The following is a 67633-nucleotide window of genomic DNA, read 5'->3' on the forward strand; positions in this document are numbered from 1 at the left end:
TACTACAACAGTTGTGCATGTGCACAGGGTTCAGTAAAATTGAATAGAGAATACAAGATTTGTGAGAAGAGAATAAGTGTGGCAGAAAATAAACATTATATGAAAAACAAGGAGCCCACTGGAGGTGGGGGGGGGGGGAGGCGGGGGGGCGGGGGGGAAGGGGGGGGGGGGGGGGTTACATCTGTTTTGGGTTACGTCTATCCTATGTGGTTACCAAAAGAACGATAGGGTAGAGTGTTTTCAGAGCCAGTGGAGCTGGGAGATCTCAGCAACCTGCTCAGAAACACAACTAAAACGATTAGTGAAACCAAAAACCTATTTATTCCCCCACATTAGTGAGGGACGATCCTCGTGAAAATGAAATGTTTGCAACTGCTCTGGGAGGTCCCCAGCAGTCGTGGAGGTTAGATAAGCCTCTGCTGGTGCTGGTTTGTTCGAAGGATTCCCTCTCAATACTGCGCACCATTTTACTGCCTTCTACACCCGGCAGCCCTTCCCCCGCATGCATGTACACACACACACACACACACACACACCCTCACCCTCCCACCCACACACACACACACACACACATAGCTCCTTGCTTATAAGGTCAACCCCCTGCCCTGGTGTCAAAGGTCAAAGGGGGAGAGCCTAGGAAGCTGGAGAAATTCCCTCCACTGCTGATGTTGGAGACACAAACAAGCAGGGACAAGGCACGTGTTTGCACAACTGCTGCAGCAGCGGCAGCAGCAGCAAACACCACAGAAGAAGAATCCGCAAGCGCTTTACTTTATAAATAACTGAGGTTAATAATAATCTACCTGCTGTGTAAACGGTGACATTTTTTCGGATTCATGTGAGGTAGCCTGGAGGCACACTCAAAGGAATAATATGTGAAACATGTTGTTGTTCGTCATTGTTGAGATTGCTCTACATGGAAATACAACCGCATTTTCCCCGTCTGGTTGAATGAAGTACCCAACTGCAAATTAAAATGACAACCTTCAATTATGTTTTACTTCAATAATCATCATGCTATCACAAGATAGGCCATTTCATGCCCCAGACGCGGTTGGCGTCACTTTGCACACACATACTACGAACACAAGCGCGCGCACACACACACACACACACACACACACACACACAAACTCCCACATACTCCCACAAGGCCATGAGTTGGGTGTGTTGTGTTAAACACTAAGAGGTAGCTGTTATGTCTTAAACAAGGTTTACAGCGTCTGGGCCCAGAGTACATCGTCTGGAACTCCAGCCACATTACAAAAGATCCTCCCTTCACTGATTATCACTGACCACGGTAAAAACAGAGACAGATCCAGAAGAAATTCTTTGTTTTTGACTCGTTTTATCAAGCGGGATGCTGTTTGTTTGTTTTGGCGATGTTAAAAAGATGAATGCAGAATTGGTGCCGGCGCGCCGATGAGTACATCACAAGGAATGCATCCGAAATCTGTGACAATCAGAGCGGCGAGGTGTGATGTTTAAAGAGATATACTGCAGCTGCAGTCTTCTGCAGTAGCTCAAGAAGGAGAAGCGCTCGTCTGAAAGGCGGAAGGGTTGCCGGTCTGATCCATACGCTCCTCCTGGCGAAATTATTACTGCTGAAGACACATGGCAGTACGCTGGGTGTGATCTTGCAGCATTGAGACCAACGTCTGTCTGTCAATCAGTGAACGGAACAACAGCTACCGCTATAGTGACTCCAAAACAAAGACGGTTTGTTATTCCGTTAAGGAAGGTTAAAGACGATTTCAGAGACGTTTTGTGCATGAGATCAGTTGTGACCTTTCCATCCTGCATGCGTTTATTCGTCAATTTTTTTTTTTACTGTTTGCATATGAGGGGGTCTAACTAAGAACTAAGAACGCAAACCAGCTGTCCACACCGCTTGAGTGGCATCTGTGTTTAACACAACCGTAGAAAAGCGTGTCTGGACAGCCCAAGAATCCATGGGTGGATCCACACAGCACCGGGGAGGCCTTGCAAAAAGAGCCTGAAAGAATGATTCCAGTGCCATGGGACACAACAATTACCACTACAGCCAGCCAGTAATAACACGACAACAACCGGGAAGAATGAACACCAACGTGTGTGTTCTGCCGAGGCACCCACGAGCAAGAAGCCTCACTCCTCCTGCGCCTTCGGATAAAGGTGAACAAAATAGTTATAATGGGAACCAGTGACGGACTGGGATCAAAAAACGGCCCTGGCATTTGCACATTATAACAGGCCCCACGGGTGTAATTGTTGACGGGGGGGACGGGGGGGACGGGGTGGTTGCGGATTGTTGACGGATGATTGGCCGGCCCAAACGGCCCACGAGAGGCCAAACGGCCCACGAGAGGCCGCGGCCCTTCTGGCATCTGCCCAAATGCCAGACCGTCCAGTCCGTCAACTGAATGGGTCTCGTACGCACGTAACCCCCAAAGAAATAAAACGAAAAACATTCCAAAAACCACGACGACGTTTTAAACACCGCGAACAACATCACGACCTCCTCCACCTCACCTCCGAGTCGTTCTTCCGCTTCGTCAGCTGGACGCACTTGCGCGTCTTACAGATCTGCTTCCCCGTCTGGCGGTTCAGGCAGTTGCCGCACGTGCCGCAGTTCTCCCTCTGCAGGCAGGGGCCGCAGGCGCCGCACTTCTTCCTCCTCTTCTTCTGGGCGTCCTCCGGGGCGGGCGGCGTCGGGGAGTAGAGCCCGGCCTGCCGGTGCTCCTTCTGGATGTAGCTGCTTAGCGGGGACAAGCGGGACGCCGCCGCCGCCGCGCCCGACTCCTCCTCCTCCTCCTCCTCCTCGTGACGCAGCCGCGGGACGTGGGCGTCCTCCGAGGCCAAGGACAGCCGAGGGCCGCCGGCGGTGGCGCCCCGGGGCAGGGTGCCTGCCCCGAGGAGAGCCGTGGGCCTGAGCATGTTGACCCCCCCCCCCCCCCCCACTGTCCAGCTCTGGGGCCTCTCCCCCCCCCCCCCTCCCCTGTATGTGGTGTTGAGGAGGGAGGAGGTTCAAACTACACTGGTTTTAAAAAAAAAACCTACAGTTTCAGAGGACAGCGGACGTTGTCCAAGGTGGCTTGGAATGACGTCGTCTTCATGTCAAACCGACTTTGGAGGAGTACGGTCGGGTCTGTCAGAGGGCCGGCGGTATCACCCCCCAAGGTTTAACAACAGAGAGCAAAGATAAGACGGAAATGTACGTAGAAGTATGCTGCTCTGACTCTTAAATGTCCATGTGTACCGGGGGGGGGGGCATTAGCTCAGGAGGTAGTGCGGGTCGGCTGGTCACCGCAAGGTTGCTGGTTCGATCCCCGGCTCCTCCTCCTCCTCCTAAGCTGAGTGTCGTGGTGGTGTCCCCTGAGCGAGATGCCCTCACCCTGACTGCTCCCTGACCCCGCTGGCTGCTGTCGCCCTGCGTGGTCTGTGACTCCGCCGTCAGTGTGTGAACTTGTGCATGACCGGGTGAATGTCAGTCAACGCTGTAGAAGCGCTTTGGATAAAAGCGCTGTATAAATGAGGACCAGCTACCATTTACATCCGTAGGTCCTTAAAAAAAAGATGCTCTGGGGTGAAGACAGACACCCCGTTGTGATCAAAGTCCATCTGATGTTTGATGTCATCTGGTCGTCTTGCTGAAGACAGCCAGAGAAAGCTCTCCCTCCGTCCCTCCGGCTACGTGCAGACGCATCCGGCCCAGGGGGAGAGAGGACCAGACTGCTGCTGCTGCATGGCACCAGCCTCTGGAGGAGCAGATAGGAGCGGATGTTTAACATTAACGATGACAAACACGATTTGAATAGAGAATAGCGTGACTTAACGTGCAGCGTTTACTAGTTCTGAAGATTCTCCAAGTGGATACAATTTAAAAATCACCAATTAACTAATGCAAGACAACACTTTGAATGATGATGCTGTTCCGATCGTTCAAAGTGTGGTCAAGTTTTGCGAGCTTACAAGCACAAAAAAAGTAGAGCACATAGCCTTCTACATACTTTGCTTAGTTGAGTCAAAAAACTGTTGACACTAAACCGTTCAACATTAAAACTAGTTAATCGATAAAATCAAGAATTAAAATAAATAATCATACTTTTCTCAAACATTGAGTCTAAAATGCTGCAAAGTGGATTGGAAAATTGGATCGTTCGTTTGGATGCGGTCTAATCCCACCACAACTGTTGTCATTTGTACAGATACCTATAGGCCATCGTGAGCATTTTACAAAGTTGAAGTAGTAGCTCCCTCGATTGGGGGGTCTTTTGTTTCGACTCTCGGAGAGTTGGGGCTTCGCTGCTGTCCGCGACATCGCTCTTTGTCCCGGGGGTCACAGACTCCAGTCACCCGTCCATAAAGCCACTTGTGTGTCCAGAATGCCCAATGCCCGGTTTGTCCCACTGCCTGCATACTAAACATTGAGTCTTCAAAAAAATACGAATATTTCTATTCTTTAGTTGTGTACAGGCCTATGAAACGATCCGCTGCAGACAAATTAATTAATAATACACATTTAATCAGATGTGCACCTGCTGCCACATGTTGACTTTCCCGCCGGTTCATTATCGTAATCCTTATAGTTACACATGGCCTACAGTGTAACAACACAATGACATTCGCTGTCACAAATACAAGACAACACACGTGCATTTTGAAATAAAGTAACCCATTGAATTTGATGAAATAAAAAGGAAAAATCACCTCCTCTATAAAGTAGGCCCACGTTGTTTTGGGTCAGCCATATCAGCCTATCCGTGCGCGTGCATGTGACTGAACGAGGCTTTAAATGGGTCTCTCGTGCGAAATTGGCGCATGGTTTCTCTAATTGTATTATAACTCAACTTCGAGTAGACAACATCCACAGGTAGCCTTTCTATGTCACACGACTGCGAGACATGATTGAGTCCCTATGTGAGCATAATGTATCGATTAAGTTGCGCGATTGATTAAAAAGCGCGTGGCTTTACTCAGCGATTTTACGTGCACGAGCACCGGTGGCGCTTTAAAAGTGGCGCGGACGGAGTCGCAGCGTCTACAGACTGGTGTTTCATCATCCACTGTAAATGTTGTCAGTAGGGGAGGAAAAACAACAAACTATAGGGAAGCTTTCTGTTAACGTCACCCCGGGGTGCCTGCTGCGGATCACAGGACGGGACAAGCGCAGGATCCGAGACAATTATGGCAGTCATTAAGCGCCACATCCTTACACAGTGTTATCTCTTGACAGTTAGTGTTGTCCTTTACGAGTGTTATGCTAAATGCATATGTGCGAGTGCGCGGGGGTGATTAGCTCACTTCAGAGCGAAAATCGACACTTTCTCTCCGCGTGTGTCACGCGCATACGTGTGCCTTTTAGCGATACGGTGGCAGTGGACCTATGCGTAATATAACCACACATTAACCAATATTCGGAAAACAGGAATACACATGATCAACATACCACAGTGGATGGCCCGGTGATCCTCCTTTTTGATTCAGCTTGTTGTCCTTAGAGCATATTTGCAAAGCAAAGCAAAAGCGATTTGGTGATGATATAGGTCAAACATTTAACCCAAACTTTGTAGGCTGTAGCCTATACTCCATAGTCAAGACAAAATATCATTAAGCACTTTTCCATATTGGGGAAAGCTTAAACTTCTGATGCCATAAAACTCCGAAGACTGATGAGTTGGGGGGGAAAAAAAAATCTAGGCACACCTCTCCACCAACTCCTGCCGATGGTCTGTGGCGTGGTTGAGGAGTTAAAAAAGAAAACGGGAGAGGGGGGGGAAGGTTAGGACCAACTCAGGCAGAGTTGAAGAGGTTAAGAGTGGCCAGCAAATTACGGAGTGGAGTTCGATCACCGCGCTGGAGCGGGAGCCTGATCAATTCCGGTGACGTCAACTCGACAGTAAAGTAAAGTTCGAACAGTACTTTATTAGGGTGTGCCTATATATGAAACATGTGCATTTGCATTATACCATTGTGTATTGTGCGTCATTTATGAATCAATTGGATACATCACGTGGAATATTTATTTTATTATTTCAAAGGTCATTTGGAGGCTTTCTGACAATCACACAAACAAAATACTGTGAACATAAAATTCAAACCGTAAAACACTATCTATAGGAACCAAGGAGTGTGTACTCTAAAATACCGTCAGCATGTAACGGAGTCGGTTGATTAGTCTGGGTTTCCAAGCGATATATTTTTTGGATGTTCTTATCGAGCATATTAGTTATGTCAGCAATACACCTGTGCATACAAACACACGGTCAACCTCTGACACACACACACACACACACACACACACACACACACACACACACACACACACACACACACACACACACACACACACACACACACACACACACACACACACACACACACACACACACACACACACACACACACAAATAAAGCTCCAAGCGGTGCCCGTGTTTCACACACCAGAGATAAAACAAGCTATTGGGGGAGGGCAACCAGTGATAGTCAGTAGTCGAAGCTTTCCTTTATTCCTCTGATTCAGTCGGATCAAAGAGGTAAAGTTGCCCACTTCCCAATGTAATGTTCGCTTAGGGAGTGCATTGTCCACTTCAAAAAGAATGTAATATGTTTTGACATTGCTACATATGGACACATACATATTTAAAATAAAAATAAAAATGGAGGAGAAACAAAAACCCAGCAGGAGACATAAAAAAGGAGATCTTATAAATAATCAATACGACAGATGAAACTCTATTCTAGTTTGATTCGCTTGAGTGGATGAAAGCCGTGAGCACCCCCTGCAGGCCGCATCCCGTACTGCCACTCAATAGGACGGCACCAGCGCCACCTTCTGGTCAGCGGAGATCTGTGCTCAGAACCACAGAACTGCCGACAGACAGAGCGGTCAACTCTGAACAAATAAAAAAAAGATGGGAGAAGGAGGAAGTGGGATTTTAACAGGAAGGAATGTAAACCCCACTTAAGCGGTAAGAGATTTTATACCGGGCGGGAGACGGATAGAATGAGGAAGAATGTAAACGTTAACCAGTACTACCTGCCTCTCTCTGTGTCTCTTTCTGGTGAACAATTAAACATCACAACAGATGTTGTGTCCCTACTTGTTCTGTGGAAGAAGAACAACACACGTGTGTGTGTGTGTGTGTGTGTAATGTTAATCTGAAACAGAATCGGCTCCGTTAACTTTGTCTTACTAGAAGAATGGAAATATTTCAGCGGGGTTTTTGACGTAATAAGAGTTTGGACAAAAAGCTACATGGCCTGCCGCGTGCCCGGAGGAATTTAAAGGTTTGCTAACAGCTAACTGCTAGAAGTGAAGCCCCCCCTGCAACTCTGAAGTGTCGAGGGTGAACCCTGAAATGTTGAAAGACCATCTTGATACACCCCCCCTTCTCCGTCTTCTCCGTAGTGGTTCGGTCTGGTCCAGTGGTTGACAAGAGGCACCGAGGCCCCTCTATGTGCGGACCTGGAACTTTCCGGCCTTGGTCATGTACTTGATGCCTTTGAAAGGCTTGTACTTTTCGCCGTACATGTCCAACCGATTCACCTTTAGTCCTGAAAAAAATAAAAAATAAAATAATGAATGAGAAAAAAAAACACAATGGAATAAGAATATATATTTTGTTGTCTAAAATATTAAATAGATATCATTATTCATAATTATTTTAGCGTATCATGTTTAAATACTTGATTAACAATTGCCATCAGTCTGAAAGAGGTGCCATTTTGATCTTGTGATTGCCAAGGGTTATTATTCGATGAGCCTGGCGACATCTAGTGGCAGTTACACGTAACAGCACCCTGACGTGAGAGCAAGGTGTGTGTGTGTGTGTAGAAGAAATGGTACTAATACTATTATAGAGTATTACTAAATGAATACTTTTCCTATAACTACTACAAAGTAATAGTGTGTGCGTGTGCGAGTGTGTGCGTGCGTGCGCGCGTGCGCGTACCTGAGATGGCCATCTGCTGGATCTTGAACTGGATGTTGATGCTGGGGTTCTCGTCTGGCTTGGAGGCCCCGGCCTGCAGGCTCATGGAGCCCTTGAGGCTGGGCAGCTTCTGGGGGTTGATCTTCCCCACGTCCCACGTCAACATCTGGGAGGGGACGGCGTGGACACGCAATGAAGAGTCGGCCTCATCAAACTCACAGGCAGCACATTACCAACGTTGTTACAGTTCCAAGACGGGTGGGTGTCCGTCGGTTGAATTATGAACAACTAACTAAATGACGTTAGATATCTTTATTACATGGCTCTTCTCGACGCTGTGGAACGCTACGTTCACATGCCAGGGGCCTTCCCGACTTCCGGTGGTGAATTATTTTTCGATAATGACCGTTGCTATAAAGCATATAACGCCCGCTGTCAAGGAAAGTGGATTTTTTTTTTTCCACGTCTTTCGTATCACTCCGCAAGTAGTCCGGTAACTTATCAACCCCAGCGTACTCGGTTGCTAAGCGACGTCAACGTCTCTGGCGGGACTATTTCTCTGCAGATCAACAGGATATTCTTTTGTTTTGGCAAGTAGCCGCGTAATAAGAGGGATAATGTATAGTACAATCTATACCAGAGTGTTTACGAGGGTGCTATGTGTAAGGGATAATGTATTCGCGTCGGGTGTCCGGTTCGCCCTGTCGGGGCTTATTCCCCGATAATGACCGTCGGCGTTCTATACATTATCCCTTACACATGGCACCCTCATAAACACTCACTGGTATCGATTGCACTATACATGACCTCATCCCATGCAGGTAACGAGGCTTTTGGTTAGACGTCTCTCATGCTTCGTACCTCATTAGGCACAACAACCACCCAAACGTATAATAATAATAACACCACCACCACCCGCCCAGTTACCCTGCTGACGGGGTGGAGAAGTGTGTGGGGTAAGGGGGTAGGGGGTAAGGGGGTAGGGGGTAAGGGGGAGGGTAAGGAGGAGGGGGGGGGGGGGAGGGTTCTAGGCATATGTTACCATGGTAACGGCAGCGGGGAGACAAGGTGCATGGTTACGGGCTGAGAGGGGCAGAGGAGGAGGAGGGGGGGGGGGGGAGGAGAGGGGAGGGGAGAGGAGGGGTCGGTCGTAGCTGTACGTCACCTTGGTGACGGGGTCGAAGGTGTAGGTTCCCTGTGAGGCGCTGAGGTTGGCGTTGAGCACGCCGCGGGGCAGCTGGCTGCTGACCAGCACGGCCTCCACCCCCTTGCCCATGGTCTGCTTGGGCCCCAGCGTCAGGTCGAAGCGGCCCTGCGAGCTGCCCTCCCGGAAGGTGATGTTGTGCTTCACGTACACGGGGATGGCCACCAGGCTGCCGGCCACACACACACACACACACACACACACACACACACACACACACACACACACACACACACACACACACACACACACACACACACACACACACACACACACACACACACACACACACACACACACACACACACACACACAGCGTTTTAGAGAAATTGTGCAAAAAAAATATGGGAGGGGGAGGGGGGGTGGGGAGGGGAGGGGAGGGGAGGGGGGAGGGGGGGGGGGGAGTGAAGGGGAGGGGAGGGGGGTTGGTGGGGAGGTTAGGACCACTCTAGCAGAGTTGAAGAGGTTGAAGGGGTAGTTCAGGATTTTGGACATCGGGTCTCATTTCCAAGTGAGCCAGTGTGTTATTTATCACTGGAGACCGTTTTTCAACACTTTTCATTCAGTCCTTCTCGTTGCAGAAATCGCTGGTGCTAGGCTCGCGCAAGTCGAGGGGAACTGATAGCCTGCCAATAAAAACCCAGTTTTACCCACTCCCGAGGCAAACCAATTATAATGCCCGACTATCGCTGGTGCCTAGCACCAGCGATTTCTGCAACGAGAAGGACTGAATGTAAAGTGTGTGACAACGGTCTCCAATGATAAATAACACACTGGCTCACTTGGAAATGAGACCCGATGTCCAAAATCCTGAACTACCCCTTTAAGAGTGGCCGGCAAATTACGGAGTGGAGTTCGATCACCGTGGTGGAGCGGAGAGCCGGGTCAATTCCGGTGTCAACTCGAGCAATGAGCTGGGTGGGACTAGGGTGTGTCTATGAAATGACCTATGAAGGTGCATGTGCATTATACCATTATTCAGGCCTATTATACACGTGTATAAATCAATTATGATAAATCACGTGGAATATTTCAAAACATAAATTCTTAGCATGTGACCACGGGCGCCCCCCCCCTGTGGCAATCGAACCAGTAACCATGGTACTGGTTCTGCCTGTATAGTATGTCGTCTACTGCAATTTAATAGCCGATACTACTGGTGACTTTTGGAGGAATCACGTTAAGAAGACAAAATACAATGGCTGGCTCAGGAACTACGCAATGACACACACACCGTAACCTTTTTAACTCTAATTCAAAGCACAACATAACCACTGAACTCATCTATTTGTACTTCAGTGATCTCCTAGTGAGCTATAACACGTACAAGCTAAGCTAAAACAAAGCTCCATCTACAACGCCGAAAGAAACCAGTACCTTCGAGAGCCTACTGGATAGGCACTACATGAAGACAATAAGGAGGAAAGAGAGAGAGAGAGAGAGAGAGAAGGAGGAGGAAAGTTTGATTAAACGATGAGACAAGTGGCGCAAGTTAGACGGACAGTGAGGAGAGAGGGAGGACGAGAGAGAGAGAGATGGACAAAGAGAGAGGGCAGAGCAAGAGATAAAGAAATAGGAAGTGAGAGAATTGAGTGAGAAAGAGGGAGAGAGAGAGAATACGGCAGAAAAGTGGGGGATGGAGAGAGAAACAGAAGGAAAGAAAGATGAAGAGAATGGAAGTAACGCAGCAAAAATAATAAGACAAGAAAGCGAGAATAACAGAAAAAAAAGGGAGAACGCATGAGATAATAAGAGAGAGAGAGAGAGAGAGAGACTGACTTCTGGGAGCTGACGTGGTAGGAGAGGAGCCGGAAGTTTCCGTCCGGAGGGATGAAGGAGAGGATCCTCTCCGCCTCCCAGCGCTTGAACCGCACGCACGGGTGGAAGCTCACGTCGTCCAGCAGCCGGGGATTCTGGGTAGTAAAGTACACACACAACAACTTGGGGGGAGGCGGACCGCAGCTTGGCAGCAGAACGGGAACGAGAGTCGGAAGGGAATAGCACCTGATAAACCAGCCTGGAAACCCAGAGCCACGTCTAGAAAGTTGTCGGGTTCGTTGCTGTCGGCAACGAGTGATGAAGACGGCCCGACTCGAGGGGCGGAACCAAGCATGCATTTAAAAATATCACTGCACACAATTGGATAACACCACGACCAATCAGAAGAATACCACACAGGGTGACGTATCCAGACCAGCGGAGCTAACCAATAGATACGACTCTTGCCGTATCCGGTCGGTAAAACAGCAACGCTTTTGGCCCCGCCCTATATCAGATACACCGATGTGATTGGTTAATGTTCTGGGCCCAGGGGGAATCGGGGAGTGAGGATATCGCTCGTTCCCAGAGTGACTCGCTGTGCAAATTTAAATAGTGTTCTCGCGAGAACTCTGACACTGGTACCTGACAGACAAGGCCTGAACGGTCCCCACTGAGAGTCATGATTCACAATAACTTTTTTGCGTTATATTTTGTTGATATATTTATGCAAGTAATTTAACATGCAGGTGGGTACCTGCATGTTAAATTACTTCTACAAATAGGTAATGGTAGTAGGTAGGTTATGTTGTTATTATTTTAGAAGTCTAAAATGCCCATACTGGAGTAATGTGAACGTGTTACGATTGGAGGTTATAGTTATAACCAATGCCACGATCAACAAGGACGCTACGCTACGTGTCGCTACGCTATGTGTTGCTGCGCTACGTGTTGCTACGCTACGTGTCGCTACGCTACGTGTCGCTACGCTACGTGTCGCTACGCTACGTGTCGCTACGTGTCGCTATGCTACGTGTTACGTGTTGCTACGCTACGTGACGCTACGCTACGTGTCGCTACGCTACGTGTTGCTACTCTACGTGTCGCTACGCTACGTGTTGCTACTCTACGTGTCGCTACGCTACGTCTTGCTACGCTACGTGTTGCTACGTGTTGCTACGCTACGTGTCGCTACGCTACGTGTTGCTACGTGTCGCTACGCTACGTGTCACTACGCCACGTCTTGCTACGTGTCGCTACGCTACGTGTCGCTACGCTACGTGTTGCTACGCTACGTGTCACTATGCTAGGTGTCGCTACGCTAGGGGAAGCGACCTAACGCAACGTTCTCATGCTGCTCAGCGCAGCGCGTGGGTCAGAGACGCACCATGAAGGAGAGCGTGAGGTCGGGCATGCCTGTGAGTTTGACACATGCGTCGATCACTCCCTGGATCTCTGCCGTGATGGTCGAGCCTGCAAGGGGGGGGGGGGGGGACGTCGAGGAGAGGGAAGACAAGACACCGTAAGATGGACGCAAACCGTGGTTGTTTTACACTTAAAACTTAACGTGTAATCATGGCAGTTCTACTGGTCACGCGGTGCTCCGGTACTACTGGGGATAGAAAAACGACCCGAGAGTAACCCGATACTAGAAACACCCAGGCGTGTTTGTAGGTGACATCACACCAGCACCGTCCGTATGATAAGAAGACCACTTTTGGGCACTCAGCATTCTCACACCAAGCAACTGGAAAATGGAACTCAATCCCACTCCATATTAGAGACTGTACAAGTCTTAACAGCTTTAAAAAGTCTCTGAAGACATGGCTGAAAGAGAATCAATCTTGCGATCATTGATCTCTGTATATATCTATAACACCAAATGTATTTTGTATGTTTTTTTTGTTTTTTTTACTGTAGTGTTGTTGATGTTGTTGTTATCTGTTTTTAACAATTGTCTGTAATGTGTAGTATGTTTTTATTGTGCTTTGAACTTCCTGCCCAGGGACCACAGGTGCAAATTAGCTGTTTAGCTAACCCTGGTGTAGAACCTGTTCTATACATGGTCCCTGTTAACAAAAAACAATAAACTAAACTAAACTATGAGGGACATGATCTAAGAAAAGTACCTCTAAATAAGGAGAACTTGATTGCTCCGTCGACCACAACACCACTAAACCAGAATGACATCAGTGGGGCGACATACAGATCATTGAACGTACTCTAACTGGGTTATTACACAGCGCTGCGGTTGCGCTGCACAGAGACGGCAGTACCTGACTTGTCGATGATGACGTCGATCTCCTCCACCACGTCGAAGTACGCCTCGTTGTTGGTGTACTTCACACCCGTCCGCCGCCACGGCACCACCGACAGCTGGCCCGTCGGCAGCTGCTCCCCGACATTGGTGCTGCCTGGCGACACAGAACGGCACAAACACCAGGGTGGTTGTGATGAACAAATATCAAACAGAAACACAAAACAACTAAAAGTGTGTACCATCACAAGCGTAACCTGTGAAGGGGGGGGGGGGGGGGGGAGGTCAACATTGTGATGGTGTTGACCAAAGCTCCAGGGAGGGGTGGTGTTACCTGTGATGGTGTTGACCAAAGCTCCAGGGAGGCGGGGGTGGTGGTGTTGTTACCTGTGATGGTGTTGACCAAAGCTTGGAGGAGGGGGGGTGTTACCTGTGATGGTGTTGACCATGGTCCGCAGGATGGTGGGGGGCTTGATGAGCTCTTTGAGGATGTTGGACTCGGTGGCGAGGGGGAAGCCGTTGTCCAGCATCTCCTCCAGCAGCTCGTACACCACCACCACGTTGTCCTTGATGGCGGCCTCCGTGCACACGCCAAAGTAGTCCTGTGGACGCGGTCGGTCGCGACGGGACGACAGGGGGTGAGAGCGGACGGGCGGTGTGTGTGTGTGTGTGTGTGTGTGTGTGTGTGTGTGTGTGTGTGTGTGTGTGTGTGTGTGTGTGTGTCCTCGGTCATTTCATGGGTTTAACAAAAGAAAAGCGAACGCGTTATGCATTCAGAGGACGGCAGGGTGAGAGAGAGAGAGAGAGAGAGAGAGAGAGAGAGAGAGAGAGAGAGAGAGAGAGAGAGAGAGAGAGAGAGAGAGAGAGAGAGAGAGAGAGAGAGAGAGAGAGAGAGAGAGAGAGAGAGAGAGAGAGGACAGAGAAAAGAGGCGTGGCTGGACGGTGTGGTGGCTGTTAATGTGGCTGTTAAAAGTCAAGAGCGCACCGGAACATCCTCCCTCGTCTGAGGCGCGACCGTAACACGTGATCACTTGAGAAGTCATCACATGTTACGGTCGCGCCACTTGAAAAGTGAAATACAATCTCGACTGGACGGTTGGCTGACATTTGGACATAGCAGGAGAAGGGTTTCCGTATTCCACGGTCAGACAAACCCATCAACTCGAAATACGCTTAAAAAAATAAATAAAGCGATAAATAAATCAAAACAAAGCCTTTTGAGAAGCGGCGGCCCCCTAACCTGGAACGTGTCGACCACCCTGTGCAGGAACTCGATGACGAAGAGGGGCGGCACCTCGCTCTGGATGACGGCCACAAAGTAGATCCGGTGGCGCAGGACGCTGATGAGGTAGTGGTGCGGCGTGGGGATGACCGGCGGGACGTTCTCGGGCTCGGTGGCGCGCTCCTGGGCCTCGAAGAAGTAGTCGCACACGGAGCGACTCACCACGCTCTTCCAGTGCTTCTCCAGGAAGATGTCCCCCGAGGAGTTGACCAGGAACAGGCTGTGGATCATTGTGACCGGATCGGCTGATGGGGGAACAAGAACCGCAAAAAACAGGACATATTACAGTTTGGTGCAGAAGTTCAAGACACTCAACAACACCAAAGAGAGACGTGCTGTTAAGCCAGATACTTTGTCGTTAAGGGTTAATCTCGCTTAAGGTTTGTCTGCGGGTAGGCTTCAGACTAGCCCCAGTGCCTTTAAGCTGGGGGTAGAGCACACTAGCAACTAACTAACACCCCTGAGCCAAAAAACTGCACTGAGAACAAATGAGTAATGCCAATGTAATAGAACGTAATGCTAGATCATTTCTCGACTACCTCCTGCTAATAAGGAATACATATACATGCAACATAACTCGCAGTGTTGGGTAGGCTCCTTAGTACTGTCACTAGCATGCTTCATGGCAATCAAAACCTGAGACGAATACAGTGCCAGCTTTCTGTGCTCACATGATTCTGCCCTGGGTGCTTCTCTTCCAGGCCTGAATCATCTATTTCCGCAGGTTACCAGTAGTGGTCATTCGAAGTTGGCTTTGGTGTACAGACACCAGTGCGTACTATCCACAAGATGCCAATGCTTTTGTATAACATAGAATGCTGACCTACATTAAGTTTACAAGGAACTATTCGCGACTTTTGAGGATGGGAAGGAAAGAAAGAAGACACCCGGCATCTTCATTAAATATGCGACCGAGCTATCGGGTTCGGTCCTGATGAAGGCAGCCGGAACAACCGGAGAGCTGCCCTCGCAACCAGCATCCCGTAATGAAATATTTTCGCTGGCTATCCGTTTCATAAAGCGCCGAGCCGAGCAAGGACAACATACATCCACCGTCCCCAACCCAATGCATTACGAGATCCCTCCCCCTCCATCCTCACGGCGGTCTTGTGACAGCAGCAAAGCCCGGCCGTGCGTGATGGGAGGGAGGGAACGGTGGACAACATTACAAAATGCTGCACAATGAGACCAATGCTATTCTTATGTTTTACAAATGACGAGTCACTCACCGTAGACAAAATGCAAATCGTTCGTCTCGCCCTTTCCCTTAATTCAACGCAAAAACTAGAAGCCGTCGTTCCGATTGCTTCTGGGTGGAGCAAATCGTGTTTTGAGGCGGACCCTAGAGGGAGCCAATCACGTGGTGAGGAGCGTTGAACAGCCCGCCTCTTAAAGCCGATTGGACGTGAACGCGGATGCTGATGACTCGTCTAGTCTAGGATTGATCGCTGATTGGTTGTCTTGGGTGTGCACCAATAAAGGCAGCTCATGGGTATGTTTGTCTGACATTTTGTATTGTGTATCCGATTTCATATCGTGCCCAGTTGGGTGATGCATAAATTATGGCACAAGACTATGCTGTCGGCTCGCCTTGAAATAAGCATTTAAAGGTTTTGGTTCAGTCAAACGAATGACCATAATATTTTACGCAGCTCAGAACAAGACATTTGTCAAATTATGATCTTCTAGAACTGAACATTGTATACTTGTGTATGCGAGAATGTGGTGGTGCTGCTGTAGTAGGCTTATCTAAATCAGACAAAATACAAATTAAATGGTAGATGCATTTACCTGTAGTGCCACACTGCAGTACTGCTTTGAATGACCCGTTTGGGGACGTGCCGCGTCATTACGCATGAGGCTCACCTTCAGCTCCAGGGGCTCTGGTGAACTTCACTTACTTCATGCACCTGCACGGCTACAAGCCGTGAGATCCGAGATATGATATTCACTATTCGGCCTACGACAAATGCGGATTCATTTATTTAATTAAAGCAACACAATTTCGGTAAATTATTCTCGCACTGAGATGATGGATTCCTTTAATAATAAACTTTTTATTGTGTTGGCTAGGCCGACATAGCTGCCTAGTTTTTGTGGACTCTGAACCCTTTAAAGGCTGGTCGACAACCGCAACCAAGAAAAGTAGAAAGTTCCCTGAAACACGAATGGCTCAACATAATTTATTTTCATTTTATGTTAAAATGTACAGAGTTCTTTGAAAGTACTTGCTAAGAAAGAAAGAAAGAAAAAAAAAACGATTAAATGGAAGTACATACAGGGACAGAAATCATTGATAGGCGACGCGTCAGCGCGCATAGCGCCATGTCCGCCGCTTGGCTCCGCTCGCCGTTTGAACGCTCCTCTCGCTTAGCTTACAATGCACCATGAACAATACAAAGGATACAAAAAGGGGAATCAATATAAACAAACAGAAATATACTGAGCTCATTTTTACATGCCTCTTAAATGTAAGGAATTCATCTTATACACACAAAGTAAAAAAAATATAAAGGAACAAATAAACAAAACAAAAAAAAAACACTAAACCTTTAGATATTTGTTTTTTCCTCGTTTAAAATAGCATTAATATACTACACAAAGATAGAAAATCTAGAGATGCGATGGAATGAAGAGGTTAAAGGCATCTTAAAGTTACTAAAAGTGAGTGGTAATTTTTTTTGTTTTGAATTTCTTAGTAATTGTTACCCAAGAGTCGAGCTAAAAAATACGTTGTTTTTTTCCTGAAACAGAAGTGGAAAAAAAAATGACAGTACCAATATCAATGTCAGAATTTCCTTTTTATATTATAGAAAAAACAATTTCTCTACAACAGGTTTTTCTAAAGTCAAAAAGAGTCAGCTTGTGTCATAAAAGAAAGCTGCCCAGTCTGATAAAATTCAGAGAGAAACGAACCAAAAACAAACCAAAATGATAATAATAATAACAACAACAATAATAAACAAAATAAAAGTACAGAACAGAACCAACACACAAAAATATGAAGCATCCGGTCCGAAAAAAAACCAAAACCATCCAAAATAATCCTCTTTCGACTTTGAACACCGGCGGCACGGCGGAGCAGAAGAGGTGATGATCTCCACCGACTCCTTTTGAATGCCATGACAAACAGGACCTGGTCGCGGCCCCAACCCTCCGTCTCCATGTGTGTGTGAGCGTTACGTGGAATGGCTCGGCAGTCGGCGATCTCGCTTGTTGAAGGCCATTGTGTCACCAATGTGGGGGGTGGGTGGGGAGTGCAGACTTTTACAAAAAAAAGTATTTCCTACAAAGGTTAAACAGTCGAAATGGAATATCTGCTGTTTGATCTGCAGTCTCTACGCTGCTCTGGGGGGGGGGGGGAGGAGGGGGAGGGGGGGGGGGGCTGTATACATATCTGTCAGTGGAGTGTGTGTGTGTGTGATAAAAGAGGCCCAGTTGTATTTTACACCCACAAGCACTGGCCACCAGGAGGCGCCCGCCCGTCCGTCCAGCGCGGTTGTGCTGTTGTACTGGGAAGTAGCAGGATATTTACATCTAGAGACAGAGAGCAGCAGTGCAAATGTTAAAAAAATAAAATAAAAAAATAATAATAATAAAAAGGAGATGCTACACCGTCCGCCAGACCCCAAAAAAAGGGATCCGCCTCTTTTTTTTTCCTACCCCCTCCTCCCACCAGAAACTACCTGACGCCATTTGGTCTGAGCAGACCTGTTCCTGTGTCGGTGGTGGTGGTGGTGGTGGTGGTGGTTAGGGTTAGGGGGGGGGGGGGGGGGCCATTCCAGAATGCCACATGTATAAAGACCAAAGCGTATAAGAGAGGTCAGACTTACAAGTAATTTACATTAAAAAGGTCAACGACAAAAAAACAACAAAAAAAAAAAAGAAAAAGCAACAATGATGTAAAAAAATAAAACTAAGTTCCAACTACGATGTCTCATTGTCCCTTTTTTTGAAGGTAAGGCTTCCTATGTCAATTAAAAGATTGTGTGCGTGGCTGAGCTGAGCCGCCGGCCCAGTTGAACCATTTATCCAATGGATCTCTTTTCGTTTGTTTGTTGTCCTCTCTTGTGAAGCGCCGTCGGGGGGGTCTCGCCCCGCGTGCCCCCCCACCCCCCCCCCCCCCCCCCAACCAACCACCCACCACCCCCCGCCGAGAGAGGAAGTGGTCGTGAGCACCCTGGGGTTCAACCGCACGATGGGACACCCGTGTCCGGAGAGGAAGTGGTCACCATGTCCAGAGAGAGGGGATAGGAGAGGGGGGGGGGGTGGGTGGGTGGGTGGGGGGGTGGGCCATGCCCAGACAAAGGGTCCATGTACGTACACACACACACACACGCACACAAACACACGTACATACATACATATCTCACACACAAACATACATACACACACATCACACACACACACCCCCCCTCACCCTCACCCTCACGCCCAATCAGAACGCTGGAGGTGGTCAACCCATACACAGTCAGTCAGATGGGAGGGGCCAGGGCTCTAGGAGTCCTCCCTGGTGGAAGTGGAACCAACGACCACGTAGAAATAAAAAAAAAACAGGAACCTCTTCCTGTCTCTCTCTCTCTCTCTCTCTCCCTCCCTCTCTCTCTCTCGCTCTCGGCCTTTGGGTGCGGCCTATGAAGAGGATGACCGCCGGGCGTAATGGACGACAGCACAGCACAGCGAGGGGGGGGGTATGAGGTCACCAGCCCCCCCGCCCCCCCACCACCACCACCACCACCTCTACTCCCCTCGCTCATCTGCTCATGTAGGGCGACTGCTTGGGGACGCCGGCGTAGCTGTGGTGCGAGGGGCCCGTGTACATCATGTTGCCGTGGTGGTTGGGCTGCATGGGCTGCTGCGGGTAGCCCTGGCCGCCCATCATGCCCATCTGCATCTGCATGGGGTACTGCGCCGGCTGGTTCATGTACGGCGGGTTGCCGTGGTAGCCGCTGTTCATCATGGGCTGCGGCATGCGGTAGCCGGCGGCCGACATGGCGTTGAGCGGCGTCATGTTCATGGAGTTGTAGGCGCCCGGCGTGGGCATGAGGTTGGACATCATGCCCCGCTGCACGGCCAGGGTGCGCGGCGTGCCCTGCATGCTCACCGCGCCCGAGCTGCGGCCGTACAGCTGCTGCTGGTGCGGCGCCGGCGCCAGCTGCTGCGTGGCCTTGGAGCGGATGGCGATGTGGCCCTTCACCGCCGCCATCTGGCCCTGCAGCCGCTGGCTGTGCGTGGGCGGCGCCAGGCCGATGTTGCCCGACGCCATGTTGCACTGCAGCTGCAGCGAGCCCAGGTTCATGGAGCCCGACGACAGGTTGGCCGGCGCGCCCATGGGCGGCGGCTGCCCGCCCTGCGTGTGCGGCGAGGGCGCCAGCTGCGCCAGCCCCGGGTTGGAGAGGGACACGCTGGTGGCGTAGGACGTGACGGATGCAGAGTGCGAGTAGGGCATGGCGTGCGGGTCCATGATGGTGTTGGTGAGCTGCTGCAGCTTGGCCAGGCTGAAGGTGGCCGAGGGCTGCGCGTAGCCGCCGGCGCTGAAGTCCGGGCCCATGCGCTCGTAGATGCTGCGCCCGCCGCCGCCGCCGCCGCCGCTCTCGGGGATCTCCATGATCATGGGCGTGGAGGCGAAGCCGTTTCCCATGCTGCACTGGGACAGCGCCTGCTGCTGCTGCTGCTGTTGTTGTTGCTGCTGTTGTTGTTGCTGCTGCTGTTGTTGTTGATGCTGCTGCTGCTGCTGCTGGGAAGGCGTGGGAGCCGAGGGCTGCTGCTGCTGCTGGGAAACCTTTTTCTGCTGCTGGTTGCTGCTGCTGCTGGGCGGCCGTTCGATCGCCACGGAGTTCTGCGGCGACTTGATGCCGCAGCCGGGCGTGACGGAGCGTGCCGGCGGCGGCTGGGGCCCGCCGCCGGCGTTGAGCCCGCAGCCGCCAACGCCGGAAGAGGCGGGGACAAAGGAGCAGCTGCCGCCACCGCCGCCGCCGCCGCCGCCACCCTGCGAGGCAGAGGAGGGCGTGGCCGAGCCAGAGGAAGACGAGGAGGCTGCGGACGACGATGATGTCGATGCGGCGGCAGCTGCGGCAGCGGCGGCGGCAGCTGCGGCGGCGGCGGAGGACGACATGCCCGCCCCGTTGCCGGCGCCGGCACCCATGGTGGAGTCGTAGCTGCTGGGGTTGTCGTAGTTCTCCGTGGTGCTCTCGATGCTGCCCAGGTCGCTGAAGCCGCTGTCCACCACCTGCTGCGAGTGGTCCGACACCGACGGCACGTCCATCATGGGCGACGTCTCCATGCTCTGCTGCGACGGCGCCGACAGCGAGCTGGGGTGCTCGGGGGTGATCTGGGCGTAGCTTCCGCCGCCGTTGCCCCCCGTCGGGCCGGGCGTGCCGCCCCTGGGGCCCGGCGCGGCGGGGCCCCCCGCGTCCATCATGCCGGGCGTCAGGCCGGGGCTGTTGACGGAGCGCGCCGACTGGCCGGGCGGGGCCTGCGGCTGCTGCGGCTGCGACTGCGGCGGCGGCGGGTGGTGGGGCAGGGGGCTGCTGTGCTGCGAGGGGCCGCAGTCGTCCACCAGGGCCAGCGCCGCCTCGTCCTCGGGCTCGCCGGCGTGGCTGTAGCTCTGCAGGGTGCGGCAGGCGGCCAGCGTCTCCTCGCAGTCCTGGTAGGCGCCGTGGTGCGGCGGCGGCGGCGGCGGCTCCGACTCGTCGTCCTGCGCCTCGCCCTGCGTCAGGGACTGCACCGCCTGCACCGTCTCCAGGTCCAGCTCGTTGGGGTGGTGGCCGTGGTGGCCGCCGTGCGTGTGGTGGTGGTGGTGGTGCTGCTGCTGCTGCTGCTGGTGCTGCTGCTGCTGGTGGTGGTGTTGGTGGTGCGCATGGTGGTGGTGGTGGTGGTGCGGGTGGTGGTGCGGGTGCGGCTGGTGGTGGTGCGGGTGCCCCAGCTCCTCCTTGAACTCGGGGTGCTGGTGGTGGGGGCCGTGGGGGGGCTCCATCAGCAGGGTGACCGCCTTGTCCTCAGGCCGCAGCGCCTGCAGCTCCGGGATGGCGGTGACCGCCTCCACGGCGGCGGCGGCCTCCTCCTGCTCCCGCTGCTGCCGCCGCCGCTCCTCCTCCTGCTGCTGGGGGTCCGGCGCCGGGACCGGGGCGGGGGCCGGCGGACGGCCCTTGGCCTCCTGCGGCGGCGGCGGTGGCTCTTCCCCGGCCTCCTCCTCCTCCTCCTCCTCTTCGTCCTCCTCCTCCTCGTCCTCCTGCTTGCTGACAAACTGTGTGGCGCGGTGCTCAGTGTCTAAAAAAGCCTCGCCGCCATGCGGCTCCTCCTTGACGGGCGGCGTGCTGGCGCGGGACGCCGGCTCGTCCTCCTCGTCTTCCTCCTCCTCCTCCTCCTCCTCGTCCTCCTCTGACTCCTGGCTCTTCCTCTTCTTACTGCTGCCGATGACGTTGGCGCTGCTGTTGTTGTTGTTGTTGTTGACGCTGCCACTGCTGCTGCTCTTGTCCTCCAGGTGGCCGTCGCCCTCGTCGTCCGCGTCGTGGTCCTCGCTCCGCCGGCTCCCCGAGCCCGGCATGGCGGCGGGACGCCTGTTGCTGGCGCGCTCCTCCTCATCCTCCCTCTCCCTCTCCTCCTCCTCCTCCTCCTCGTCGTCCACCTCGTCCGCCTCCTCCTCATCCTCCTCCTCCCGGTCCTGGGGCCGTGGCGGGGGCACCCGCAGGGGGGCGGGGGTGGAGGTGGAGGAGGAGGACGGGGACAGCATGGGGCGGGACGTCGTCGGCGGCGGCGGCGGGCGGCTGGGCTTCTCCTCCACCTCCTCCTCCTCCCAGCTCCTCTGCGACGACTCCTCCTCTTCCTCGTCCTCGTCGTCGTCGTCCTCCTCCGGCTCGGAGACGGGGGCCGGCTTGGGGGGCGGCGGCGGCGGCGGCGGCAGGGGCGGCGGCTGCTGCTGCTGCTGCTGCTGCTGCTGTAGCCGCAGGGCGGGGTTCTTGGGCGGCCGGCCCCTCCTCTTGGGGATCTTCGGCTCGACGGGTTTGGGCAGGAAGTCCTCCTCGTCGTCGTCGTCGTCATCGTCGTCGTCCGAGTCCCTCCGCCGCGTGCGGCCGGCCGCCGGCCCGGGCCGGTAAGGCGTGGGCGGCGGCGGCGGCGGCGGCAGGCGCCCCAGCTGCCTCTCCTGTCGCTCCGCCTCCTCCTGCGCCCGCTGCAGGTACCAGCTGCGCGGCTTGCGGCCGGGCTTCATCTTGATCTTGGGCGGCGGCGGCACCCCGCCGGCGGCGCGGGCCTCTGCGGCCAGCCGCTGGTTGGGCCCGCTGCCCGGGGGCCGCCCGGGGCCCCGCTTCTTCCAGTGCAGGGGCTTGCGGCTCTTGCCCTTGGGCCAGCCCTTCTTCTTCTTGACGGGGACCTCCGGGTTGTGGGGCGGGGCGTCCGGGTGGCCCGGCACGGGGGCGCCCGTGGGTTTCAGCGAGGGGGTCAACTCTGGAACGATAAAACCAGACACCGTTAGGAATCGATTCATAAAAAATAATAATTAAAAAAAAAAGGGTCATGCAGTCGCCGGTCAATTCCGGAGATGCATCGATGTATTATTGTTAAAATCTTCAGCGAGCGTGGCCACCACCAGCTGGTAGCCATCAATCACAGCATGTTCTTATTCCTCAACACATCATATATTCCCCCCCTGGCCGGACAGACAGATTGACATCAATAACCCGAGATGTAAACAACATTTATTTTCAAAAGGACCAGAGCTATTAAAAAAAAAACACACACACCAACTACGAAATAATCACTTTTGACCCACACACACACCCCCACACAGACACACACACACCCCCCCCCCACACACACACACACCCCCCCACACACACCAACCCACACCCACCCACACAGACACACCCCCCACACAGACACCACCCCCCCCACACCAACCCACACACACACCACCCCCACACACACAGACACCACCCCCACACACAGATACCACCCCCCCCCACACACACCCACCCACCCCCCCACACAGACACCACCCACACACACACACACAGACACCACCCTCCCCCCCACACACAGACACCACCCCCACACCAACCCACACACACACCCCCCCCCTACACACACACCCCCCCCTACACACACACCCCCCCTCACACACACACACCCCCCCACACACACACACCCCCACCAACCCCCCCACCAACCCCCACACACACGTACCGTCGTCCTCAGACTCGGAGAGGTTGGAGCGCCGGCTGCGCTTCAGGGCGGGCTCCGACGGCCTCCCAGCGGAGCGGGCTGGCGGGTAGCGGCGGAGGAGGGGGTGGGGGTGGGGCTGGTGGGGGTGGGGGTGGTGGTGGCGGTGGCCCAGCGCCGTCGTCGTCTCCTCCTCCAGCCGCGGCATGGGCCGCTCCGAGTCCGAGTCCACGAAGGGCTCGTCCAGCACCTCCGTGGTCTCCGAGATGGTCTCCGTGACGACGCTGCTGTGCGGGTGGCTCTGCCGGCGAACCCGCCGCTTTCTCAGCGGCTTCTGGGCGAGAAGGGAGGGAGGGGTGGTGGTGGTGGTGGGGAGAAGAAGAGGGGGGGGGAGAAGAGGCGGGATTTATTATTATTTTTTTTTTTTTACACACACACACACACACACACACACACACACACACACACACACACACACACACACACACACACACACACACACACACACACACACACACACACACACACACACACACACACACACACACACACTAGCGGTTCGTTATTTCCTAATTTGAACTCGATTGGGTACGGCTCATTCGTAGACATTACTGACAATCGCAAGTGGGGGGGGGGGGAAACGAAGCTTTCATTCACGCTCACTGGCCTCGTAACGGCTTCGTATGACATCATGAACGAACACGCTGGGCGTGAGGCTAAGCACCAGAGCGGTGGTGCTCAGCCTACGGGCTCCACTCCTCCGGCTCCTCCTCTGCTCACCTTGCTCTTCAGCCCCGGGGCGGGCTTAGAGAGGATGGGCGGGGAGCTGGTCCTCCTCCGGTCCTCGTCGTCCTCGTCGTCCTCCTCCTCCTCGTTGTCCTCTTCGTCGTCGTCCTCGTCTTCGTCGTCGTCCTCCTCGCTGCTCTCGCTGAAGCAGCTCTTCCTGCCGGGCAGCTCCGAGAGCCGGGGCCCCAGGGGCAGCTGGGGCAGCCCCTCGTCTTCCTCCTCGTCGTCTTCTTCCTCCTCGTCGTCATCGTCGTCATCCTCGGGGAGCGCCACCCTCAGCCGCGGCTTGGGGCCCCTCTTTTTCCTGGGCGGGCGGCCCCTGCGCGGCAGCGGCGCGGCCGACGGGTGGCGCCCGGCGGCCAGCGGGTGGGAGAGGGACGAGTTCTCCAGGGAGAAGAGGGAGGGCGGGCCGGAGGAGAAGCCCGGCGCCTTCCTCCGCGCCTCCCGCAGCTCGTCCTCGTCCTCGTCGTCCATCGGCGGCGGCGGCGGCGGCCGGTTCTTCGGGGGCCGGCCGACGCGGGGCCGGTCCTTCACCTTCCCCCAGGGCCAGTTCTTGGGGGGCCTTCCCCGCGGGCGCCGCTCCCCGTTGGCCGGGGGCGGCGGGCGGGACTCGGGCCCGGCGGTGGCGGTGGTGGTGGGCGGCGGCGGCGGCGGCGGTGGTGGCAGCGGCGGGCAGCGGACCGGGGAGCGGACCGGGGAGCTGTGGTTCATGGGAAACCCCGGGAAGCACTTCCTCTCCTCCTCCTCCTCCTCTTCGTCCTCCTCGGCCCCGCCCCCTCCTCCTCGCTCCTGGTGGATGTGCCAGGAGAGAGGAGAGATCTTGTGGCTGGGCTTCACCTGAGGAACACACACACACACACACACAAACACGACACTTTGGGTCAAACGCTGCTCATTGCGAGGGCTCTCTTGTGATTGGCTGATTGACATGATGTTTTATTACACCAGCATGACTTGAACACCCTTAAACAATTTTCTAAAAAGTTCCGTAACACAAACAACGATGTCAAGATTAGGTTTCAAGTTTTACTTCATCCAAGTTAAAATGAAGAAAAGAATGTATGAATGAATGAATGAAAAAAATGGGGAAAATCTCAAATCAAAAGTGGGGGGGGGGGGGGGGTTACCTCGTCGCGGGCCTCGTCCTCCACCCCCTCGTCCTCCTCGTCGTCGTTGCGGTCGTCCCCCTCGCCGTCCGACACCACCGTGTTGGTGACTACCACGGGCGTCCAGCGCAGACACTCTGGGTCCACGTCCAGCGGCCGCGGCCGCGCCTTCAGCCGGCTGATGTGGTTGGACACCAGCTTCTCCCGTCGCACCAGCACCAGCCTGGCACACACACACACACACACACACACACACAGACCCGTTTAAATACCTTTATTCAGCTCTAGTGGTGGCTCGTTCGCGAACGAATCAGTTCGAACGAACGACTCTTTAAAACGAACGAACCGACCTGATTCGCCACTCTCGTTCGTCGTCGTTCGTTCTCCGAGACTCGACTCCCAGCTCCGCCCACTAGCCGCTGAGTCGCGCTGACTCGCGAGTCGCCGTTCGTTCGCTGACTGTGTTTAGCGGTGAAGACTCGAGGACTGAGACGTCACGAGAGCCAGACGGGCAACAACATGCCGATTCCGACCATGAAGCGCTCCTCAGCTAAAAGGAACTTAGTTAATGTTGTGTTGATTGACGACCGTTTGCACCATTGCACGATTGTGATTCGTTACCGGAAATGCAAACGGACGAACGAATGAACGACTCTTCTTGGCGAACTGACCGACGCGAACTGATTCATTCAAACGAATCATGAAATCCACCACTATTCAGCTCTACCCCTTATTAAGGCTTAGTTATGTTTCCACGCTGACGCAACGCAAAGCACGTGGGTTCACGGACCCCTCACGTCCGCCGCGGACCCCTCCTTGCGTCCGCCGCGAGGGCCGGACGACGTGCGCCTCGGAAAAAAAAAATTGAACACGATGGCGTGTGTCGATGGCGGCGCAAGCTGTGATTGGTCAGCTAACGTAAACCCGAACGCAGAACCAAAAACAGGCTCTGGCTCAGCCTTGAGACGTACACAACGCAGCAGGGGCTGAAGGCTGGGGGCTGAAGGCTGGGGGCTGAAGGCTGGGGGCCGCGGCAGCGGTGTGACGGCCCGTGAAGACGTGACCCTGTGAGGAGTACAGTGACCGTACGGCGGGGGGGGGGGCACGTCAGCGTCAAGGGGAGGAGAGGTTCAATTTGGGCTGCTCGTTAGTGAGCCGTTTGTATAGCCCCTAGGAACCATGAGGATGATGAACACACTCTGCCGTCGTTCATCGCACGCGTGCCAACGAGGATATTGGCACAGTCACAGGCCACGGAAACATCATTCATTTTTCAAACGTTACGTTTGAACCGTACAATTTATTATACTACCGCCGCTGCTGCTGCTGCTGCTGTTGTCATTCAGCGGGCGCCGTCGTCCCACGCTACACCATTGAAATAGATTCACAATATATTCACAAAGCTCAAGGACGCCTACGGGCAGACTGGGAGATTCGAGCGCGCGGGTCCATAGGGTGACGTTGGCAGCGCTGCTCATCATGAATGGACTGACTGCACAAGGCTCTCCACTCTCTCTCTCTCACGCTCTCTCTCGCTCTCTCTCACCGGTCTCCGCGCTGCTCCAGCATGGTAAGGTTCTGCAGTGTGGCCGTGATGTCCTGCGGGCAGATGCCCGTCAGCTTGCTCAGCTGGCGGATGCTGAGTTGCCGGTCGCGCACCTCGTGGAGACACTCCAGCACCACGCTGTGCCAGTAGGCCATGTAGGACAGCCGGCCCAGGTCCGACAGGGGCTTCTCCGGGGAGCCCGGCTGGCCCTCGCGCTTGGACAGCAGGTAGCCTGGAGAAGGGGGGGCGGGGAGTGAGGAGGGGGGTTAAAGAGATGCAGCAGCAGCAGCCACCCTAACCAGTACTCTGCCCTTGGTATTACCCAGGGTATCTGCAGGTTTCAGCAAGTCAAATTTAAGACTTTTTAAGACCTTTTTAATACCACCTTGAATGAAATTTAAGCACGCGATGGTGGGGGGGGGGGATCCCGCTGTATTACAACCCAAACATAGCATGTGTGTCACTCAATGAGACTCATTCAAGTTGACTTTTTGTCTGTTTATTGAACATAAAGTGATACTCAGTGCTCTCTGGTTCAAAAGCTGTAAGTACAAGTGCAGTTTAACGGCGTGTTTCCGACCAAGTATCTAGCAAGAAAGAAGCCTCTCTACGTGTCCTTCCCGAAAAGTGAGAAAAAATAAATAGTCCTGCCCCGACAAATTTAAGACCTTGAGTTACAGTATTTAAGACCAGCATATGAAATTTTTAACGAATTTAAGACTTTTTAAGGCCTTAAATTTAGAAACATGAATTTAAGACTTTTTAAGGCCTTAAATTTAGAAACATGAATTTAAGACTTTTTAAGGATGCGCGGACACCCTGTTACCACAATACGCTCACTTCGCACGGCGCAACCCAGGGTCGTGACAGTGACTACATGGTCATCATCGGGACAACGGTTAAGAGGCCTAACACGGTTTATTTAATTCCTTCACCCAAGAAAGTCAAAGCCTCCTTATTTTGATGTGCTGTATTTTTTTTATTGTTCAATTTGACTACAAAACCTGGTGAGTGGATATTTTTCCTTTTCATGACAATGCCACTCCAAAGCACGAGCGCAGCGGCCCGCCTGTGGTCTGGACGGCGGCTGACGTATTGGGTTACTTACTGCGCATTCACTCTGTCTCCATTTTGTATCGGGTATTGTTCAACGGTTATTGTGTCACTGCTGTCATTTCGGTGTCTTTATTATCACGCAATCAATTAATTCCCCACGTGTATTTACCTTTAAAGGCCACCGTGTTTTCCCTCTGGATCAGTTCAAAGTAATCTTTACACTAGCAATGGATTATCGAGTCCGGCTCCTAGACGCGTCTCTTCTTACCGTCTGTGAAGGAAGGCAATTACCACGGCCCAGGTGTATGTACACCACACTGGTTGCCAGGCAACTATGCAGATGCCAAAGCTAATGGATACTACACATGGATATGGCCCCACAGCGCGGCAATAAACCCTCAAACTGCAAACTCTGTTGCTAGGAAACGTACTGGCGCCTCCCACCACGCAAAACAAAGCCATCAAAAATGCAACAGGTCTGGCGGGCCTGCGGCGTGCATGTGTGTGTTTTAGTGTGCGCTTGTTCTAGTGTGTGTGTGTTCTAGTGTGTGTGTGTGTGTGTGTGTGTGTGTGTGTGTGTGTGTGTGTGTGTGTGTGTGTGTGTGTGTGTGTGTGTGTGTGTGTGTGTGTGTGTGTGTGTGTGTGTGTGTTCTAATGTGTATGTGTGTGTGTTCTAATGTGTATGTGCGCCCGCGTTCTAGTGTCTGTGTGTGTGTATGTGCGCGTTCTAGTGTCTGTGTGTGTGTATGTTCTAGTGCGTGCGTGCAACTCACTGAAATCAATGAGGAAGCGTCCGTAGCCTCGGCGCTGGTACTGGGGGAGAATCATGATGCAGGACACATTGTACTTCTGTTGACAGTGCTTCTCCTGCAGAGTGGAAACACACAAACACAGCTTAGAGCAGAGACATTGAGCCAGACGGGGGGGGGGGGGGTGTGTGTGTGTGTGTGTGTGTGTGTGTGTGTGTGTGTGTGTGTGTGTGTGTGTGTGTGTGTGTGTGTGTGTTAGGGTAGACACTTTAGTCTTTAGGGTTGTGTGCTTGATGGCTTGCTGTAGATAGCCGTAAGACCACCACCCATCTCCGCCCCCCCCCCCCCCCCAAGCTAATTGCATTGCTTTTAGCAGCAAGGTCACATGTTAATGTGGGCACCTGCACAGTGCAGCAGCGAGGTCGTCTGCAGAGCAGAGAGAGAGAGAGAGAAAGAAAGTGTGTGTGGTGGGGGGGGGGGGGGGGGGAGAGATCTCCTGTGTGGCTTAATGTTTTTGTTCTCATTTAACTGGAAGGCATCGCCGCTTATGTCTGCTTTAATTGGAGAGCTCGACTCAAGCAGCCGTCTGGCTTTTTTCCGAAACATATCCACGTGCAAAGATCTAGTAAAATACACAATCCCCTTTCCCGAAATACAGTGTCTAGCCAATGGCGTGGAAAAGATTTTGCCGGCGCTTCTTCGGGACAAGAGATGGCGAGTGGGCGTTGGGGCTCAGGTTGTTGGGCGTTAGAGTGGACCGGGGAGGGGGGAAGGGGGCATACCTTGGAGAAGTACCCGACCAGGTGGCAGCCCTTGCTGTCGTTCTGGGTGAGCACGTAGAAGAGAAAGGGTTCCACGTCGTAGTACAGCGTCTTGTGGTCCAGAAACAGCTTGGCCAGCAGGCACAGGTTCTGACAGTAGATTGTGCTCACGTTGCCGTCCACCTGTGGGGGGGGAAGGAAGGAGACGTGAGGGGGGATGAGGTGGAGGGGAGGGAGATAGACGCGGACGACAAGGCGGTCTTGATAAACGCTCCTCGAAAAAACCCAAGCGAAACAGAGCAGGCACGCACACGCACACACACACACACACGGCTATCTAGCCTCCCCTCTCTGGGCACCGAGAAACCAACAGAGAGCGAGAGAGAATGACAACAGAGAGCGATAGCAAGAGAAAGAAACAGTGAGAAACCCTGTTTCTTGTCCAGCTGCCAAGCCTTTGAGCACCTGAGCTGAGTGGACAGGGATAGGGTCATGGCGCACACACACCACGCCGTCTTAACGGCCGCGGAAAGCCCTTAAGAGAGCACTGCTGTTCGGGTTCAAGGACCAAACAGCGCACTGGACACCGGCTCCATTCTACGACCTGCACATGAAAGCAGGCAGTGCCTTTAGAGAGCAGAGAGCAGAGTGGCTATCTGCTCTGAACAGCAGCAGAGAGGCGTGCAGGCGGGGAGGGAGAGAGAGAGAGCGAGAGCTTGATGTGCTAAGTTGGCTCCCGGCCAACAAAAGGTCGAGAGACAGACGGAAGACATCTGAGCGCCGGGGCTCTCTGGTCGAGAGACGACTCGTCCCCGAGTAACCAACAATGGATATACACACACAGGGGAGACGGAAAAAATAAACCGACGCCTATGCTAACTGATTGGTACACTAACCCTTGAAAGAAAAATTTAGATTGATGCATCAGAAGGATCCAACACAATCTAGAGCAATAGTTAAACAAACGAACAGAGTTGAGAACTTCCCTTATTATTATAAAATGATACAAGGATCCAACTAGATCCGGACGTTTCGCGGCGAACCCTGTACCCCAGGGACGCCCGGGATTCCATACAACGCTCACCTGCAATCAGCCTTTTTTTAGGTTGTTAAGAGTTGCCACGGCAACACTTCCAGCATAGCGCAGCGGTGAAAGCTGAGCGTCTGTCTGCCGCACTGATTGCAAACCGTGTCGTTTTGCGGGATGGTATGGCAGGTCAGGTTTTTTTTTTTTTTACCTCCCCTTCTCCCTCTCCATCTCGAGCTACTATCTTTTACCACCTCTCTCCCTCTCTCATCCTGGACCACCACTAAACCACATACTGCTTTCACATATGACCTCCGTCTTTTCTCCGCATTTGTGGAGCAGGAGGTTCGACCGTGAGGGTCATTCACACTTGATGGGGGGGGGGGGGGGGGGGGGGGGGGGGCGGCGGGCTTGCAAGGGACGGCATATGACGTAGGGTCGCAAGAGGCGGGATCGGGTTTGTTTTGGTTTGACCGCAGACAGCACGCAGGCGAAACGGGCACCTCTCTCTCCTCCTGGACCACCACCACCACCACCACCACCGCCGGGCGCCTAAACCACAGTCGGGCGCCGGGTCCTCACCTCAAAGACGGAGACGTCGTCCTTCCTGTAGATCTCGTTGGCGGGCGGATGGAACCAGCTGCACTTCCTCATGTGCTGGTAGAGAATGCTGCGGCTCTTCATGTAGCGCAAGCAGAACTCACACAGGTACAGCTTAGGGAGCCTGGGTGGAGGAGGAGGAGGAGGAGGAGGAGGAGGAGGAGGAGGAGGAGGAGGAGGAGGAGGAGCAGGAGGAGCAGGAGGAGAGCAAGTGTTTTAAGATTAATCTCTAATGTAAATATTAGCCAGTAGACTTCGACTGCACGAACAGCAACGAGACGTTCCCCAGCTGAACACTTAAAAATGTGCTAAATGAGCTGCAAGCAGCAAGACACACTAGGTTAATATATTTAAAGCAGATATGCAAAGCAAGGGCCCTCGATTAGGAATGAGGAACTGAGCTGTTAAGGCACACAGTCCAGTCATTTAAAAAAAACAAAAACGAAATTAGCTCACACACAGTCCACCAGCCGGCTCTTGTGCTCCTGCCGTATGTTCCAACACAACGCAAACTCATGACATTTTCATTAATATTTAGAAAAAAAAAAGGGTAAAAAAACTAGGGTAGGGTGGGCTGGGCGCGTGCTGCAGACTCACCTGCTGTACTCTTGGGGGTAGGGAGACGAGTACCACGTCTGGATCTCGTACTTTCCGAACTCTATGACCGACGGGCAGCGCATCTGAGGGTCCGGCGGGCCCTTCACTCCCACTTTCTGCAGGAGGTCAACCGATGCGACTTCATTTACATCAGCGCAACACAAATAAGGCTCACCAGGGGAAAAAAACACCACGTTTAAAATAAACAAAATCTGACAATCTAAAGTAGAGATTAGAAACTAAACTTAGTTGATGACGCAGAGTATATCTTTATGTGGTGCGTAGGCCTGGGCGACAGGGCTGAAAGACATATCACGATATAACTTCATCATATTGATCGATATCTATATATCGATAACTATTGATCATTTTAATGACCATAAAAGACTAGGAATTACCATGCTGGATTTACACTTAGTATGACCTTCCACTCTTCTTCATTGATAAATACTCCAATGTCGATACAACAATGAAAAACACTTAAATATTGTAGATAAGTATGGAACTGTGTTTGTGTAACAAACCCAGCTCCTAGATTTGGTGGTCCAGTCTCTTATCAATATATATTGAACATGTTTTATATTGATATTGATCGGAAGTCTATCACGACACGGTAATTTATTGTTTTAATGCCCAGGCCTAGTGGTGCGGTATCTTTGAAGATTTTGTTCATCGTTTATGACGAATAAAGAACATAAGGATAAGGATTAGCGTGGGGTGGCCAGACAGATTACACACTGGGGATTAGATTACACACCAGTGCTTATTGAGGCTAATGAGCTGTGGAGCACGAGAGGAAAAACACCAACACTCAACAGCCAGCTGAGTTCAAAGTGCACTCCATGCTCACAGACTGAGGAGCGTGAACTACAACACACACACTCGCGCACACTCATGTACGATCACCAGTGGAATTCTGGCAGGGGCTGGCCTGGAGTACTGCTGCTGAGGGATCACATGCACTCACGCTGGCAGCCAATGAGCTTTGACTCCTAACCGTTAGCATGCGTAAGGCATTGCTGATGGCTATGAGTCACCTTTGTGCTCTGTGTGTGTCTCTCTGTGTGTGTGTGTCCCTCTGTGTGTGTGTGTGTGTGTGTGTGTCTCTGTGTGCGTGTGTGTGCGTGTGCCTGCCTGTGTGTGTGTGCGTGTATGCGTGTGCCTGCGTGTGTGTGCGTGCGTGTGTGTGCGTGCCTGCCTGTGTGCGTGTGCGCGTGTGCATGCGTGTGTACCTGCAGAGCCAGCTCCTGGATATGTCTGAACAGCTCAATGTCCTTCTCCGTCAGGTTCTCGTGGCCTGGCAGCTTCTCATCGTCGCTGAGGTCCTGATTGTCTGGAGGAGGACGGCACACAAACACACAGCGTGTAAAACACAGCCTGGACCGTCTCGGGCAGCGACAGGGCTAGAGAGAGGGCCTGGGGTAACGTGCTAAAGTAGGGGGTCTGTCTGGGCTAGGTGGCCTAGGGGTAGGGGGCTAGGACAGGGGCTTGAGAGTAGTGGTGCATGGGGAGGGGAGGGGGGGGGGGTCTAGAGAAAGTAGTTTAGAGCACCAAGAAAAGGTTGTTAAGGGTAGAGGCCTAGAGTAAGGGGGTTGCCAGGTTACCCCCTAGTGTAGGTCAGAGGCCTAGAGTAAGGGGGTTGCCAGGTTACCCCCTAGTGTAGGTCAGAGGCCTAGAGGAGGGGGTTGCCAGGTAGCCCCTCTAGTGTAGGTCAGAGGCCTAGAGTAATGGTGCCTTCTATTTGTCCACCCGACTCAATCTGCGAGTCGGATTTCCGAGTTACGAACCGGAAGTTGCAAATAGCACGCCCCCCGAGGTCGTAAAAATGACTCGTCAACTCGTCTGAACTCAGAGGACCCCGAGTTCAGTAACAAAGATGGCTACTCCGAGCATCACATGTAAAAACATTGTGGTTTTCTACTATTTTAAGCACTTGTGTTTTTGTTGTAACCAAATGAAGTCGTACACATAGCACTGTATACTGTAACCTATAGGCATGTCGTTACAGTCTTATTATGTGTTAAATACTGCCTATTTTGTAGCTTGTGCCGCTGAAATTGGCTAGAGACGCTCCATGTTGCCATGACAACAACGCCGATTCTTGAGCAGAAAGCAGAGCTCCGACTCATCTTGTTGTGTGCGTGGTGCCAAATAGAACGAAAAAACCCGGGGGTCACTCGTTTTACGAGACGGACGTGACGTCACACCCGAGCTGCAAGTCGCGATTACGAGACAAATAGAAGGCACCATAAGGGACATTGCCAGACGGACGGACAGACAGACAGACCCCTCACCCATCCGGTCGTCTCCGTCCTTGCGGTTGGCCTTCTTGCGGATGCGGCACTGCTGCGAGTAGTCCACGGCCTCCTGCCGCGCCTTTCGCCCCTCGGGCGACGGCGTAAAGAACTTTGTGAGCGCGTCGATCAGCCCCTTGGTCTTCTTGTTGAAGCGCAGGCTGCCGCCGCCACCGCCGCCGCCGCCGCCGCAGCCGCCGCCGCCGCCGTCCTCGTTGTCCTCGCGCAGGGAGAAGAGCAGCCGGTCGTCGCCCGGGTAGCCCTCGCACGACGAGCTGGACGACGACGACGACGACTCGGGCGAGGTCGAGCGCCGGCGCCGCCGGCCCCGCCCCACCAGCTTCTTGAACGGCCGCCCGGGCCTGAGGGGGGGGAGAGAGGGGGAGGAGGGGGAGGAGAGAGAGAGAGAGGAAGGAAGGGAGGGGGGGGTGAGTGAGTGAGGAAACCTGGAGAGATGTGGATGAGGGGGGGGCTGACCTGCCGGAGGGGGGGGGGGGGAGGCGACCGACAGTCGGAGTAGGGCTGAGGTGAGCCAAGGGTCATGCGCACTTACACGCATGGCCGCATGCACGCACGCACACGCACGCACACGCACACACACTTCATGGTATTACAACCAGGCACTGCAGGAAGCTGGCACTCTCACTGATAGAAGGCCGGAATACAACTAATTAAAATCGTATTTCTGGAGAATGGTAGCGTTTCGGAAAAAAAGACCAACACAACATAGGTTAATTAAACAATAACCCATTTCCGTTTAGCATATTCCTAGCCTCTGTTTTTAGCTCTGGCCGTGCGCTCGAGGTTGTTGGCTTGCTTCGTGTGTGTTCACACAGTTGGCAGGCAGAGGGCCCCCTTGCTGTGCTGCTCAACATGGGGGCCCCAAAACACCGAACAGCAGGGGGGCCATGTTACCCCATGTTACCCGTTTCCTACCTGTTTTTAGGTCGCCCCAGCGGCGCATTGTAGCGCCGTTTGATTTGTGCCGCCTTTTCGTGTAAGAGCTTCCGTCCCCCCTTGTTCCTGGGCTGGCAGATCTGACAGATCCACATGCCTGGTGTGAAGGGAGAGAGGGAGAGGGAGAGGGAGAGAGAGAGAGAGAGAGAGAGAGAGAGAGAGAGAGAGAGACGGAGAGAGAGAGAGAGACGGAGCGAAAGAGAGGGTGTGGGAGAGAGAGAGAGAGAAAGAGAGGGCATGGGATACAAGAGGTGGAGATTGAGGTAGAAAGAGTAAGAGAAAGCGCGAGATGGGACCGACAAACAGAGAGAGAGAGGATTAGACTGTCATCCCAGACAGCCGACAGGGTGGAGCCGCTGTCAACGGCGGGGTCACAGTTACAGACTAAACCGTGACGCGAGTGAAGAACGACTCTGATCGAATGTATGGATCCGTTGCTGCAGCTCCAGTCTAAACCTGAACCTCACAGCATTGCGGGACCACGGGTTGTGGAGATGCGCACGGAGAGAGCTGTGAACCAAACGGACAGTAGTGGTGGACCGGGTGGGTGGGCGGCGGCGGCGTACCTTTGGGCATCCTCGTGAGCGGGGGGTCACAGCACTCCATGTGGAAGCCGCGGTCGCACGAGTCACAAAACAACATGTTCTCCTGGGGGTGGGAGGGGTGCGGGGTTGGGATAGGGGTGAAGGGGGACACAAATTAAGTAAATGAGTCCATTAGCCACTAAAACTACTAATCCACTTTGCCATTAGCCCCGTAATCTGTTTAAGGTCATTGCCGTGTTTGTGTAGGAAGCAAAGTGGTCATTTTCTTTACCCACCGGGGTACAGAAAATGACGCTATAAAGATTTAACGACGCACAGTCGATTTCTCCTCATTTTGTTTTATTCCCAGAGTCAATGGCAGGGTTTACGAGCGGGCGTTACTCAAGAGCGCAGGTTTACGTTATCATTTCAGCGCTGATCACTGGAACCGGAGGTGATTAATACCATCCAAAGGACTCACAGATAAGAATCTATAATGACAAAACCACGGGGAACTTAGAGAAAACACATCCCCTTTCCTGCAGAACATGCATTGTGAAAATGCAATGCGACATTGTTACAATGCAATTTGGGGCTGGATGATCACGTAAACACTTGCATGGACCGCGCATGTTTTATGGGCACTCGCTGCCCTGGTGTCATGCCAACGCCCAGGCCTCTCTACTCACCGCGTTCTTGCCCTGGTCCTGGCAGTTGCTGCAGGTCTTGCACTCGATGCATTGCCACCAGAGAGCCTTGACCCTGACCGTGAGCTCCGGGGAGAACTTCAGACAGGACGGGTGGCCTGCAGCACAACAGCACACACACACACACAAGACGTCTCAATCTGATAGCGTCCCAACGCTGCCTTGAAAGGAAGCCCAGGATTTACTCTTTGACAACAACAACAATTCAAAGCCGGCGCGGCACACAGGGCATGTCCAGATAAGGACATAAACATAAAAAGCACATGTCTCCACGTGCAACAAGCCCCGGAGGGGGGTGATGAGGCGTCTCGGGACTAGCTCAGGTCCTGGTTTGGAATCTAAATTTAGGGCCCTGGGTCAACACAAGGGTGCTGGTGCCACGTCGTGCGGCGTGACGCGTCCGTAGACTCGGTTGCCGTGGACTCACCGCTGTTTCCGCAGTCGGCGCAGGAGATGAGCTCCTCTGGCTTCTTGTCGCGGTTCTGCTCCTTGGTGCCGAGGCAGAAGCTGCAGATGGGGATGGGCTCGGCGACGGGCTGAGAGGGACGAGAGAGAGGGACGAGAGAGAGAGAGAGAGAGAGAGAGAGAGAGAGAGAGAGAGAGAGAGAGAGAGAGAGAGAGAGAGAGAGAGAGAGAGAGAGAGAGAGAGAGAGAGAGAGAGAGAGAGAGAGAGAGAGAGAGAGAGAGAGAGAGAGAGAGAGAGAGAGAGAGAGAGAGCGAGAGAGCGTTCACATTAAAATGAGTCAACTTCATTGTACATGATGTACAAGGCCACAGGAGTACGGCCGGAAAGCGGTGCATTGTTCAGGGCATGATGGGTTTGTGCGCGGTGGCATCAAAGGTCCAGTTCAGACTGCGTGTTGTGTGCAGCGTTACGTACGGAGCAACCGGACCATAATGAACAGGACTCAGAGGACCAGACGTCGCGGGCACGCCTGGGGCTGTAGGTGCTTATGTTTGACTTGAAGCATGCCACTTGGATGCTCAAGCGCCTAGGGTGATGTAATCGTTTATCTTGATGTTCCTCTGTGTACAGACACACGCATGCACACCGACACCCACACCCACACCCACACACAGCGGCAATACTGACACTGTGCAACCCTGCGCTGTGGTGCGTGACCTGCAAGGTAAACATCTTACACAGATCACCATGGTTTCGTGCTGCTTCGTGCGTATACGGAAAGTTAATTTCTTTTTTTTTTTTTTCATTTCAAACCTTTATTATTTACACTCGTAATTGAGGCATTGAGGTTTCCCTCATTTTCAATGACGACGAGTTGTGTGCACGTGAAGGTGTGTGTATGTCTGTATATATATCTATGGGAAGGTCTTGTTGCTGGTCAGGGGTTTAAAAAAAAAAAAAAAACCTCTAACTAAAATACAATAAACAACAATTTCAAAACCTCATAAGACAGCATAATCCTTCGGCTCAGTTCGAAAAACGTTTGCCTTGGCTAAGAGGGTTATGGTAATGTTGCAGTGGTCAAAGGGTGGTTGTGGGGGGGCGGGGTCTGTGCACAGCTCTCCACACAGGCAGGTCCAGGCAGGGAGGAGACAGGGACAACCGCTTGATTTATAGGGTTCATTTCCCCCTCTTGAGTCACCTCCCATCCAGCCAGACGCACACACACACACACAGAGGACAACAGCAAGGTGGTGTGTGTGTGTGTGTGTGTGTGTGTGTGTGTGTGTGTGTGTGTGTGTGTGTGTGTGTGTGTGTGTGTGTGTGTGTGTGTGTGTGTAAATGAGGGGGTGAGACAGACAAACTGAAAGATGAAGCAGTGGAAAAGGAGGGCAGGGGTACAGCGATAAGCATTAGCAGAGCCTTATTTTACTGTGTTTCCTCCAGCTCAATTATGAGTCAATGTAAAACCTGGGACTACATTATATAAGTAATAGCTTGTGGCTATAATGTATTTCCCTGGTACACTGCATTATGCATAACACAATCACACAAGGTAGTCAAAGGTTAACCATCGACACCGCCACTTCAGGGAAGAGCTGCCTCTACATTTGATTGACCCTTCACACTTATTAGTTGGGATTTTGTTGCATTTAAATTCGGTAAAGCAAGCAAACAAAATCCATGTGAACACAGGACAGGATGTTGAACAGGTTGCTCGTCCATTGGACGACAAAAATCGGAGGGAAACTCACAATGCTTCCTTCATGCAGACAATTGTAACGAAGCAACAACGACTTTGTGCGGTCTTGGGGTTATTTAGTTTTTGCTTTGCTGCATCTACAAATTAAAAATAACTCCATTTCCACTATATGGTCACTGAATAATTTAATAACGGCTGTTTTGACCGCATCTAATTGCTTTATCTAATCATCCGGATATATTTCGATTCTGTGGCACCACAATTGACCACAATACATTTTATTTTGAGAAAAGTTCAAGTATAGCCAGCAGAATACGTTTATTATTTCCAGTTCATAGCAAAAGTGAAGATTCAACCCATAAGTGGGTTGTGGGACGATCACGTTCCCACCTCCACGCAAACCGAACCAGAGTTCACTTACAAGCGGACCGCGGCGCCCGTTTTAAAATCGGACCAGAGTGTGTGTGTTTGTTTGGTTTGGTTTTGAGTTCCGATGCATTTTCACACCACCCAAAACTCACCGCACTATGGGGAGAAACACTGCAGGGTTCAATTAAAAAACGGAATAAACAGTGCCGGTGTGAAAGCACCTTAAGTGAATCACCGGGTGTGCGTTTTCACACACAAAAATAAAAAAAAAAAAAAAACACAAAAGGGGACCTAAAGAGGAAGTCCCCACTAAGCACTGTGCCCCAGGTGACACTCATTCAGTTCATACAAAGCCACAGAAACAGAGGGCTGGTTTGAAAAGGGAGAATGAGAGACCCAATCAGAGACAACGCCTCAACAGCAGCGATATGTGGCGAGGCGGGAAAAGGAAAAGGAAAACGGCCGACAGAGGAAATGAAAAACGGGGGAAGAGAGAAAGAGGGAGAAACCGAAAGAGAGCGAGAGGGATCGGAAGAGGGAGAAGCGTGAGAGAGAAAAATGCAGCTTAGAAGCCGCCTGCGTGAGACCAACAACTCAATCACGCCTGACACTTAACTCCTTCTGCACCAGAGGTCATCCGCGCACGCCTTCTCTCGGTGATCGAGTGAGGGGCCGAGAGATAGAGAGCCGATCCCCCACACACACACACACACACACACACACACACACACACACACACACACACACACACACACACACACACACACACACACACACACACACACACACACACACACACACACACACACACACACAGCTAGGGAAACTAGTTTGTGGACTGCCACTGTAAATGAGACCCAGACAGAAAAGGAAAATACAAAAAAGAAAAGAAGAAAAAAATTTTTATTTCCTGTTCCCGCCAATGTGACAGGAATACAGAGAGAGACAAACCTCAAATTCCTTCCGAGAGCCCACGCCTCTATCTCTATGTGGCTCACACTCTCCTCATTCCTCATCCCTCTTCCTCTCCTCCACCCCCCCGCCGCCGCCATCCCTCCATCCCCCCATTCCTCCCGTCAGTCCCCCCCCCCCCCCCCTCACTGCTCACCCAAATCTCCCTAAGCCAATATTGGCTGTGAAGGACCTTCCAACAGCCAGTAATCCTCTGGCCGTGTCTGGAAACCAAAGTTTTTTTTTTTTGTGTGTGTGAAGCAAGTAATTGCGGCGTGTTTCTCTTTTTTAGGCCGAGTGTGTCAGCGTGTCGTCATTGCCTGCAGGAAAGTTTGTGGAGGGTGGGGGGCGGAGATGGGGGGGAATGAGCCAGAGACACAAGACAACGCTGTGTCAACAGCAAAGGGCTCGGGCCGACTTGACCTGCCACCTGGACTAATCCCGTGCCAGAACAACAAACCAACGCAGAACACGTTCAGCAGGTTAGAGGTCTGCCTTGTGACGAGAGACACAGCCAGGCCCCTCCAGGGCGCTGGCTGGCTGGTAGCAGTTTGGTTTCACTAACGAATACCAATGCCCAAACACAAAAACAATTCAGCCCCGGAGCGCGTCGGGGGCGACGGCCTACTTCCTGTTCGCGTCAGGGGCGGGGGGGGGGGGGGTGGGGGGGGGGGTAGATGGGGTAGACAATGGGGACTGGACCGGTTGTTGGAATTTTGGTTATTGTTGTTGTTGTTGTGACGCTTTGCCTTGGAGCATTTCTATGCACGTCTTAAAAATGCATCTTCCCAGTTCAGTCCCTTTATTCGGATCCTGGGCTTCGCTTCGTGATTGAAACAAAAGGCAAACAAAAAAACAAAAAAAAAAACGAGTTTTCGTTGCCTGTTCATAAACTTGGATATTCGTATGAATCCGTTAATAATGGTGTCTGTGACAGCCCATTAATAATGGCACGTGTTCACAAGTCGTTTGCCGTCTGACTCGAGTATTGATATAATAATAGTCATAAACAGAAGACACACAAATATTTGCTTTTCTGAAGCCGTAAGCCCCTAATATCTGCAGATATTTGCTCTAGATGAATAATGCTGTGTTGATGTTGCTACGTCTCGCTTGTTTGTGCTGCCCAGGCCCCATGCCATTTGTGTTCGTCTATGACGAGGAATAAACAGAACACTGTGGCCTTGTTTATTTATCTGTTTCAAGATCACTGTGGTACACGCAGCCCCCGGCCAACAGAGACACAGCAAGACAGAGAGAGAGAGAGAGAGAGAGAGAGAGAGAGAGAGCGGAGGAAAGGAGACCAGAGGAGGATATCGACAAAGTGTAAAAGGGCGGAGAGAGAAAGAGGGATGGGAGAAAAGCACTCCCGCTGCCCTTGTCTCGACTCTAGTCAAGGTTTTCATTAGCATGGGACTGATCTCCCATGACCCTTCCACACACACGATTTTTCAACAGATCAACAATGCGAAAATTGCATATCTAAACCCGGGCCTCACCACACGCACGTCGAACACATGCGCAAAACACACACGGAGGAGGAGGAAGTATGGATTTCTGTTGGCGGCAGGCTGCTGATGGCAAGCGAACGCGGCTCAACGGTCCCTGGCGGTGTCGTCCAACAGCTGGTGGTCCAATACCTCTGGCTACCGCGCCAAGACCCTCGCCGCATTCTCCCAGCACGCTAATGTAACGTTACAGCGCCTCACTCTCTTGGCAGGGCTGCTCAGAGGGGGCCAATTCCTCCGTTGAAAACAGACTAATTAAACACTGCTGACGGCTCGTTGCAGAGTGTGTCACCTGCAGAGCGGACGCCAACAGGAAACGCTGGAGGGCGACTGCCAATGGGCAACGCTTTGCAGTTCACGGCGTTTGTCCCAAAATTGACAATAAGATGTACGATACATCGCATCAAAGGCTGTAGAAATGAGGATCCACCCAAAACAACTGGCCAGAGAATATAAAAGATAATATACATCTTCTACAGACATCCTAACGTTCAAGCCATCAACACAGCCTCAAACCCTTACGGCTTAGTTATGGTTGGACGTCGACGCAACGCAAGCAGCGACCACGCAGTCGCTCTGTCAGCGAATGTCCAACAACCACAACCGAGCCTTTACTCCTAGCATTGTGCATCGTGGTAATCTCCACCCTTCCGTCCGTGAGGCATGTTCCCGAACGGAAGAGAAGCACACACATCAGCACAGAGGACGGCAGGGGAAAAGAGAGGGACGCATCTCAGGCATGTAATCGATGTCTGGAGGCATTCTGCCCGTCACCGTCCCCTCGGCAACTACACCTAATGTGTTCACCTTGAACAAACGCAAACGACGGGGATGTGTTAGTGTGTGTGTGTGTGACGGCGCCTTTGTGTGGAAGGATGGTGGATGGGGGGAGGAGGGGGAGGGGCATTACATAGTGGATAAATACACCCATTACAGTTCACGACGACCTGCGTGTGATCATGTAACAGCTCGATTACCTCTTCAGAGGACAGCAGCCATTAGCCAGCCTGCCGGCATCAGCCAGACTAGTTGGGAGAGATCAACAGCACATTTGGAGGGAAATTGCGACAACACACACACACACACACACACACACACACACACACACACACACACACACACACACACACACACACACACACACACACACACACACACACACACACACACACACACACACACACACACACACGTGTGATATTTTCACACGTCCCCTGGATGACACTAGGCCGGCGGGCCGCGGGGAACTCTGGTTCACCCCGCTCCAGCTGCTGGGGAGGGCAACCGCGGGGCAGAGAGAGAGATCGCTCTTCACCAATATGACGGGCTGTGGGACGTCTACCGCACACACACACACACACACACACACACACACACACACACACACACACACACACACACACACACACACACACACACACACACACACACACACACACACACACACACAAAAGAGGGGGGGGGCCGTGGCGCTTGTCCGCGTCCAAATGGCCATAGCCTCATATTGCTAACGGGTGCTCTGGGAGGAAACAAGGTTTGATATCCACGAGTCTGTGACCCCTTGGTGACTCCGCTCCTCCCCCCCCCCCCCCCCCCCCACCCCCTCATGGCCTGGCAATGACCCCCTCTCATTGGGGGTGGGGGGTGGGGGGGGGGGTCCATAGTGCTCCAGCTAAACCAAGGAGATGGGGAGTATACAAATATCCCCCAACAACACCACCAACCACCATCAACGCCGTGACCCTTCATCCCCCTCCGAAAAATCACAACGGCTGACGATGGCGAGCAAAGGACAGTCAGGGGAGCCAGGAGAGGGTACACACACACACACACACACACACACACACACACACACACACACACACACACACACACACACACACACACACACACACACACACACACACACACACACACACACACAAACCAGGACGTTCCTCGTGATTTGATCGGCTATTTGTCTGCGTTGAAGACTCGGGTGGTGTCATCAATATTTCATGTGTTACAGATGTTACACCCCGTCACCTCTTGACTCCTCCTGTCATCCTGAACAAAACAGAGACTGCAGCCAGGAACCGAAACATGCAAGCATCAATAGTATTGTTGTGCAGAGCCGACACCAATAACCGCAGTCTGCTCTGCGCCACTCCAGAATGGTACAATATAACTGCCAGATACAAGTTAACCTTAAACACAACACATAAAGTAGATATCATAATCCTTTATGGTTGATGCCGTCTGCTGATCTAGTCTCTGAAGGGTGATAACAACAACAACAACAACAACACGGAATGATAGCAGAGCGAGAGGGCGCAAGGGCACAACGCAAATAAAAACACTTCCTTCTTGCTCCGGCATCAACAAATGAAAAAAAAAAAAAAAAACGATAAAGCATTAACACCCCCCATCATAAACAAATATAATAAACAACTAGCGCCAACAGGGTGTGGTTCCTCGTCACCCTCGCACTACCAGAGGAGAGAGAGCTCTGTGGTCACTGGTGAGGGGGGGGTGGGGGGGGGGGGGTTGACCGACTGGGCCAGACTGGAACCATGTGACCCCTCTGGTCTCTGGGTTAATCCCGTGGAGTGTGTGTGTGTGTGTCTATCCTTACAAAGCGGTCGCCATGGCCACACACAAACACCTGTCTAAAAAGGCGTCCGAATGCAAACCACACCGCAGCATATGCGGGCATAGGGCAGTACGAGAGGTATATATATTTCGGGGACGAGAGAAAAAATGCCTATCAATAGATATTTCCCTCCGTCGTTCGTATCGTTATTTAACTTAACGCCAGTATTTTTTTTTTACGTCATTCTGATCCTGCTTCACGCTCGCTACACGTGCGCGACAAATACAGAAACAAACATGCAAGGAAACGGAGCGAAAGTCTGGGGCAGAACAAGAGTCAAAAGATGTGATCTTTTTGAAAGAAAAGCAAAACTGTTGGAGATTAGAGACTTGAAACAGTGTTTCTAACTAGGTTTTTAGATTGTCAATATATACGTTATTTTTTGTTCCTCATTCTGTGACAGTCCTGCTCTACGTCACTTCCAAATAAGACAAAAAGAGAAAGTGCCTTATTTATTTATTTCTATTCAGTTGAAAGGGTTATTAAAAAGTAGTCATGAGGGATGTGGTGATTCCGGGTAGACACATGTCATAGTGTTTACAGAAAACGTACTATAATCGCGATTTAAATCTGACATAAAACTGATGGAAGATTTTGTCCATATCGCACAGCCCTATGTGGGCATGGTGGTTGATCATGTGACTTTGTTTATCTGAGTACAACCCCGTCTCACTAGTCAAAGTCCACAGCTACAAGTGACTCAATCCAATAGTGGGCGGACAACGTAGGTGTCACGCTTTGTAGTAACCCAGGTAGGATTCCCATCATGTGCCGTCCTGTCCCACATGTCATTGCCGCTCTCTATCAACACACTTTCCTCACCGCCCTGTCCGTCAAGGCACAGAAGTATCTGGCTGTCCAAATACATTTGTTATAGTTTGAAAAGGCTGCTGTTTGACGCAGCCACTCGCCTGACCATCAATAGATCCAGACAGTGGAGGCTTCCTGGGCCTTCATGGGCCAGAACCACTGAGCCCTGAGGGTGGGGGGGAAAACTCTGAGCCAAGACTTTTGGCGAGGCCATACAGAGGAATAGCCCCCGTGGCACTGGAAACAGAAAAGGTTTACAATCAATCAAATGAATCAAAAAATGTAATCACCAATCCAAATGAAAACACACAGCAGGCTGTCACAGAAGTGGGGTAGGCCGAGATTCCTGAGGCCTTGTCACTAGGCATGGCAAGAAGAGGCCATCAAGCTATCCTCGTATCAAGTTATGGGTAACATGCATCCTTTGTTTCGTAAGACAAAACAATTCTACTTTCTCTATAATCAAAAGACACAGTTTGGTAACGCATGACATGCTGCATCGAGTGTGATTGTGTTCAACAACCACCGTATCCACAATGTGTGCGTTTGTATCTGCCTGTGCCTGTGTGTGTGTGCATGTGACACCCAGGCAGGGAGGAATACATTGATTCACAAAAAACAAGTTGGAAAAAAAATAAGCGGGAACATCCAACGCTCAATGTTTCACCTCTGGATTCACCCTGGTTTGCACTGGCCAGACACCCAACACGGATCTCTTTGTTCCAATGACAAAGGCTAGCAGGACGCTGTGCGTGTGGCGTATCGCACTGCACTGCAGTACATCCAAACTGTGTTTGTGGTTCACCTCTCATCCCTGCAAACTAACTAAGTAACCGTTTTTTGTTTTTTTTTGTAGTAACTGACGTCAAGTAAGTTTCAACAATGGCGCACACGAGCAGTGGCTGACCACTGGTCACCTTTTTGTTGAGAATTGTAGACTGTGTGTGTGGGCCTGGATATGCAGGGGATGCAGGTCTGAATGTATTGACACAAGCAAATGTATTCCTTTTTTTATTGGAAAACAACCCTAGAGTGTCGTTTTCACTCTGGTTTGCATACATCTTTGTGTGACTGCGACTCGTTATGTTTACGCACGTTGGCACAGGGGCCAGTGTGTACGCTATGTGTGTGTGTACGGTATATTTACACCCACTACTGCATCCCTGCACACAAGGAGCGACAGTCGATTTGCATCTTCCTCAGTAAAACGTTATTGTGTGCGGATGCATGTGTGTGCGGATGTGCATGTGTGTGTGTGTGTGTCCCTGCCCCTTTGAGCAGGGGAGGTTAGCGGCTGGCTGCTCTATGATCAGGTTACACAAGTGGGTGTGTACCACCGCTCCACTGTCGCCTGCATGTCTGAATCTCCTTCTTCCACTCCTTTGCTCTGCATCATCCCGCAGCACCACCACCACCACCGCCACACACACACACACTAACACAAACACACGCCTGTAGCTCCACCTCTTTTTTCTTTCACTGTCTGGTTGGAGTGCAGGGAGGCACAGAACATGCGTCATCCGGACCTCTTGCTATGGTACCACAATACACCACACTTCACTCCCTCTGTCTCTTCCTTCCTTCCTTCCTTCCTTCCGTCCACATCTCCTCGTTTCTCCTGTCCCCCTCATCGCTCACCGCCCACCTCTCTCTCTCTCTCCGTCTCATACCTCCTGACAAACTTCTGACGAGGAGCAGCCGGTTCAGAATCCCAGCAGGGGGTGTCTCGGAAACCATGCGACTTCTCCCGCTCCATCTTTCACCCTCTTTCACCCCCGGCCCCGCATCAACCCCGGTCACAGTCTCTTCGACCTCTTCCTTCACAGACACTACGCTACTTTGGTACAAAGCTGAGCAGCCGTCTCCTGCCCAGACGAAGAGACTTGTCTCACTCGCTGCACACTGGGACCACAACACACCGTCACACACACACACACACACACACACACACACACACACACACACACACACACACACACACACACACACACACACACACACACACACACACACACACACACACACACACACACACCTGGAAGTCTCTTGCATACCCCAACATCTAACAAGAGAAATCCAACGCGAGCAGAGTTCCACGGTCTGAGCTAAACTTAACATGCCCTTCACACCAAGTGTTGAGGACGGAGCAATATCCCGGAGCAGGGCACTAGACAAGTGATGGTGAAAACTGAAAGACGGTTTAATAAGCAGGGGGTCAAAGCGTGGGCTGGAGATACATTATCACATCTCACTCAGCTCTGTACGTCTCGGGAGTTGAGCTAGCGGTGGAGCAGAGCATCAGGAGTAAGTCTTAGTGATAAACGTCTGGAACTGCCAAAGTTATGGATTCCCAACGAGTAGCCCAGAGGCTTGAAGCATGCTGTATGCACTGCAGGACATGTCTCTAGATGTAAATGGAGGTGTGAGGGCAGATGAAGGACATGGGATTTTCAAGCGTATCTTTTTTGTAAAAAATATATATATGTATATAAACATATGTATATGTATACCGATAGCACTTTAGACTTTAGCTGCTCTTGTCTAAATCAACAAATTCCAGAACATAACCAAAAACTTTCTGAAAAGATAGTAAGGCAAGGCAAGAGTGACACCTCCAACCAAAACACACACTTTCTAAAACCAAATCCATCCAGATATAAAAAGGGCATGGGATACCTGTGTGGGCCAGCACTACAACCAACTACGGGGCATGTGGAAATGTAGTAAATATTGTTCCGTGTTGCTTGACCGCGAGAACGACATTCACACGCCTCACTGCCAAGCAGTGAGGCGTGTCAATTGTGAAAATGAACACGTTGACAATAGGTTTATACGGTCGCTTTTGCTGAGACCGCTACCGACAGATGCGTTGATTGCAATAAGCGAATCGGGCGACTTTGCCCGAAGAGTGTGCCAGGGATGCACTGGTGTGACGCATCAGTTGCGAGTGGCGAGTGCGTCGGGGGGGGGGACGTTACCTTGTCCTTCTCGTGGGGCAGCAGCCGCACGGGGGGCAGCGAGTCGATGGACACCGTGCCGGTCCCGTCCTCGTGCAGGCCGCTCGGTCCGCAGGTCGTCCCGCTCCGGCTGACCAGGCGAAACAGCGGTCCCTCCTTCTTGACGCGGCCGTGTGCCACGGCCCGCTTCAGGGCCACCCTCAGCTGCTGGTGGAAGAGGCCCGGCCCGATGGAGCCGCTGCCCGACAGGTAGGCCGCCACGTCCGCCTGGCACTTCAGGAAACGCTCCACACTCTTGTGGGTGGAGCCGCCGGCCTCGTGGAGCCCGTCCAGGGCCCGCTTGATCAGCTTGTTCCAGTCCAGCCCCGGCTTCTTGTGGGAGTGCGAGTGAGAGTGTGAATGGGAGTGGGAGGAGCTACCTCCGCCACCGCCACCTCCACCACCACCACCTCCACTACTACTACTGTTCCCGCCACCTCCCCCGCCCCCGCCGCCACCGCCGCCAGACCCACTGCGGGGCTTGGGCAGGGCCAGGCGCCCGGGGTTCTCGGGGTCCTTGTAGGAGTTGAGTCCCTTGTTGGAGATCTTGAGGATGGTGCCGTCCTTGACGCTGAGCTCCAACTGCTCCAGCACCGTCTTGCGGTCGAGCCCGTGCAACATGGACACGGCATTGCAGATGCGCTCCTCCGACGGCCGCTGCTTCTGCTTCTTCACCTTCTTGATGGCCTCCAGGATCCATGTGGTGTACGTGGGGTTGGCTAACTTCACCATGGCTGCAGTCGGGGGGGGGGTGGCCGCAGAGGCCCCCTTTGAGGCCTGACTGCGATGTCCACAAACAAGAAAAATATGTATTCAAAAAATTATTTGTAAAAAAAGGGAAGAGGGAAGGGGTAGGGGGGGGAAGGGGGAGGGGGGGAGGGAGGGGGGGGGGCTGTAGGCCCAGGAAGAACCTGGTGGCCTGCACCCTTTTGGCGCTACGGCTGCCTCCCTTTCCTCCTCGCACTGCTCCTCCTCTCCGTCAGACTAGCCCTTGTCCTGGGGCCGCGTGGAGTACGCCTCGGAGTCCAAGTGTGAGTAGCACGGTAGGGACCAGCTCACCATAGCATAAGCTTCCGAGATCCAACCCCCACCTAAACGGTTACAAGCCACGGTCCAGCCACCGGCCTGGCTGAGAACGGGGCGGGTGGGGGGGTGGGTGTCAGGGATGGAGCGTCAGCTATGCTCGACAATGATGCGTTTCTGCATCCACCGGTGACAAAACGCGTCCAAAAAAAAAAATCAAAATAAAATGGCCTTTCCTCCCAAAGGGAGGGGGTACAATGACCAGAGTCTCTCTCAGGAAAAAAAAAATCACCCTTTAGTTTCAGGTTATTTCTCTCCAATGGTAGAGGTCCAGAAAATGGAAGAGAGAAAAAAAAAAAAGCAATATTCGTTTCTGTGGAATTGATAAGACGAGGATGGTCGTTTGGGTTCCCTTGTCTTCTCGTATTCTGCGGGGCAGGGCTTCTCGGGTCGGGGACCAAGCATAGATCTCACCCCAGGGAGCAGCCCGCGCTGATCACCTTCATGCCCATCGCACTTTAGTAGCCGACACACACTGCAAAGACAGAGAAACACACAGAAAGGTCAGCACACCGCCACTCTGAAGGCTGAAAAGTCTAACACAATCAAGTATGTGTACTTCTACAACAATCATATTATTTACTTTCTTTCCACATAGAGTGAGGGTCCAATTTAACAAAAAAAAAGGGTGATCACTTCCAGCTATGCATTATTTGATGCTGAATTGTGCACCACACTTAAGGCATAAACACAGGACACAATCCAACAGGCTTCTGTGGACACTTAAGTGTGACCTCTTGATATTTAGACCAATAGATACAGCAATCCGGACAGTGCACTGACTTACTGAGATTCTGGCTATCTGTGGTCAACAAAGGCAGAAAAGTGCATGTCCAATGTAAGCAATAATATCCGTTTTGCTATCTAACCTATCTAGACCTAGGCTAACAGGTGACAGGTGGGACCATAACAGAATCTAGTCTCACACTTATGTGTTCTCTCAAATCACTCTTCAAACTATGAACATACATCTAGGACCTGATAAAAGCCGTTTATGGATCACATTTCATGACTTTAGAGCCTCGTTTACAGCAGACATCGAAACGAAAGCGCAAGCTAACACAACACAAACGCGATGCAGTCAAAACACAGGCTGTTAGCAAACATTAGCTCCAATGCTACCGATATTCAGAAACACAGTACCAGCGGGCGAATCGATCGCAACCATTGCCCGGTTACCACCACCAGCACCTGTTCACACTCCGCACGTACAGAACTACATCCCGACATCAGATCCGACACCAGAGATCTTCCCGCGAACTGCTGCTGCTGTTATTTAGCAAGAAGCTGCTGGTGGTGGTGTTGTGTCACCACCACCACCACCAGCAGCAGCAGCCCGCTAGCCCCGTACAAGCTAACCCCCCCCCCCGGTTCTCCCGGAATGGTTGTGTTGTGTTGTTACTACAGCGCGCCGGCTCAAAACATAAACACCGTGAGAGAAACGCACGCCACGCCACGCCAGAGGTTCGGTTCGCCTTCACCACCAGCGCCAAAATATATATTTCACGGCGGGCGGGCGGACGGACGCCCCCCCTTCCACACCACCACCTCCTCGTTTCAAACAATAACAGCCCCCGCGTCCGGAACAAACGGTTAATCGCGTTTTCTTTTTGTTTAATTATATATACCTCCACTATCCAAGATCGCGGCCTTCCACAAATAAGACACAATGCGAGTTACACACACACACACACACACACACACACACCGCCGTATTGGCATAACTGGCAAGTGGCAACAAAAAAAAAGAAAAAGAAAATAGCTTTGATGCAAAATGTCCCAGCGTAGCAGCAGCAGCAGCAGCAACACGCGAAGCAGCAGCACGCACGCTCCGCTCCGCTCTGTGTCTGTAGGGGCCTCGTAGTTCTGCTTCGCGTGCGTGCGTGCGGGCGGGCGAGTCGCCCATCGCCCGCGAGACGCGCGTCCCCCCCCCCTACAACACAACACAGCCTAGTCGTCCCCCCACCTCGCGACTTCCTTCCTCCATCCGCCGCCCTCCCACGTACAGCCTGCGGTGCGGTGAGAGAGAGAGACAAGGCCTCCGCTGGAACGAAGTAGGCCTCGGCTGCTCTGCTCTGCTCCCCCCCCTCTCTCTCCTCTCTCCACCACCTCCACCACCCAGCTACCACCCCCCCCCATTGCCTCCCGCCCGCCCGCCCGCCTCACGAGCCATCTCTCCTCCGTACCCCCCCCTTCCCCCCCGCCGCCCCCCCTTCTACCTCTCGCGGTTCCCAGAAACCCCGACGAACTGGGTTCCAGTTCGGGTTTCGTCGGGAGGAGACGCTCCGGCGGCGCCGGGGATGTCCCCGCTTCTTCCCACATTCGACTCACCGGAATTTCGTGTCGAGTTGCCGCGGCGAACGTGCCAGGAATCCTTCGAATCGGAGACAACAACAAGACTAAAAATGCAGCCAGAGAGCAGAGGCTCCAAAGCTGACGCCATCTTTGAGTGAAACAGGAGCTCCGCTAGTGGGGGAGGGGGGAGAAAAAAAAAAAACTGAGCCGTCAGGGCAAGGGACCGTCTGCATAGTTCTGCCTCTGTTCCGCCTGCAAAACGCGGGCGGAGAATTTTTTTTTTTTTTTTTTCTCCTGCAAAGGGAAGATGGGCGGGCAGCAGCGGAGTTGTTGCTATGATGGTGGATATCGGTTGCACACATGAAATGGAAGAAAGGGACAGATGGTGTGGAGCAAGGGGGGGGGGGGGGAGAAAAAAAGGGTTTAGGTGTTTACGCTCCACCGCTGTGCGCGCGCGCGCGCATACATAGGGAGATTCAAGGGAACGTCTCAATTTACTTCCTACGGCAAGCGTCTACAGGGGGGAAATCAAAGCAAGTGAGTGTGGTTTAACGATGGAGGGTATTTAAAGATCAAAGTGAGACACCCTCCTCACTGCCGACAGAGATCTGCAGTCTATTGTAGCAGCTGTGTTTGCACCGGAAAGCAAAGCACACAGACACAGATTAAACTGTTACAAAGGGGGCTATCTTGAGTTACACAGCTTATTATGAAGCACTGGGATATGTTTGTAGCGTAATGATCACCAGATATATTATTAGCCAAACAAAGATTACGCTATAGTATTTGTAGTTAGAAGCCCAACGTCACTACAGTTGAACATGAAAACAAACATTTCCACACTGTTCATGGATAATGTCGTCACGAAATGAAAATCTCGGCAATGCAAATCTACAATTGTTACAGCATATGTGCTTGTTACAAAACATCAATTAAGCACTTTCCTCCACGTTTTAAGAGGGAAACGGTTTGAAATCGGTCTAGTGTTTACCATAGTATTAGATGACGTGGACATAATTAGATAATAATTAGCCTCTTTTATTAATTTATATTGGACTAGTCTCTCAATGATTACAATGATGATAGGTGATTAGCCTATTCCAGGAGTCGAACATGTGTAGACATAATGTAGACATTCCCACTGTAATAGCCTACTGATCTCAAATTTGTTCAATTAGGCAAGTATCGACTTCTGAACAGGAAAACTACAACCAATAATTACTACATTGTTAATGTCAACTATTCTATTGATTGCATGAAGTTATAATTTCTTTGAATTGTGAAACCATTGTACGCTAAAGTTATAGATAGAATAATCCCATTGATATTTGCATTATTTATTATTATGAATAACATTAATTAATCATAACGCACTAATATTTACATTTTTTTTTAAATCGCCCATTATTATCATGTACATTATTTTAACCTATTGTTTCCAACAGAGCTGTTGATGGATAACAATACAATGTTTAGTGGTGTGCCCATTAAACACGTTTATCACGTTTTAGTCAGAGCTGGAACTGTGACTTTCTATTACAGTTTGACGGCGAAAGCTCCCCGAGAGCAAATTAAATTACCTGAAGATTTGTTTAAATTGATGTGTAGCAGTCCTTTGAGAGGGGTAGGGTTTCAACTAGGAAGCAATTAGACCAACGGTTTACCCACACGGTAGACGCGTCTTTTCGGCACAAGGGGGACCCGCCCAGAGCACTGTGGTGGTGATCAAATAAAAAAAACGAATGAGGTCAAACTTTATTTGCTGTTATTTTTGTGGGCTTGCGCAGGGAGCCATAAATCTCCGGTTAAGCACGCGACGCTAATTGTAATTAGCCGTAGTGTTATTACATAGTTAAATAGTGTTAAGTGTTGATATTCAAATGCCCATTAGTGTTTCTCTCGAAGGTTGACATATTGCGTCACAGCGTACGGTGTACACCGACGAACAGATGGACAGCACTCGTGAGAACGTTGGCTATACCATCAGATCCACGGCACCGGGCGGATGAATTATTAAGAGTGTGTGTGCGCGCCTCGATCCGCAACACGGGTCACGTTCAACGATCCACACTGGAACAACAGCAGAGCGAGAGGGAATACATAATCACGTGGCTCTGCATCTGAAGACTGAAGCAGAACATGAAGGGTTGCATTCATTATTTATGTGCAAACAGACAGAAATTGTGGGTTTCACCTTGAATGGCCCAAAAAACACAGCTGTATAATGTTGGTGTGGTCCAAAATGTGTCTGTGGCGTGTCACCATTCTTGCACTTCAAAATGTTTATGGTACTTAACAAAAGGTGAAATAGACTTTGGTTAAAATCACCTAAAAAAAAGTCCAAGAGAATATTCTATGATTGGTTAGCTACAGGGACTGACATTAGTGCTATTTTTAGTTTCGGAAGTCAACGGGGTTTTGTTTTTTTAAAACTAATCTGTGAGCCAATTGAGAGGCTTGTAGTTTTTGCACACAAAGCACTATGACGCTTGAGGAAATCAACCTAGCCAGGAGCTATGAAATACAAAGGTCGTGTGAAGGATGAAACTTGGTTCTGGGGACATAACACTTTACTGGCTTTGTAATGTTATACCTTTTTTTTTTTGGGTTAAAAACATTTAGCCACAAACTTTATATATTTTGGAAGGCTGACAGAGGAGCCAACCACCACACATCCTAGCAAGAGGTGTTGGTGGAACACCTTTGCAGTCCAACAAAAGCTGATAAGTACAGTGGCAGGGTTCCACGAGAGAGTGAAGATCAAAAGCAAACAAATGAAATAGAGAAGTTTAAAGTAAATTGCCTGATAAAATAGCAAATATCAATAAAAAGTTGTACAACAACAAAAAAAACCATAAGGCTTTGCTAAGGCAATTCATTTAGTGTATTAAATGAGGATGACTTACTATCTACCACACTCTTGTCTTTCTCTACACATAACCTTTAGGCTGGTAGTAGAAACACCTACTACACTACCCTGCCCCCGCCTAGTGCCTTGCCATGGACGTGACTTTGGTGTCCTCTGTGGTATGTGGTCATGAGACCTGATGACCCGGTGAAGACCTGGATGACCTTAATGTTAGGCAGGTGACACATGACCTTCTTATGGTTCCTCAGCATGTGTGTGTGTTTGTGTTTCTCCTACTTGAGAAACACACACACACACACACACACTGACACATCTCTTTCTGTCAAGACTCGGGACAGAACGGGACCTCGGCCAAGCTAAACATTTTGTCAGCATCTTGCTTTTGAGGTTAATGTTGTTGTTTTTGAGGTTAATGTAAGACATCTAATCTTTAGCCCTTTTATTCATTAGTTTCACTCACTAGCCCTGATTATTTATTGTAATTTGTGACTTTCTGACCTGACCTGACCTCCACGAGATATGAACACTTTCTTGCACTTTGGATTTCTCAACTAAATCAGTTGGCAGTCAATTATTGTCAAGTGCTCTCGAAATAGAAGCAAATTGATTGGCTGTTTAGTTTCTGTAAATGAGGATGTTTACAACTGAAGCCCAGCTGAGAGGTCCAGAGGCAATCCTCTGAAACACATGACTGTAGTACCATTCCCCCACACTCCCCAGAGCGCGTCTTGCTCTGCCAACGGTCGCAGTGGTGATGAAACTGGACCTGTTGAGATCCCTGCAATAATGCACATAATTAGAGATAACGAAATGGAACAAATTAAATAACTCCTTCAGGAAGTGGAGGGGGGGGGGGGGAGTGTTGATTCGGTACATTCCTCCTCGGTCGACCAGATGAACGGAAACACCACAGCCTGCTGGTCGCTGCCGAGCACAGATGTGAGCGTCTGTGGTCAATCTGTGCTCCAGCGATGCTGTGACCCATATCTTCAGGCCTGTAGGAGTTCTTGTTTGTTGAGGAGGAGGAGGAGGAGGAGGAGAGGTGGCGGTATGAGGGGTGGGGGTGCAGCTGGAACCCTCAGAGCGGAGAGGATAGCCGCCGACCGGGTGCTGTTCTTCCACGTGAACCAGCAAGCTTCCTGCTGGCGCTGGCTCGCTGCCAGCTACACCAGCTCCACCCCATCTAACACTGCCCTCCTACCAAAGGCCACTGCTGTATAGACAGCCCCCACCCCCCACCCCCACACACACCCCCCCACACACACACACACACACCCCCACACACACACCACACACACCCCTTGGTCTAAATCCAAAGGGACAGACGGCAGCTGGAAGGTGAGGTTCTTGCGGTGTAGCACAGAGTAGCAGACACATACGCACGCACGCACGCACACGCGCACACACACGGGCCTCTACCCTCAACTAGACACACGCACGCGCAAGCTGAAAGTGAAGCCAGACACCTTTCACTCTGAGTGTCGAGTGTTTCTTTGTCTAAACGTAGCTGTGAACCCTACTGCGCTCTCCATTGACAGAGCGCTTAGAAAGAGCCCTTGGAGTACACTCTCAGCGCAAAAAACATAATCATCACTGTGTGTAGAGTCTTTGACGAGGCAATACTCGTACATAATATCTGAAACCTGGCACATGACCATTCCCGGGCAGAAAAACACGAAACACACCTTCGTTTTCAGCTAGACCCGTTGTCTCTGTGTCGATGAAGAGGTAGCCTTCATCACCTTCACACCTTGTGGCGGGGCCCACCACATTAGGAATTCTCTCTTTGTCTCGCCTCCATCAGGTGAGCGAACAAGATTCCTCACAACACCCCCCCCCCCCCCCACCCCACACACAGAGAGTGTACCGCAGGAGCAGGGCAGCCAAACGCTCCTTGGTACGCCACAGCCGACGGCCCGAGGCGCGCAGCAGAAGCCAGAGGCGAATAAAAAGAAAAAAATGCTTGATGTGACTACAAGGTGTCGACATGAAAGAGAAAAAACATGGACATCAATAAGTAATGCAGAATGCAATCGCTTGATGCCATAGGTATGTTGAAGACAGACGGAAAGGTGAAGGCTGAGAGGGTTTTTTTTTTTTTTGCTCCTCAGTCTAATATCTGCTGGCCGGGAACAGCACACTCAATAAGGTGTCTGTGGTTGCTGCTGTCGGTCACATTTACATTTCCTTGTGGTGCTAAGTAAGTAATTTACAAGTGAGGCTGAGAGCAAATCAAAGAATGCAGTCCATAATTTAGTGTAAAGTGTACGTGCTGCACAATCCTGTTTCTAAAGAAAAACTGTGCACAGTAGCTAGGAGTCAGAAAACAAAAGGTTAATATGTTGCTTAATTAATGCTTAATTAATGAATTAATGTATTATTGGTCGTTGAGTGCTTGAACATAGAAATAGACAAGTAGTAAAGGAGCAAGTAGGGGTTATGCATGTTGCTCAAGAATGTCAACAGGACTGCAGACATTGGGGCACGTGTTTCTGGTTTTGCCGTGTGGGTACAGTAGTCCAATGCCTCTGGTCTTTATGTAGGACTGTACTGGAGAAAGTTCCGGTCATCCCCAATCAATATGGGTAACACATTACGCGGTTCAAATAGGATGCTTGGGTTGCCAAGCATCTCAAGACAACAACTCTATTTCCTTGTCCTCTCTCTCTCTCTCTCTCTCTCTCTCTCTCTCTCTCTCTCTCTCACATTCCTGTAGATCTGGTGGTGGGGGGATGCAACCTCCAACACTCAAAATGCTTTGTCTTTTGCCCACCCCACAAACACACACACACACACACACACACACACACACACCCCCTATGCCCCATACTACTGCCAAACCAGCCAGGACCCGACCCCCCCCCCCGGCCCTCCGTCCTCAGAGACACCCTGCGGTCGCCTGGGTATGCCGATCTGCAGAGCCCAGAACAATCCATTCCACTATAGCTTCAGGAAACACACAATCATGACAAACGGGACAGGTTTGGTTAATCAACGCCTTATTTAATCAACCATATGTTAAAAGTCAGGCAGTTCACAGTCATTTATATTAATGATAGCGCTCCTAAATTGTTCTGGGCTAATCATGGGCCAATAAACAATAAATCTACCAGAAAGGAAAAATGCAGCATTGATCGTCCCTAACCGTGTTATAGAGCCAGTTGGGATCTTGTTGCGATTATGTAAACCTAATGAATCAGTAATTCATTCAATGTACCCTAATTAAAAAATCACACACACACACACACACGGAGTGTACAGTCATGCATGTTTTGCGCCCACGCAAGTGTTAGCAGTAGACAACAGATGTTGTCATGTCACGTAATCCCGTAATCAACCCGGTGTCAATTAAAAAAATCACGGGCTATACTTAAAGAGGTGTAACAATATGGGCTCCATCATGCTCATCGCATCACACCGAATCAAACCGGCGCAGTCCTGTCAGGGAACATCTGCTCACAACAACAGAGAGAGAGAGAGAGAGAGACAGACAGACAGACAGACAGAGAGAGAAGGAGAGAGCAAAGAGCAAGGAGATATTCCTTTCAGGACACAGAGAGGAACGATAAAATTCCCCCCTATCTATCACACAGGCAGATGCGCGCTCACACACACGCACGCACGCACGCACACGCACACACACACACACACACACACACACACACACACACACACACACACACACTCGTAGTGAGCAACATGGCACAACCGTGGTACTCTAGTCCATGCAGGTCATGTAAGACCACCGTGCCACCACCGCAAATAGTCTGGCCCCTAGGGGCTGTGAATTAATTCCTGACCCCAAGAAGAAGAGACTCATCAACATACCGTGCTGAGTGCAATGAGGGACCTAAACGCCATCTAACTGGCACTGGCAGCACGCAGGGTACATGCAGGTCATTGATAATTACTTTTGGATACTCAACAGCCAACACCCAAACCCCACATCAGTTTATTCATCACAGCTCTGCCACATCTGTCTGGCTCATCGTTCACAGTGGGACCTGTACGGTAGACAGACGAGGGCGATGTCAGGCTGAAGCCTGTCAGGAAGTCGGCCAGCTGGTCTTTCAAGGCTTTTTGCGGGTTTAACCCGACGGCACAGAATGGATGGAGATGTCACACCATCATGCCGGCATTAAGTAACGGCTACAAACAAACAGCATCCCCATCCCCGGTAAAGCAAAGGCTGTCCCGGCTCTTATTGATTAAATGAGTGTTGTGTGGGAGGCATCACCAGGTGGTCAATAAGTTGCCCGTCGTGCTGTGGCTGTGGCTTGTTGCTTTCGTATTTATTCACTCTTTTTAAATGTCCTTTTATAAACAACCTGTTATTTATTGTTAGCTCACCTTGGGCGTCAAACAAAGGGAAGAGGAGGATAAACAGTTTGTAGTAGTAGTAAAGGATGGATGTCTTGTCTGAAGTAAGACAGGGTATTTATTCTCTGCCTCTGCACTGTTGCTATTTAGGGCCCTGATCATTTGAACATGGTTTGTGAACCAATCACACATAGCTGGGGCTTTGTGGCTCCATGTAGCATTTGGGATAGCTGTATGAGAGTCTGTATGAGGAGGATGAAATCATTAGAATGTTCCGAACAGTTAAAACGCACTGAACTTGTTGATACTACAGGTTAAACGGTCACGCTGCCTAGGGCTCTGTTGTGTCTCCGTTGACATTGTTTCCACCCCGGGCATGTCAAGTCTGGACAAGCCAGGACACCCTGCAGCACTGGACAGGCAAGTTATGGCCAGCTCGCCTCATGAAGGCCAGAGTCACGTACACAAAAACACCTCATTTGTTTTCCATCATTCCTTCTGTTCTCTCCTATTCTCCCACACCAGCAACGAGCTACAACGCCAAGCCAAAATCACCAGCCGTCAGCGTCGTGTGACAGATCTCCTTCTCCTGTCGCCTGTACTACAACTGTTTAGTAATTCAGAGGACACGTTCATCTAAAGTGACGGTGACGATAGATGTGCGACTGTGCTTCAGACATTGGGGATCAAACCCAGTTCCTTTTGGCAGGAAGTTGAGCTCCTTAGCCTCCCCTACTACACTGTCATTTCATAACATCTTACCAATACCCGTTCCGGAATGATTGCTATTGCTATGGTGGTCATCCTATCCATCCAGAGATCCTGCTTACCCTCTCGTGGTTTCTGCTGGGTGACCATGAAGCCCCCTGAGACTGAATTCATCGTGAACAATTGAACTTGCTATCGCTTAGTTTTGTACCATAGACTCATTATTCAAAGTATTACTATACACTAACTTCCTAGATTTCACATAATCAGCTCAGCTGTTGTTCTTTCTTAAGTTAAGCTGAACTACTTTAAATAAAGTGCTACAGCCCACTCCTCTGTATCTCGCAGTACCTGTTGAACCGTTAGAAAAGCTGAAAAGACTTGGAAAGTATTATAGCGCTACAGTCGGCCAATCGTTCTCCTAAACTCATGTTGAGAATAAAGGGATTTAGAGATAAGGATCGGGGTTTACGAGGTGGAGTGTCTGGTGTTGTCTACGAGAGAGAGAGAGAGAGAGAGAGAGAGAGAGAGAGGAGAGAGAGAGAGAGAGAGAGAGAGAGAGAGATCGGGTTCGCCTATGATAGCCGCACCAGATCGCTTAATACCATTCAGCGCCAATTAACTAATTGAAAGACAGAGACTATGTGAGTGCAAAGCAGCACATTATACATATACGACCCCTTTGTTTCCGCACCGGAGAAAGGAAAATCCTCATCCGGTTTTGAATGAGGCGGAAAATTGAGTGCGCAGCGAGTGTGAAATCTAAGCGCTCAAGAGCCAGTATTTATCAGACAGATCAATGAACGTAGTTATTACTAGAGAGATAGATTATACGGGTGTGATTTACTGCCCCTCGCCCTGCAACTGCTCTGTGCCTCTTCCGCAGCCGCAGACTTATTAGAGGCTTTAATGCAAACCCATGAGGTCAATCAAATGAATTTTCATTGTGCCGGGGCTGCAAAGAGAAAACACCCAGAGAGCATAGACACACACAGGGTTTAGAGAGAGGAGGAGAGAGCGCAATGATGGAGTGGAGCTGGGGGCGCAGCAGTGGAAAGAAATAGACTCCATTTTTTTGTGAAGTCCCCCCTCTCCAGCTGTCAGCCCACTCCCTGTCCCATGGGGGGTTGCCACGGTGACAGGAGGCCACATGTCGTAGGGGCGTCGTTTTGGTCAAAGGGCCCCATTGTGTTAAGCAGACTTCACTATGCCCGTCTACCGGGGGGACCAGGGTGAGGGCTTCACACACACACACACACACACACACACACACACACACACACACACACACACACACACACACACACACACACACACACACACACACACACACACACACACACACACACACACACACACACACACACACACACACACACACCCCTTAGATGTGCTGTAGTTTAGCGCTACAAAATCCCAAAAGCACGTCATGGGGAAATCCAACAGGTTGATTCACAGGAAAATAAGCAATGCCTTGTTAAATACTTCTAAAATAAACTTTCAAACAGCGTGGGATCATTTTAGATGCGTGTATTAAGTGTGTACTTCCAATACAAATGTCTATATGGCCAACTTTAAAGCGCGATGATGGAGAAGAAAATATACTTTGCCGTGTTGCAATTACACCACTAGATGGAGACACAGCCCCACCAGCTCATGGTCGACATCTGGGTGACCCCTGTGTCGTTCACAGGTAGACGGCAGGCCGCCTCCCATATCGGTCCGTCCACGGTCAGCCCATCACTCAATTTGTAGGACTTGAGTAGAGGTACTTCGGGTGGTAGCTGGCGTGCCCTTGAGACAACTCACTCCCGAGTTGATGTCCAAGGGAGAGACCATTACGCCGTGATGGATATATTTTAGACTCATGCATAGCAGCTGCCTTTTTTTTTTCCCCTTCTTTCTAGTGTGAACTGAATTTGAATTGCAAAAAGTCTCTAGTCGTCTCCCGGCTTTCTGGCAGATGGAAGGAGGCAGAAATACGGGCCAATTGTGAACAAATAGACACCCAGGTCCCCACCCCCGAGTTCAAGGCCACCCATTTCAGTGAATACAAAAAGGAAGATTTGGTTCGGGAATGACAGCAGAAAAGGTTGAAGCCACGTTTTAATAATTAGAACATCTTATCCTGTGTATTAATGAAAATACACAACGTGGACCGGGAGCAAGTCCATACCGAGGGGGCCCTCTGCTGGACGAAAGCCAACATGTCATTCCCAATTACTTAAACCCATCGTTGGCGGGCTTACTGGTTGCCGTTATAAAATATGATAACTTGCATGGTGTAATTTTGTAACATTTTCGGCAATGAGAATACACAAAAAAACAAGAAAAAAAAGGTATAGTGAGGAATATATACACTTTCATCCACAGCGAAAAAAAGTGGGCTGAGGAGCTCCAACAATCAAAGCACACAATCACAAGAGAATAGTGATGCAGTTGGTTACAAAAACAACTCCAAAACAAGTCTGTAGATGTGCAGATAAGTCAAGATCCAATTTCACAGCATCCCTTAAGTATGAGGTAAATCAGCCCCTTATTACAACAGCATAGATACTTCTGCAGGCACTAAGCATCTCTGCACAAGAAGAGTATTGACCCAGAGAAGAGGCAGGCAGAGGGTTGGTTGTGGGGGGGGGGGGGGGGGGGGGGGGGGTGGTGATCCTATAGCTCTGGAGGGCTAAAGATGCACGGTGATTACCACGAGTGGAGTCTTATTGATTAGGAGGCGGTGGTGGTCGGTTGAGATGATTGGACTCTCGGTCTATTGATTGGTTCGGTAAGAGGGGAGAATTACGCACGGCACCTAGCTCCCAGCAAAACAGAACCCCCCCCCCCCCCGCCCGCCCAAGTTCGGCTCACGATAACAAAAGAAACCAAGTGGACACAGTTTGAATAACTGGGCATAAATTGCCCTTTATTTCAGGAAAACAGGGGGGGAGCTTCCCATCGAAGGGGCTGCAAAACCCCATCGGAGTGTTTCCCCCTGTGGACCGTCACAGCTAATCACGACCGCAACACAGACCGCTACAAAAGAGTCACACAGATCACAACGACAGGCACTCACAGCGTCACACGTACAGACCGTAGTACTAATAAAGCTCCAGGCCGTGGAGGAGGTGGAGGAGGAGGAGGAGCAGCAGCAGGGGGGGGGCCCTCAGGTTTTGAGAGGCGTCTTCGCGGGGGCCGGGGTGCCGCTGCCCCGCCGGCCCTGGGTCTTGCGACGGGCCTTGCGGCGGGTCTCGCCGAGCGACTCGGGGGAGGTGTGGGGTAGCCAGGCCAGCCCCGAGACCACCCCCCCGCCGCCGCCGCCACAGTGTTCCTCGTTGTTCCTTCGGTTCCTGAGACTCCGGCGCACCGAGCGCTGCCCTCTAGTGGCCACCCGTTTGAACACGTCTTCCAGTGTGAAGTCCATCTGCCAGGGCGCCAGCTCGGCCGGGGCTTCTTGTCGTGTTGGCTCAAGGGGGGCCGCCGCCGCCGCCGCCGCCGCCGCCGTGGTCATCGTCTCCTCCTCCTCGGGCCGCCCCGCTCCTTCCACCGCGTCCCCCTCTGGAGGCGGACAGGTTGCCGTGACGACGACGACGGAGCGGCGACTCTCTGCCTCAGCTTCCTCCTCCCCGGCGTGCCCTCCGGCCGCGTTGAGGGGCCGGCCGCTCTGCCCACCGTCGCCGTCACCAGCGATGGTTTTGGCTCCGCCGCTCTCAGACCCCCCTTCTACCGGGGCCTCCTCCGGCTGTTCCTGCGGCTCCTCCGTGTGCCAGCCGTCGGTGGGGACGCTGACCTTCCTGCTGGGCCGCCGCTGCCACCGCCGCTGCTGCTGCGCCGGCTCCTTGAGTGGCCGGCCGGATCGCTTTGGCTTGGTGGTGGTGGTGTCGCTGGTGGTGGGGTCAGTGCTGCTGGTGGTTTCATCTCTCTGGGGAAGAGGTCCCGGAGAGTCCTCGCCAGGGACCGAAAGGCTGCTGACCGCCCGCTCGGGGGAGGCGGGCGAGACCGACAGACCGGCGACCGGTGACTCGCCTGCGTCTGTTTGGGCGAGGGAAGGAAGAGCACGTAGATGGGTAAAGACCGACCGCCGCTGACGGTGTGGAACTCGTGAGTGACCAGTCAGGCGCGTCCGTCGAACTACAGCCTTTTTAATGGACGTTTTGCTGGAAATATATTTTGGAAAATTCAGCACAAAAGCATTCATTGGTAAACCGCAACGAGTGGATTAGTGTAAAATGGGAGGGTCAAATAATTGTCATATTCCTTTTTATTGATATTATACCAAGATATTATACCGCAGATTTGATAATAGTTTTGGCTTGAGTCAAGTTCTGAAAAAACTAATTTCAAGCACGAGGTACTATCTGTATTTCATATTTATCAGCGGCACCGCCAATTTAGCCTGATGTCAGTGGACACAAATCAGGCTACATTTCACACCATTTTTCTCCATTAGAAAAAAAGTCTTCTCCCATCTGCCTCAGAAAAACAGCAGGATGTTTTTCCATATTTATTTTCTATTGCAATTCAAATTGAAAAGGATGGTAAGCCAACGGCTATTGATTTGTTGGCTTACCAGCAGCTCTAGATACGTTTCTGAGTAAATCCCTACCATTGTATTTTTTATTTAATCAACAGCAAAACTCCGCACAGTCAAAGCCGCCGTGCGTTGAGACACACATCTGTATCCAGCAGTATTTGTATGCCGAGGAACTGCTGCTTGGTCCCCACGCTTTAGAAGGAGACCAAAGCATCTGCCCTCTGGCCCTCGGAAAGCAATTAATCCTGCGCTAATTAGGCCCCAAGCAGGTGCGTAAAGAGGGACCTTCTGACTCAAACTGCAACAGTCGCCCGTCGACGCGGGCATCATCGGCGCTGCTCCGAGAGCCAGGGACCTGGGGCCAGGGACCTGGGGCCCCTGCTGTCCGTTACCTCTGCTGCTGCTCCGCCTCCTCCTGCTCCTGCTGCTGCACCCAGGCGGCGGCGGCGGCCGCTGCAGGGCGGGCGCGGGGCTGAGGCCGCCCAGGCCCTCGGTGATGGGACTGAGGGCCGGGTTCTTGGAGGCGTAGTCTCTGTGGCCGTACAGGGAGCGGTCCACCTCCTTGGAGCCCCACCTACGGGCCTTCTGTGGAGGAGGAGGAGGAGGAGGAGGGGGGGGGGGGGGGGAGAAAGGAGCGAGACGGCCAGGTCAGAACCTCTAACAGACAGACCGCTACCGCAGTAAGTTTGTTCATTGACTTGCCGCAATCGATGCCAATTCGTCATTGGCTCGAGCTGGAACTGTCGAACTTCTCCGTGTTTTTTGGGCTTGATACCGAAAGATGTTGCGCGAGAAAAAGTACGTGGCGCGGACCAACCAGTGGAATACTAGCTTGGCTTTTGGTTTTTTGGCTTGTGAGGCACCTTTACGCCGCCATTGGCTGACAAATGATGGGTTCAAAAATGGCGGGGGGTGGGGGGGATAATAACAGCGTCGCAGAGGAGAATCCCCCCCTCCACACCGATCTCTCTCTCACACACACACACACACACACACACACACACACTTAGAGAAACCAAGTGAGGGGAGAGAAGGGAAAGAAAAAAAGTGTGACTCACCTTCATCTTGCCGCAGGCGGACTTGGCGGCGGAGCGCGACGACCTCTTCACGGGTTCAACCACCGTCGGTTGCTGAGGGAACAGAGAGGTGCCATCAGGATACGACACACACACACACACACACACACACACACACACACACACACACACACACACACACACACACACACACACACACACACACACACACACACACACACACACACACACACACACACACACAAACTATTCGAATATCAAAAGGGGGGGAAATCAGGACGAGATAATAATTCACTGCTCGGTAAATTTGTAGCGAAATGAGATTTCGGGGGATTGGGTTTAATTTGAGACGTTGTAAACAGTGTGGACCTTTCTCTTCCGACTGACAGAGCGGACCGGCGCTGGAACCGCAGGGGGGGGGGGCTGCTGGGCTCCTGACCTTGTCTAGAGGGAGGGAGGGAGGGAGGGAGGGGGGGGGGGGGGGGGAGGGAGAAAGAAAGAAAAGCCATTAACCAAGACTTCTTAGGCTTGGTTGCAATTAGAGAGGGCTGCCACAGTGTTATGATTAGGGCCCAGCCGGTAAGGTAATGTGAGACCATATATTATGTTCACACAGCACTTGTTAAGAGACTGAGTCACTTCCTATAAACGATATAAAGTTAATAAAATACGAGAGAGAAAAAAAAAAAACACGACCAATATCAAATGGTAAAAAAAAAAAAAAGTATTGTAGAAGTAAAAAAAAATTGAATCTAATCTAAAACAGGAGACAGTAAAGACATGGCGGCGAGGAGAGAGAGGAGAGGACGGTTCGGACGTGCGGAACAATGCGGTACCTTCTTGATGGGCGTGTCAGAGCTGGCCGGGGCGTCGACAGCGGGCTCTGGTTCAGGTCCTGGTTCCTCCAGCTGTGGGGGCGCCGCGGGTAGGGCCTGGGGGTCTTCTGCCACCTCGGGTAGGGCCCCGGGCTCCTCCTCTGCAGCAGCAGCAGCATCGGCAGCAGCAGCACCACCACCTGTGGCAGGTATACGCTGTGGCATCAGCATGGGGGGGTGGGGGGGTGGGACCAGGAGCTCTGAGGCTCGGGTTGGGAGACCAACTCTCAGAATTCCAACAAATAACACGCTGGCAGTGCGGCCCCCGTCGGTGTGTGTGTGTGTGTCCATGTCAGCGCCAGGGTCCTTTGGTCGACACCTAGTCGAGTTGTTTTTTTTTTTCTTTTGGACTGGAAGGATGTTCAAATGGACAGGTGGGTTGGTCGAAGGAGCGAAGGGAAAGACGGGTAGCGCACTTAGGACCGCGGGTGGGAATCAAAACGTACGCCGCTGGAAGGCGGATACTGCCCGTACGATTATGATTGGCGCACACACTAGCGGGTTTTGCAACCCACAAATTATGTTTGTTATTGACTAGTACATGAACCACTTGATAGGGATGTGAATAACTAAAATTTTTCATGGTTGAATAATCAGTGGGTGGTATGAACGAATAATCGATTATTCGATGTGTGCCGACATTCACAAAGGCAGCCATGGATCATCGGCAAGAAATCACATAATATCTTAAATGCAAAAAAACAAACTTTAACAGTGATCAGTGTTTGTATTGTATGCATATATATAAAAATATTTATGCTTGTGTATTGTGTATATTGTTTTTCTGTACATGATAATAATAAAAAATAATAATAGTGCTACAGAACCAACATTAGTTCCGTCCGTTAATTCTTGTTTATTTGAATGGGAAAAAATGTTAACGGTCCAAATGTTAAAAATCGGCTTTGACCCTCGGGAACGAATAATCGAATAATTGAATATTCTGACCCATTCCTACCACTTGATGAATTAAGTTTATTTATTGTGAGGTCCACATACATAGTGTAGGTTGTGGGGCAGAGGGGCTTCATGGATGTTAGGTAATAGTCACCTGACGGGGCTCTCTCTGCGAACGACTCCTCTCCGAAAGCCAGGCTCAGGTCCAACGGCTGCACCACCAACGACGAACAACCACCTTCAGACAGGACAGACAGACAGGACAGACAGGACAGAACAGACAGAACAGACAGAACAGACCGAACAGACAGGACAGAACAGACAGGACAGACAGGACAGAACAGACAGGACAGACAGGACAGACAGGACAGACAGACAGAGAGAGAGAGCGATATGAATAGAATGTACCAAGCAGTTACCATGGAAGCAATGGAATTTTGTCGTTTTTTTTTTTCTCACCCATAGCAAATAAATAAATAAATAAACCCTGTGTTGTTCTTTGGGGGCATCGCAGGGGGAGAACTAACCTCTGTCAGTGAGAGACGGCGAGTGTGTCTCCTCCATGGAAGGGAACACGATCTAGCCATCAAAAGAGAGCACCATAAGGGTAGAAAAAATAAATTACAACGTAACCGCAACCGTCTGCCATGAGTCTTAAAACAAGGCCATGAAAACAAAGAAGCGCACGAGTTTAACCGCTCTGCACAAAAAGGTCATTCAATTAAACGACAGAACGACAGATCACACACACACACTAGGCGCGCACCTTCTCGCAACCGTTCTCCGGTGTCTCCGGCGGTGCGCCCCGTTGCCGCGGCAACGAGAGCGTGGGCGAGGCCCCGAAGAAGGTGGGGCTGCAAAAGACGGGCTGGGCCAGCGGCAGCGGCGTCCAGCCCGCGGGCCGCTGGGGCGTCTTGAGCAGCGAGCGCAGCCCGGAGCCCGGGCACAGGCCACAGGTGGGGGTGGGGGGCTGGGCGCGTGCCGGCGTGGTGCCCTTCTGCAGAGGGGTGCTGGGGGGCAGGTTCTTGTCGAAGAACTCCGGGGAGAGGGGCCCGCCGAAGCGCACCTGCTTCTTAGTCTTCCGCTGGGTGGAGTTCGCCTCAGACGACGGAACCACTGCGCAGAGAGAGAGAGAGAGAGAGAGAGAGAGAGAGAGAGAGAGAGAGAGAGAGAGAGAGAGAGAGAGAGAGAGAGAGAGAGAGAGAGAGAGAGAGAGAGAGAGAGAGAGAGAGAGAGAGAGAGAGAGAGAGAGAGAGAGAGAGAGAGACTCTTCAGACACACAAACGGTCGGCACAAGAGGAGCTACTCGGAAGGGCCTCGAGGAGACGCCGTCACAAAGGCTGCCTTTGGGGAAAATAGTTTAAACG

General features: G+C 51.6%; 3 protein-coding genes across 4 annotated transcripts in view; all 3 read right to left on the reverse strand.

The window, feature by feature from the left end:
• Nucleotides 1-6047: 6047 nt before the first annotated feature.
• On the reverse strand, nucleotides 6048-15718 carry ap3m2 (adaptor related protein complex 3 subunit mu 2). The gene is made up of 9 exons (XM_084468779.1): nucleotides 15644-15718; nucleotides 14373-14659; nucleotides 13563-13734; nucleotides 13152-13289; nucleotides 12263-12348; nucleotides 10897-11030; nucleotides 9079-9286; nucleotides 7935-8079; nucleotides 6048-7536 (listed from the first exon to the last, which is right to left on the reverse strand). The coding sequence occupies exons 2-9, from the start codon at nucleotides 14643-14645 to the stop codon at nucleotides 7436-7438; spliced, it is 1257 nt and encodes a 418-aa protein (XP_084324905.1). The 5' UTR covers nucleotides 14646-14659; nucleotides 15644-15718; the 3' UTR covers nucleotides 6048-7435.
• Nucleotides 15719-16606: 888 nt separating this feature from the next.
• On the reverse strand, nucleotides 16607-51178 carry kat6a (K(lysine) acetyltransferase 6A). Of its 2 annotated transcripts, none has more exons than XM_084468099.1 (17): nucleotides 51072-51178; nucleotides 47640-49215; nucleotides 36711-36819; nucleotides 36266-36381; nucleotides 35619-35700; nucleotides 35032-35149; nucleotides 34096-34457; nucleotides 33034-33134; nucleotides 31802-31917; nucleotides 31187-31328; nucleotides 29599-29760; nucleotides 28841-28934; nucleotides 27012-27243; nucleotides 25487-25688; nucleotides 24354-25196; nucleotides 23598-23904; nucleotides 16607-22859 (listed from the first exon to the last, which is right to left on the reverse strand). In XM_084468099.1, the coding sequence occupies exons 2-17, from the start codon at nucleotides 48387-48389 to the stop codon at nucleotides 19168-19170; spliced, it is 7428 nt and encodes a 2475-aa protein (XP_084324225.1). In that variant the 5' UTR covers nucleotides 48390-49215; nucleotides 51072-51178; the 3' UTR covers nucleotides 16607-19167. The 2 variants fall into 2 exon arrangements, with proteins under 2 accessions (XP_084324225.1, XP_084324224.1); XM_084468098.1 differs by having other exon boundaries at nucleotides 23598-23907.
• A 10647-nt stretch (nucleotides 51179-61825) lies between these two features.
• Nucleotides 61826-67633, reverse strand: part of cdca2 (cell division cycle associated 2) — a gene marked incomplete at its 5' end in the record, with an annotated part of 29465 nt that continues 23657 nt past the window's right edge. The window contains 8 exons of the mRNA XM_084468141.1: nucleotides 61826-62955; nucleotides 63850-64042; nucleotides 64516-64587; nucleotides 64864-64938; nucleotides 65331-65509; nucleotides 66421-66504; nucleotides 66794-66845; nucleotides 67033-67382. Coding sequence (XP_084324267.1) covers nucleotides 62090-62955; nucleotides 63850-64042; nucleotides 64516-64587; nucleotides 64864-64938; nucleotides 65331-65509; nucleotides 66421-66504; nucleotides 66794-66845; nucleotides 67033-67382 — 1871 coding nt within the window. The 3' untranslated portion in view covers nucleotides 61826-62089. The remainder of the gene's footprint in view (nucleotides 62956-63849; nucleotides 64043-64515; nucleotides 64588-64863; nucleotides 64939-65330; nucleotides 65510-66420; nucleotides 66505-66793; nucleotides 66846-67032; nucleotides 67383-67633) is intronic.

Source organism: Micromesistius poutassou (genome assembly GCF_964030765.1).
Source record: "Micromesistius poutassou genome assembly, chromosome: 5".
NCBI lineage: Eukaryota > Metazoa > Chordata > Actinopteri > Gadiformes > Gadidae > Micromesistius > Micromesistius poutassou.

Bases quoted from the DNA above. Each gene is read 5' to 3' on its own strand.
- ap3m2 (XM_084468779.1), bottom strand. From the start codon at position 14,645: ATGATCCACAGCCTGTTCCTGGTCAACTCCTCGGGGGACATCTTCCTG. The intron at 13,290-13,562 runs GTAACACCCCCC...CTGTGTCGCCAG, and splicing joins CATGGTCAACACCATCACAG to GCAGCACCAATGTCGGGGAG. The intron at 7,537-7,934 runs GTACGCGCACGC...TATTTTTTTCAG, and splicing joins CCAGCAGATGGCCATCTCAG to GACTAAAGGTGAATCGGTTG.
- kat6a (XM_084468098.1), bottom strand. From the start codon at position 48,389: ATGGTGAAGTTAGCCAACCCCACGTACACCACATGGATCCTGGAGGCC. The intron at 36,820-47,639 runs GTAACGTCCCCC...CGTCCCTCTCAG, and splicing joins TGCCCCACGAGAAGGACAAG to CCCGTCGCCGAGCCCATCCC. The intron at 25,197-25,486 runs GTAACCCCCCCC...TGTGTTCCTCAG, and splicing joins AGGACGAGGCCCGCGACGAG to GTGAAGCCCAGCCACAAGAT.